Genomic DNA, 72089 nt, shown 5'->3' on the forward strand with positions numbered 1-72089 from the left:
ACTGTTTCTGGTGTGTTAGCAGGGTAGTGATGAAGGCTGTCAAATTTGATCATAAGACAAATTATGGCTAAACTGCTCACATGTGGGGCATCAGTCCCTGTTACTTAGTTTGTCATTTATTTCATTTGAGCATTAAAAAGCAGGAAAGAAATTAGGAATTTTATATAGACTCCTTGAGCAACATGGCAGCTACAAAGAGATATCTGACTTCAACTCATATCCTTTCAGAGCCTGGTTCTGCTAGAGGTTTCTTCCTGTTTAAATTGTGTTTTTCCTTCCCACTGTCACCAAGTGCTTACGCAAAATTTTTTACCTTTTATTTTTGGAGTTTTCCCTCTTTTGTTTTAGGGTTTTTGCCCTACAATATAAAGGGGCAACTGTTTTTGTGATTTAATACAATATACTCATGTTTTCCCACGGCAAAATTAACTGCCAAACCTGAATCTATACAGTAAATGACTGGATTTTTTCATTTAAGTCATTTTATTGATAAATTAACATCTAAAAACGTTAGTACATCAGTTTCAGTCTTAGAATTTTTCTGGATTATGTCGCTTTTTTGCCTTTTTTGGATATGTCTGCTTTCCTGGAGTGCGAGTTAAAGCAGGAGCACAAAGAGAAATGTGAAGTGACAGAACAGCTTTGGTTACACAGAAGAAATTAAAAAAAAAAAGTTAGGCAGCTTCACACACTTTTTCAAACCCGAGCCCAGGAGGCTTTTATTTTTTACATTTTAATCTCATCATGTAAAAAATATGACCCTGTTCTGTTTGTTCAAATCCAGCAGAGAAATTGCATTTCTTAACCAGAGCGATACACACAGCCTACAGATATCAGTGCTTCCTCAGACCAAATAGCTTTATCCTCATCTCCCCAGGAAGCTGTGAGAGCTCACCACTGGCTGAAAGCAGATATTTAATCATGGTCAGATCTGGGCCAGGTTTCTGAAGATGTTTGTTACCAAAGGGGGAACGTCTTTATCTCTGTGAGAAAGCAAAAAGCTGCAGACTCTCTTTAGGATTTAGATTTTCTCTACCAAGCCTTCCGAGAAAGAGGTAGAGAAGAGAAAGGGAGTTTGTGCTGTGATCTAATGGCACACCGTAATGACTGATCTCATCACTATAAGCTAAATATATAAACCAAAGATCTGGAAACTGAAAATCTCGACAAAGGATAGGAAATCAGAGGGGTGTGCAGGCTCAGAAAGTGAATACAAGCCTCAGATTAACACAATATAACTGGTTAATGTGTATCGTGTAACATTTGTAACTCGTGCCATATAATAAAAATATACCAAACGTATGAGCTTAACGCAAAGAAGCCAAAGGAACGCTGTGTCACTGTGTTTGGCAGTGTACACAGCGCTGCATGGAAGAATGTCAAAAGAAGATCTTCTCTACCTGGGTTGTATCCAGAAGTCATTTAAATAAAAGGAATAAACATTATCTTTCTTATCAACTCGTTTAGTGTTGATGTTTGCCTTTTGGGTTTTTTGTTGCTGTTGTTGAAAGATTACTTTTTTCATGTGCCTGAATTTGGTTTTACTTTGAGATTTTGTTTCCGTCCTCTGTGATTATCTAGCCTGCCCTCATCACCTGTGAGCTAAATTGCTCTGATTTTTCTTTAATCTTTAATGAAGTGCTCTTTTATTGTTCTGAGAATTTATGTGAATTTGTGTATTCACTTTTCTTTGCTTGTAGCATTTGCTGAATGGCTGTAAAGAAAGGCTGTCATCGTGGGTCACCTGCAGATTAATATGTCAGGGTTTTTTTTGTTGTTGCCTGTGCTAAACCCAAGGTGGAAATCTGCAAGTCATCATATAGTCACAAGCTGCACAAGGTTTTGTGGTATACGATGAAAAGTACCTCACATAAAGGGAAATGCAGCTACACTGAAGATGACAAACTTGTGATAGGTGTGTGAAGAGACAGAAGGTGATTCTCTAAGGAGAGTTTTTCCAGTGTTTTTGTCAGTTAATTGGGGATCTCACAAGAAATTTGTAATTAAAAAAGAGATGTACCAGCTGATAGATGCTTCCCCACTAAACCCAAATGATTACCACATGTAACGGAAACAGAAAAAACAGTTTGTTAACAGTTTATAAAGGTTATCGTGATTAATAAAATGAGAATATATGAGAAAAAAGAGACTGCATTCAAATAAAATCTGAATGCATATTCATATATGTATATACAGTATGTAAAGACTGATTCACATCTCAGGAAAACAAACCAAAGCACACAGCCAGGACAAGTCACTCCTTGCCCTTGAAAAATCCAGCGAAAGCCCAGCCTTACACCTCATTTTATATCTGTGGTGAGGCCTGAAGACAGCAGTTCAAAGAGGCTTCCCATTCAATCTAATAGAGCTTGAAAGGATCTGTGAAAAGGGATGAAAAAAACTGCCTGAATCCACATGTGTGAGACCTTCACGTGGTCAGGATGACCAAAAGCTATATGTGCTGCCCAAAGAATGTGCGTACTTTTGTGAATGACAGATCTAAGTTTTGGCTTTTTATTAAACTTTCAAACAGTTCTGTTTGAAAGTTTAGTATTTTTTATCTACAGTGTAGATAAGAAATACTTGTTTTATCCATGTAAGGCAGGGGTGTCAAACATAAGGCCTGGATGCAGGAACCATGGCTCAATCCACCCTGTCTGATTGCTTTGGAGAATGTAAAAACTGTCCAGAAAAACTATTTATTTATTTATTTTGGTCAATTTTACAATATTGTCAAATGTAAGCCCAAATAGCTGTGCTGGCAGGTTTCTTTAGATCCTTTCCCAAAGTCAAGAGTGCTTGAAAACTTTATTTAAAAGCCATAAAGATCACAGTTTGTTGGTTATCCAGTTGCTACCCAGTCATATGCAAAGTGTTAAGGCCAATGTGTGACCCACCTGTCACTGAGACAAAAACCTCAATACAGAGCAGTAAATTTAGGCCAGACAAATGACAAATATCAAAAACTAACCAACCCCAGTTACCATTTTAATTCACTTTTTTCTCTATATATAAATAAATGAATTGCTGTTATTATTGAGGCCCACCTGCAGTACTTTTGTAGTCCACTAGGGGCCCCCAGGCCACACTTTGGGAACCACTGCTTTAGATTAACGAAACATTTCAGTATAACATAGAGACATGAGACATATTGTCGAAACTGCACTTCACTTTCTTAAGACATCTCAGGGATTTGTATGTAGTTAAACATCTTTACAGTGAAACAAACGGGGACGATTTGGCAGTATCTTTTTAAAGGTTATTAGGCAACGGTTCATACTGACTAACAATCAAATTGGGCTGTACCTAGTGACTTTCACACCGTTGATATAAAGTCTTAACAAAGGGGTCTGAATGCTTCCTGAAGCAACTATATGATCTAAACAGATAAATTCAAGCCAATTACATGGCAACAAGCCAATGGAAGACAACCTGCTGAAGTTCACACCGAGCATCAGGATGGGGAAGAGAGGAGATTTAAGTCACTTTAAATGTGACATGGCTGAGTGGTTTGAGAAAATGAGAAACTGCTGATGTACTGGGAGTGTTCCAGTATATAAGGTTGACCTCCCCAGTCACCAGATCTCAGATCAGTAGAGCACCTTTGGCATGTGATAGAATGGGAGAATCAGACAGTTCAGTTAATAAAGCAAGTGAGTGTATTTGAGAACAGCTGGATAAACTACTAGTGATGTATTCAGGATCTAACCACTGTTGCTGTGTGTTATGAACGAGACACTCCAAGTTTTCTTTTATAATAATCTCTAATAATATATTTAAGTAAAAAAACAGAATATTTACAGTTTAGATACACTTTTTTTTTTACAAATTATAATAACATTTACATATAAATATAAAGGAACATTTTATAGTGCTGTACAAACAGAACACACAAATACACAAAAAAGTCAATTACATCAGTTTGTTTTTGTAAATAAATGAGTTTTTTTTTATCGACAGTGTCGTATGTCGTTTTTCATTTCTGAAAGAAGAAACAAGAAAACATTTCTACTTTTTCTAATGTTAATTCAGTTCTCACGGATAAGCATACATCGCAGCCACTAGTTTTGGACGTTGCACCCAGAGGAAAAAGTTTGCCTGCAAATGGCACAAAGATGAAGCTGATAGTTTGCTATGATTTTGACATTTGAGCATCAGTTAGCTGCATCTGGTTGGGACGACACATTTGGGACAAAGTGGACAGATGGGAGTCTTTTTGAAGATAAAGGACAGCAAGCCTATCCCAGTATCCACGTTTACACCTCAGTACCTCCAGGTAGTCAGAAATCTATTCAAACCAATCAAGTTATCAGCATTAAAGGAACTGAATGTTTACTTTTGGACCAACTTTAAGAACGACTGAATATCATTTAAATCTGAAGAATTGTTTCCATCATCATCGTTTTTAGTCTCACAAATTAAATTATGTTAATCCTTATGAGATCGATACTAATATGTATATCTGATGATGTGTTCTGGTTGGTATGAGGAGCACAGATGGTCACTGAGAATCATAAGAATGTATTTGTAAAATTAAACTTAATTAATTATATGTAATAATTATCTGAATTACTTTTTTAATACTATTCAACTTCTGTGCTGGCATCATTAAAGTTCTTCTTGCTCTCATCCATTTAAGCTCAATATTAAAGCTATACTTTATATCATTTTCAAAACTTGTAAACCATCCATCCATTTCCCTTTATCTATGCGCTGGAGTGCTGGAGCCTATCCCAGCTGTCACAGGGCATGAGGGAGAGGACAATCTAGGCAGTTTGTTAGACCATTGCTAGGCCAACGCAGAAACATCAATGTTTTTTAATGCTAGCATTTGGTGTCACAGCGCCCCTTTGTGGCCAAAACACATCACAACCATTGCTCACTTTACATGAAACATCAGGAATTTGCAGCAGATTTCTGATTTCCTTTTACAGATGCTTGATCCCTTAGAGAGTTTGGTAGATTTTTTTTTAGAAAGTTTTCCATGATGGAAATATCTCACTGAGTGTAGATTTGTCAAGGTGAGAGTCTAGTTTGTATAGTTTTCTCCATGTTTAAGGTGCAGTCCAGTGCACAGTCTTCTGCACTGATTTCAGCTGCTTTGGTGTCCTCTGGTTTCAGTTACAGTTCAGTAAGCCGCCTGTGAAAGTGCTCACGTCTTTGTGTAGGGCTTCTGGAGACACAGTGAGCCGTGGTGAGGAAGAGGTCGGTAGTGGTAGTGTTCGATCAGTGTAGACAGATTGGGGAAGGTCAAATCAGCTTCCAGAAATATACAGTCACCCTGCCAAAACACCCAACAGGAAGCTTTATTAGTCTGACCTGTAACTTACTTACAAAACATAATAGGCACTTATACCATACAGCTAAAATACAACAGCAGGTTTCTTACCTCTTCAAACAGTCTGTAGTTTCTGGCTTTGCCTATACTGATGTCCCACACCACCAGCACCTGGATAACACACCAAAAATGATTTTATTTAGGCCTAAATATCAGAAGCTCTTCTATTATTATTAAAATAATACTGTCTACCCACAAACTGTAAAAAATAAAAATGAAGTATTCAGAAAATGGACACATTTATTGATTAGATCATATTGACTGTTACTGTTTACAATTATTATTAAACCTTTTACAGCAGCGAGATAGATTTTTCAGCCCAGAATGACAAAAGATATTTCATATATGGCAATCATAATCATTAGCTTTCAGAGCTTCAGAGTTACTTAATGTTAAGTATCTATCAGTAACACAAATTTCCATTATGCTGTACTGGAAACTATTTTTTTAAAATTTATTTTTACCTTTGTTGTTTTGGTTCCTGATTTTCTGATGGCGTACAGTCCATCTTGTGGAGGAGTTGGACTCTCTTTGAATAACCTACAAACAGAAAAATGATCACCAGTTATGAGTTATCAGAGGAAAACATAAAGCAACTGCCCCATGTTAAAAGTCACTTTAAATTTAGCACTTAAATAAGTAGTAGTAGTTCAGTTAAAACTGAAGTGAGGCTCATAGAAAGAAAAACACACGCAGAAAGAAATGCACTGTTTTGCCACTACAGGGCAGAAAAAACAAAAAGCAGCACTGCTTAGTTTACTGAAGAACCGTTTCAGCTTCCAGCTAAATGTAAAAACTAAAGGTGAGATACGTACTTTTCTACGAAGCTGGTTTCATTCGAATCAATGAACACAGAGTCTGGCAGCTGGACCTGCAGATACAGAAACAACTGATTAAACTCAATTCATTACTGATACTAGGCTCTCACGAGGCTGAGATCTCTGCTCAGATATACAGCAGTGAAACATAAAGAACAAAATTGTGTGTTATAATAACTACACAGGTCACATAAAGATACTACAATTTAGATCATAAGCATGTCGGCCTGGCACTGCCTGTAACAAAGCATGGCTCAAATTTCAATATCTTGTTTCAGTGTTTAATAAAAATTGAATTGCTTCAACTTCATGATTTGAAAAATTGGCATAAAATAGTGTTGTTTTAGCAGAAAATGAGATTATTATGATTGGATTATGACTTCCTCCCACCTGAGCACCTCAGAATCAGCTGATGCTGTGATTTGTGTTTCTTTTTCGTTTGCTTTAGTGAATTTTGAAGGCAGTTCATAAAGACTAATATGCAGCCCAGATAAAATGACTTTTAAAACAAAAGGGATTTCCCTGGGCTCAGTCATGATGATACAAGCGGTTATCTAAAGCAGCATGTATTTCCACAGTAATTTAGCATTTTTATCAGCTGACACATCATTTCAGTCTCTCTTACATTCTCATAGTCTTCGTCAGAGTCGTACGCGGTCGAGTCTCGTTTCCTCCTGAAATCTGCAGTTTCGTCGTTGATGGAACGGAAGCTCTGGCCCTCTGGAGATGTTCTTCTGGTGAAAAAACATGCCTTAGTGATGCAGGGAAACTTTTATGTTGTCTTTACATACCTATTTTATACAGGAACCAACAAAACAGTGTCAGTAAGACAGCTTTAGAATGATTGTGGATGTTTTCCTTTCAATTAATTTTTTGATCATAAAAATCAACCTGAATTTCACTGTTTAAGTCAGACTTACTGAAACGGTGTTCCTGGCGACTTGGGCCTGGGTGGAGCCGTTGATGGCTTGACTCCTACTAAAGGTAAAGGAGGTTTGGGTATAGATGGCTTATTGAGTAGTCCAGGTTTAGGTAGCGGGGAGTGTGAAGGGTGACTGGAGGACATTAGATTGAGAGATACATTTGTGTTTGGGCATGGTGGAACCGGCATGTTCGGCTTATTACGGCGGTAGCTGTTTTCTAGTGACTGGCTCCCGCCAGAGTGAGGGGGACAGGGGCCATTTAGGATTAGCCTGTCTAGTTTTTCACAGATGGGCAAAGTAGCTGGTGACTGGACTGAAACAGACGGCGTAGGCCTCCAGTCTCTTTTGTCATTTGCTGTTACTCCCACGGAGGTTGACCTGCCTGGTTTCTTTGCATTGGGAGGAATAGGTGGAGGTGTGGAAGGAAAAGGATTCTGTAAGTGAGGGGCAAAAGGTAAAGGTGGGGGTGGGCCTTTGGTAGACTCCTTCTTTATGCACGGAGAGGGTGGACAAGGTGAAGGTTTCCTGTGGAGCGGAGAGGTAGGGGCTTTCAGTTGTAATGGGATGGGAGGGTGGAGGCTTTTTTGGCCTGGACTGGAGTCTTGATGGTGGGGGAATGTCACTGGCACAGGTGGAGGAGGGTAAGAGGGCGGTGGACCTGTGGGTCGACCTGACGAGGTAATGAATAGAGAGAGTCAGTATTGCTTCCTGTTTCAGGTAAAGATCTTTGTGTTAAGGAGCCATAAGTACAGGGAAAGAATATGAGGTGGTCACCTGAAGATGTTGGCGAACATTCACTGTCTGGCTTCAGATAGTCCTCCTCATCGTCATCATCATCGTCATCACTGTAATCTTCACATAGAAAGAAGAGGTGCAACAATTTATTAATGCACAAATGCCATATAAGCTTTTATCTTATCCATGGATATTCATTATTGCTGTCTTACTAATTTCGGTGGTATCAACAAGATGTTTCACATCCATCGGCCTCTCGATTGTGCCATAGAAACTGTCTGCATCTGAATCTGAGTCACTGTCACAAACAAAGATGGAGACATAATTAACAAATAATATGCCAAAAAATGGATTTTATTGACTGCAGGCTCACTGAGATTTCAATGAAAGTACGCGAGCAAGAAAAATCTAAATTAGGTAGAAAAGGTCCCACTGAAAAACGTAGATGACTAATGAAGCATAAATGGTATAAAATTATTTTTAGACACGTTTTTCCATTATTTTTTTTCTTTCAGCTTTTATAGAGGTGGTCACACTTGCTGATGATTGGCTAACTGTGCATTTAATTGACCACACCTGGCTGCTATTACCTCTTAATTCCTATGGAAGCAGTAAGGCTGTACTTGGGTTTTCACAGCACTAAGTACTTTATTTGTCCCATGTCTGTAGTTTTCTTACAACAATGCATGTATAATCTATATTTTTATAGAGTGGTGAAATATGACCGAGTTCGCTGAGGTTACCTTGGTAGGTGGGACTCTTTCCTGTCGTTATAGTGGTCTATTTCTTTCCGAAGGTATCGCATCCATTTCTGTAAGACATCAAGCAAAATACAACACGTGACAATGTGAAACTGCAGCATTTAAATTAAAACAAACCCCAAACAATTTTAGCATAAAGACTGAAATAATACCATAGTTGAGACAAAGGCAAAGACTAAAAATTCTTCTCAGGCTCTAAAGTTATGCTAAGTTCTCAATAAATCGCTTGGCAGGGAGGTCAAATTTTTGTACTCTTACCCTCCTCTCATCCTCACTGGCTGCTGAGAAGAACCACGTCCTGTGTTTCTTACTGAAGTGGACGATCTTGAAAGGAAAAACATTGCTCGATGTTGTCTCCTCTGCTGCTCTCATCACTCTGAAGAAGAGGACAAATGTAAGATATATTAGTGCTCCACATTATTTGATGTCATGGGAAATGTGCAATAACAGCAACAAAGAACACCTGGGTGCTGCTAATGAGCCCCCTGTAATTGATATAATACAACCTTATTTGGATGTAATATACATAAGTATGAAAGAGATCAAGGAGTTTGTTGTAAATAATTTTAGTCTGAATTATTGCTGAATCACTGGCATTGATTGAGGCTGGGATCAGACAACCTTCTTCCCTCCTTAAAGCCCCATTCACACATACTGTATAGACTAGGAAATGCAACAAGATGGCAATCACTCTCTGTGGGGAAGCCCTGAAGAAACATCCTGAGCTTCTTCACCATCCCTTCATCAATCAAATGTCACAAAGCAGCAAACATGAGGGAATCTAAATACGGCGATGTTTTGATGGGGATGTTTGCCACACTTTTTGTGAGGCAGCTGTTATCTGCTAAGTGTTGCTTCCTGGGGACTTTTTCAGGTGCCCTGACAGCTGCCTACTGTAAACACTCCCTCCCTCTCCCTCTCTCTTGATGGCAGCCTGGCCAGCTATCTACATATATTTGTTCTTTTCAGTTTTAAGAACACTCCTTTATATACCCTTGAGCTCAGGTCTAACATTCCTGGAGCTTCAGGTGTACTCGGTACTGAAGGCCCATTTTTAAAGCAAGTACTTAACCTTTTCCTGCATTAAACCTTATTATCTACAATTACCATTTACATAGATGTCATGCTGTAATAAAGCTTAAATTAAACCGGTGGGATGTGAGCGTCGCTGGAGCTGAGACCCAGAATAATAAAGCCCCGAATAAGCACACAAGTATGTTTATTTATGTAGGAAAATGTCTTCTACTGACCTGTTGTAGCCATTGAGAGAAAACGCCCCCTGTGGTGCAGCAGAGGTACTGCTCTTAAAGTAGTACACGCAGCCCTTGTGGATGATGATGTACCTCAGTGGCCCTGTAAGGCAAGCAATATGTATTAAGAATGTTTTCATGGTGGTGTAAAAGGTGCTGTATCAGTGATGAGAATGTAAGTGGATATTGCTCTTTCATGTCTGCCTTTCAACTCACATTTCATTAGGCTGAATTGGCTGCCTCCCTTCTTGTGGAGGTATCCTGCAGTGGCTACCCCTCCTGGCATGGTGAGGAGGTTCTGAGCCCCAATGGCTCGCATTGGCACCGGCCAGCACATCTCTGGAGATGACATGGTTCTACGGCAGAGCAAAGGACAGAATATTTTTCTGTCAGTCAGGTGAAACTGTAATCTCTCTAGTCGCACAAGATCGCAGAAATGAATAAGGAAATGAACGCCAGCATAAATAAGCTAACAAACAAAAACCAAGTAGCTTCAAGGAGGCAGCACAGAGGCAGGACCACATCCTCTCTGCTAGCAAACCTGCTTCCTATCCCCTTTAGCTTGAGGACGTTCTGAGCTACATCAGCTCTCACACAGAAAACTAGAAGGCACTCAGCAGTTCGTAACAAAACAAAAACATGACTTATTTGTTCTCCCATATACCCTGAAACATATTTGGAGCAGAGATGGCGATAAGACCACCTCAGACTTAAGACCGGCCACTCAAAACATCCAACGGCGAAGCCTGTTTTTGGGCTGTGAACGCTCATAGAAGTGGAATTATAAAGTGATGAACAGATTAGTACTCATAAAACACCTCTCTACTCAGCTGTGCACTCAAAGCAGCTTCTACTACAAGTCTCATTCACACAGTCACACATTCATACTGAGCTTTTATCCAAGCCTAAGTGCTTTCCAACATTTATGCAGGCAGCAGGGGAAACTCGGGGTTCAGTATCTTGCCCAAAGATTAGCCGTCCTGGAAACACCTAAACCAAATAACTAGTCCTGAGCAGAACCATTTCTCAACAGCTATTAAATATTAATTATTTCATGATTTATATCATCAATAAAAAAAACAGCATTTATTTTGTAGAATTAAAAATCGGTTAGTTAATGACTGCCCGATAAGCAGTCATGACAGGGAGTGAGTAAAACAAAATGACTATTTCACTCCATTTCTGTTAATCTAAAATAAATTACATTTATTACTCAGTCAAATTCCATAGTAACATGAGTAATGCTCGGCTACTAGTCTGGTGTGAATAGGAATCTCTAATCATTAGTTGTGAATCAAAAGTCACAAACTAAAGACAAACAAATTGTGACACTGTCAGAAATGAAGGATTAACTAAGATAACATATCATGTGCTATGAAACTCTATACTGCTAATGGGACACATGCCAGTGGACTAGCAGATGGAGAGTTATAGCCATGCTGTGTCCACTGTGCTGCTCAGGAAATGCTGCCTGGCTTGGGTAGCTCACCACAGCTGGACAAAGATCACTAAAAGAATGAAACATCTTTTCGTCAATTTCAAAAACTTTTCTTCTGCAAATTCCTGCTCTTACACCTGATGCAGGTGTTGCCTACCTCCTGTTGAGCTTCTTGGTGAAGATCTGAATGGCAGCGTTCTTCCTCAGTATGCTGACTGTGGAGGCTAACATAGTAGAAGCTAAAGCTGGCAGGATATCCATAATAGAAACAAGAAACCTTTTGTTTCTTTCCTCTGTGGCATTTACTGTCCCATCAAATCCAAACTGAGGGCGATTTAGCCATCCAATTTTTAAGTCTGTCTTATTTTCTGCTTTTTGCTGCAGCTCTCTCTGACGGCCTCTGCTGATATCTATCTGTCTCACTCATAAAGACACTCAGACTAAGGTGGTGGACCTACGTAACAGGAACCTTGAATTTTTGCATGGGCAAAGGCACATATTTAGTTCACACAGGAAATGCATAACATCCTGTGTCCTTTTTTGAGTCTTCAAGGTGTAATGTGAAAAAAAAAATAAAAATGTGGGTGTGATAGAAAGAGACAGGGGGGTGGGGGTAGTGAAAATAAACATTACTTCATGACCTAAAGTGTTTATGTATAACTTGCAGTTTATCACCAGCATCTGCTAGCCTGAGTTGGAAAGAAGTCAAGGAATGAAGTATTTAGGAGGATTTAGTTGGTGCCAAAATCCACCCCCTTTCCCTGAGATAAAAAGACCTTGAGAATTAAATGGGCATGCATTCATTTACTGATGTTGAAGCGCAGATCCTGGCAGGGCTGCTTTAAAAAAACAAGACACCTTGAAAATGACTCATGCCAAAGTCAGTTTTTGTGTTATGCTTTAGACTTCAGAGTATTTCAAATAAACTAGGTGAGGCGATGATGAATGAATGAGGATAAACACCCCACACTTTAGAGTAAAATTTAATTACATGCAGGAGATAAAAAATAAAAAAAGAGCGACTTAAAGCTCTGCTTATTTCTGAAGGTCTGTTTTTAGAAAAAAATAAACTGTTGCAGGAACGTGGGCTAACTGGGATATCTTTGAACATCAGGACTTGGAAATGTTCACAGACGGTGTCCTCTGCTATATAAAACACTGCATAGACACTGTTACAGCAGTCAAACGGATCCGGGCTTATCCCAACCAAAAGCCCTGGATGACCCGGGAGGTCAGGCAGCTGCTGAAGGAGAGGAACATTGCGTTCAGGTCTGGCAACAGGGATTACTACACCACAGCCCGATCCAACCTGAAGAGAGGCATCAGAGAGGCAAAGGGGGACTATAGGAGGAGGATCGAGGACCATTTGAAGAGTAATACCAGCCGGCAGGTGTGGCAAGGCATCCAGCACCTAACCAACTATAAGATCAATCTTGGAGCTGCGGACGGTGACCTGGAGCTGGCAGAGGAGCTGAATATCTTCTTTGCCCGCTTTGAGACCAGGGTACCGGAGGTATTGGAGCCACAGCAGCAACACGCCACCCATAGCAGCACCACCCTCACCCTGGAAGAGCACGAGGTGAGGCGCATGCTGCAGGCTGTTAACCCGAGGAAGGCGGCGGGTCCTGATGGTGTGCCAGGTCGAATATTGAGGGATTGTGCAGGACAGCTGGCTGGGATCTTCACCAGGATTTTCAACAAATCCCTCGCACAGGCGACTGTCCCACTCTGCCTGAAGTCCTCCACCATAGTCCCCTTGCCTAAGAAGCCCCACATCACCGGCCTGAATGACTACAGACCGGTGGCACTCACCCCAGTGGTAATGAAATGCTTTGAGAAGCTGGTCCGCAGACACATCACAGCAGCCCTGCCCCGCAGCCTGGATCCACACCAGTTTGCCTACAGAGCAAACCGATCCACGGAAGACGCTGTAGCCACAGCACTCCATGCTGCATTAACTCACCTGGAAGAGCATGGTAGCTATGTGCGGATGCTCTTCGTGGATTACTGCTCAGCTTTTAACACCATCCTTCCACACAAACTGGTGGCCAAGCTACAAGACCTGGGGCTTCCATACAGCACCTGCATGTGGATCAATAGCTTCCTCTCGGGCCGTAGACAGAGAGTCAGAGTTGGCCATCACACATCCTCAGCCCTGAGTCTCAGCACTGGCTCACCCCAGGGCTGTGTGCTCAGTCCACTGCTCTACTCTCTCTACACACACGACTGCACTCCTCGCCACCACAGCAACATCTTTGTGAAATTTGCAGATGACACCACAGTGGTGGGGCTCATTTCCAAGGGAGACGAGTCTACGTACAGAGACGAGGTGGAGCAGCTGACGTCATGGTGTAAGGCCAATAACCTCCTCCTCAACACTTCAAAAACCAAAGAACTCATAATAGACTTCAGAAGGAAAAAGGCAGAGATCCAACCACTATTCATAAATGGGGACTGTGTAGAAAGGGTGGCAAGCTTCCGCTTCCTGGGAGTCAATATAGAGGAGAACCTTTCCTGGAGTGTGAACACCTCCGAGCTGCTGAAAAAGGCCCAACAGAGACTGTACTTCCTGAGAATTCTCAGGAGGAATAACATCACACAGAGACTGCTGGTGTCCTTCTACAGAGCCACCATTGAGAGTGTTCTAACTTACTGCATATGCATCTGGTACACTAGCTGCACAGGGGCTCAGAGGAAAGCACTCCAAGGGATCATTAACACCGCCCAAAAGATCACTGGCTGCCCTCTCCCCACACTGGAAGTTCTACACAACGCCCACTGTTTTAAAAAGGCCCAAAACATCATAAAAGACACCTCACATCCTGGCCACTCCCTGTTCGAACTGTTGCCCTCAGGCAGACGGTACAGGGCAATCAGAGCAAGGACTAATAGACTCAAACACAGCTGTTATCCAACTGCAATAACACATCTGAATACTACAAAAAAATGTCCATCACGCCACTCTTGTGTTAATCTATGCACGGTCTGAAGCATGTGTGTGGGAATGTATGTGAATGTTTTACTGTTATATCTTATTAGTATTTTAAGTATTCTATCTATTTTATTTATTGAATTTTATTGTTTTATTTATATTTTGATATTGCTAGGGATGATGCAATGATCGGGGACCATTCTTAATTTCGTTGTTCTCATGACAATGACAATAAAGTTTCTGATTCTGATTCTGGGCCCCTTTGACTCAACCAATGACAATGTGGTTTCCAAGACATTGTTTGAAGCATACTGTTGATTCAAGCATACTGTTTGATAGTTGGCTAACCTGCTGTTAGCCAACTAGCAAGTGTTGGGTAACACTAACACAACAGCATGGTTTATCATAGGATATTGTATGCACTTACACTTGTTAGTTTGACTGCACTCAAAATAGCGAGCACAAAAACAGAAGTAGGTCGTGTCAGAATCAACTAACCACAGCTAGCATGTTTACATATGTCACACATGCTAGCGATTAGCATGCCAGCTCATGTAGTGAACTATTTGCTCTAATCTGTAGCACCATTTAGGGTGTGCATAAGAGCTCCTCCTCTGTTAGATGTTTTAGTGACCAGGTAACTGAATCATTTAAAATCAGCCTCAGTCTCTTATATACCAAAGAGATTTAGAGGAAATGTATTTATTCTGCTCTGAATATTCTGAATGGTGAGAATATGATCGAACATAATTAAACAATATTGCTTGATAATGAAGATGAGGAATAGAAATATTGCAACAGTTTAGACTGAAGAAGCTGTGGTTAGGGCAAAGTCTGCCAGGACTTGCAGCAGCTCCCCCGCTCTGGCAGATCCGCTCCACATCACCACACCCTGGTCATAATTCAACCAAAGTAGCCTACTTTGAGAACTAGAACAAAATGTATTTGCACGGACAGATGGAAGGAGTTAAACCTGTTAGCTGATAACACATGCAGGCCTCAAACACATCACAGGGTGAAACTTCAGCCTGTTTATGACCTCAGTCTGCCCTCCTTCATATCTGTGTGTGTGTGGGGGACTTCAAAAGGACATACCAAAGCTATCTCGTGGTTCGTTTTTCGCCTGGGCCCATGTCATGTTTACTGATAACTATCTGATACAGACCTCAGCACAGACACAAACGAACAGGCACGCCAGACATTCTGCACTTCATCTCATCTCAGCCCGAGTGAGGTCAGCTGCCGCTTATCATCCGATACGGATTTCATGAAGTCCTCATCTTCACGACAGAAACAGCACGATGGCAATGTGACTGCGTACTCAACACCTTTATGTTTTCTGGGAAATGTGTTAATTCTTTTTCCACTGGAGAAAGATCAGAGTCAAAAGTAGTAGTGGGAATTTGTGGGAATTAGCGAACCCTCCAAACCCCCACTGGTTTCTTCTGCAGTTCTCTCCTTGAACTCATGTTTTGTTGTGTCTTTTGTTCAACTCTCATAATCTGCATGGCCGTCAAACTGTATTTAAAAAAGAAACCAAAACATACATGCATCCAAACATCCATAAGCCTCGTATGATACCTAAACTTAAGTTACCTAAGTTACTCAATCATCACTGTAGCATAGTTTGCACACAGTTAGCCAAACAATCCCACAGGTAGCACTGAATATTTGGCCCAAATGTGGCCCACATCAGCACATCTTGACTTGGTTGCTTCAACTTAGCCTAATAATTCAACTTTGCTCTCAAAAATCATATTTAATATCATCCAAATGAAGACATTCTTTAAATATAGCAGAGCAGAGACGGCATGGAAAGGAAATCCTGTCCAAATAAATAAAAAAGAATTTCCCCTAGTAGTGTCGCATTAGATCACTTCCTAACAAGTAAAACAATGAAACACAAAGTTTCCCCATCAGCACGCTGACAGGCTTTCTGGATGCTGATATCACATTTGCTTCTCCCATCATGTGGTTCTTGCATGACTTATTTAATGACCAAAATTTGGTGACCAGAAAAAACCCCATAAAAAAAAAAAAAAACTTCTGCCAAATACAATCGGGCTTGCCGTGGGTTCATCCTGAAAGAACAAAAAAAAGGCAGTGTGATTTAGCTTCAAACCCGCTCACCTCAGCTACTGCTTTTTTAAAGTTCCTGAAGAGATGCTAATCAGAGAACTGCTGTTTCTCAGGAAGAGACTCACAGCCCACATACCAGACACATTCAAACACATTTCCTCTCTGGACACAAACACAATGTCTGCCCCGAGCGGTAGTTTAAAATTATCTTCCACATTTAAACTGTGTGCCAGTGCCTATTTGCTCTTCACCTGAGATGGAAGTTAAAGTTTAGTTCAATGCCTGCAAATTAATCAAGAGTAGAAATCAGCAGACATCGTGACAAAAGTAAATAGAATCCAGCTATCATTCACGTAGCATCTAAATTTGTCTTCCCGAGAAGATGACTGTGAAAAAACTACTGCAGGAAAAAGACAAAGACAACGAAATGCCGGGCCAACGATTCAAGTCGTACACAACGTGTCCTCATCTCAGATACGCTCTCCAGCAAGCTGAAGAAACTCAGAAGAGGGCATGAAGACACTATAGGCTGCATGGTGTAATGTGTGGACTCATGTTAGCAGGCTGACTGTTCATTTTCAAATTGAAATTGAAACTAGTTCAGTTTTCGAATGGAAATCCCCCGATGATTCAAGTCCTAGGAACTGTTTGTGTGAGCTCATAGAACAGTGCTGTTGCAAAGGAATACAAGCAAACTCTTTCTAATTAACAGAATACAGCACAGTATGTTCCACTGGATGACATTAGATTTCAAATTAAATGGGTTAAAGTTGTAACTTATAGTGATACAATATAAATTAAAACAAATGCAGAGACTTTAACATGATCTTTTTATTGAAGAAGCTTTCTGTGCTCAACCTAACTTATCCTCATATTATGGGACCTTTAAGGCACAGCTCAGGGGAAGAAAACCTTTACTGCCAAAAGTACTCCATGATTGAAAAGCCTCGTTCATCCACCAGCATGGATGTGAAAAGCCTTAAATTAAACCTGAGAAGGAATACTTCCCCTCTCTAATGTTTTCATTGGGTTTCTGTATGTTTTTGTACACCGGACCCTAGCCATTACAGAAACACCTCTAAGTTCCACGAATGTAATGCGCAATGTTAATCTTGTGGGACTTTAATCAGTAGTTTAACTTGATTGAAAATCATAATCACATTTCTGATGTGTTGCAAGGCTTGTTATATAAAGATATCGAAAAAAGCCATTCCTAGATACACTGCACATGCAGATAGTAGCAACATATCAGTATCATATGAGTAATTATATCCTGTTTATTATCTGTTTGACTGTAATGGTGACCATATTTCAAAATGCCGCATGATATAGTAATACATTAGAAATTTAATTCTCTACAGAAGCCGTAAACCTATCAGGAGTTGACAGTCATAGATCAGATGAGAAAAATTGTCGTTCTCTCATAGACTTCTATACAACCACAATTGTTTACACAACCAGAGGAGTCACCCCCTGCTGGTCTTTGGAAAGAATGCAGCTAAATCCCCCGATTTATAGCAATATAGGAGTTGGATTTGTGAGCTGCACACACAACTGCTATAAAAACCAAAAATCAACTAGAGGAGAGGCTTGTGTGGTTTTTCCTGTTGCGTTCTTTTGTTGTGAGCTATCATTTTATTCACAGACCACAGATCAAACTAAGATGTGCACAGACGCATACACAAGTCCATCACTGTCTACGTGTCACAGATCTCGGCAGCTGTCAGGTGTCTACAACAAAAAAAGCACGCCGCTAACCAATGTCCACGCAAAGTGCGTGCTTCGTGCTTAGACCAGATAACGAAGACCCTCACTGCTCACAACCTCAGGCTGACTCAAAGGTCACAGGTAACCGCTGACACAGCTGCAGCCAATGCAGATTGTCCCATCCAGGAAACGGTGTCATTGTGCTGTGTTTGATGTCTGCAGTGAACTGCACCTCCCCTATGACCGACCACAATGGTTCCTCCATTAGTTCAGCTTCACTTTTTGCAGGTGTGAACACATGAATAGAAACTTTGGGTTTACCTCAAGTCATCAGTGTTCTTTTACTCACTTCTGTGAAGCTGTCCAGGTGATAATGATTAACACAGCTAAAGTGTTAACGGCACAGATCTTATAAATTTGCTTGCTGCTTTTTCCCACGGATACCTTCTTAGAGTTGAGAATACTTTTTATAAACACCATCATGTGTTACTTCCAGGAAATAGCCCTAACCAGCCTTAATCTGGATATATCTGTAACTTCAATAAAAGATGGGTTTCTTCTTTTTGACATGTGTGATCTTTCATCAGGTTTATGGCCCAGATGCTGAGCAACCACCGATTCTAGGGGCCTTTTTCTTTTTTCTTTTTTTTTTTAAAGCTTTTATTTTAAGAAAAAACTACAATCATTAAGTTAGCCAATGTATGTACAGTTGAAAGAAGTTAAAAATGGATTAAAGAACCAGTCATTAAGATCTTTAGCTGTTCAGCTGATATGTCTACTAGTGTTAACAGGGGAAAGAGCTGCTGTAGATTGGGTACAGTCAAAATTATTGCAAAAGTGTGCAATGATATTTTGCAATGGTTGATTTAAAGAGATGGGCTGGGTCTTCAACCAGCCCCACACAAAGTGACTTTGTTGTCTCAACATGGTAATAAAATAGCAATAAGACTGAGTCAGCTATCAGTTTAGAAGTGAATGGGGTCAAGTTAGCAACTACATACAGTCTGCTTGTGACAACATAACAATTAATACTCATGAATTGGAGAAAAGCGCATATTTGTTGCATATCTCCATACACAGAAATTCAAATTAACTAACTACATTCAGAGTCCAGGATTTTAAACAGATATTCAGAAATTCCTCCAAAAATAGTGACCTTGTTGCTGCAGAATGGCAATTTAACTGCAAGACCAGAACCAGAATACAACCAGCTGGCAGCCAATAGAGTCTAGTCCTACTCTACTGCAAAGAGACGCTTGGCAGATGAGTGTTTTCAGTGCAGTCAGTGAAAAAACGATCATTTGGAGACAGGTTGCCGGTTGATGATCTGTGCAATCACCTTGTGATCAAAAGTGGTTGGCACAACTGCTTTCAATCGGACACCAACAGCAAGAGCATTCGATGGAGTTGCTGCACAACCACTGTCAAGAAGTTGCTAAAAAAAAACTCTACAGTGCTCTATAGTGTGAGACCTGTACCTGCAGGTTAAACATTAAAACTAGTTGGATTTATATGTTTGAGAATTAGAACAGCTTTAGCTTTCAAAAAGCAATACTTTGTGTATAATTTTGGCACTGTAGCTTGTGGAAATGTCTGGCCTTTCCAGTATCATCTCCTCGGTTTTTAATGTAAAATGAATTCAGAGAACAAGTGACCACCGGTGTGTAGGACTGTTTGGTTTTTTATTAACACGGAAAATTGGAAAAGCAGAAGAGAAACAGAAACAAGTCTTTTGCTCTCCACACACACACCTGCAGCGATGGGCTCATAGAAAGCTGAAATAGTAAAAAGCAGGTCCTCTTTCTCTACCTGCATCACTCCTTCCTGTGTCCAAATATGGCAGTGCCACTCAACAGGAACTACACCATCGTCACACTTCTGTAACGGCTGCAGGAAGGATTCCTCTCTGACTGATGCACACAAACACACAGTCTAAGTCTTCAGTTGGAAAGATTCAAAGTGTAAAAATCCTACAGTAGCCGTTTGTAACAAATTACAAACTGTAATTTAGCAAGAAAGAGAAAAAGCGGTGAAGAGAAAGGTACACCGGATGAAAGGAAGGAAGAGAGATAGGATTGAGATTCTGCCGTCTGACTGCATGCCCACCCTCCCCCCACAACGCAGGGGTCGAAAAATGAGAACTCATTTCCCGTAAATGTCTCCTCGTTCTCTCTCTTTCTAACGCAAACCTTGCTGAGGAAATACCGAGGTCCCAGCTGATGACCGTCATGGAAGCTTATCTCCACTGACAAATAAAGTGGATTTTTCTCTGAGGAATCAAATCACCAAAGCTAACAGACTTGGTTTAATTTACCGTATAAAATTCTTTTTTAAAAGCAAACATGGGCCATTGGCAAAGTATCGATCGCCTGTTTTTAGAGGTGAAAGCAATAGATTACAGCTAGCCCAGTTTTTGTAACGAATTCAGGCTATTTTTTGGATGCAAATACTCAGGAAATACAAGTACTTACATTACACTTTGCATGCTTCGTTCTTCCTCTGTCCCCTCAGTGTGCAACAACAACATTCCTGCTTTGACTTTGGTTTTTGAAGAAAGTTGGCATGAAAGTTTCATTTTAAAGCCTCACACCTACGTGCTTTCAGCCTCACCTCTGTGTGTCTGCACCCTCCTGTTTCTCTTCATCTCTTATGCATTCTCTTACAGTTTACAGTCTCACAAACACACTAGGTGTGATTTATAACTGATGACTTGTGTTTGTTATGACTGAGAACTTTTACAGTAGCTCAGCCCTGTTACTGGTTGCTCCTGCATAATGTTATGTAAATCAGTCCTCTCTCGACAAAGTATTCCCAACTGTCTATGTTGTATTTTTGTTATATACTAAATTTTATGATAACGATACCACCATTTCTAGCTCTGTTTTCATACTCTTGGACTCTATTAAAGTAGCTTTGCATCCCATATGGAAAAGATATATATAAATCTTATAAAGTTTGTATCTGTCTTGTATGAAACTTGTATGAAAAGCATACAAGAGTGAAAACAGATATAAGATCCCTTGAAAAATTATATAATGAAACTTGTATGTTTTGTATACTTACTAAAAAAATATATGAAAGTAATGAGAAAGTGGCCACTTTCATGAGTAAATCATGTAAGCCTTATATGATTTATATATGATTTACTCATGAAAGTGGCCACTTTCATGAGTAAATCATATATGTTTTTACTATTTCTTTTCCATATGGGATAATTCACAGTTCATAATAATTCTTAATCATCTTATACTGGAATTTTGGTGAAGTTTTAACCTTTGCGAACAAAAGGTTTAATATCGATCTCTCCTTTTGAATGAGTGCCTCTCATACATGCAATAATCCTTTCTGTCATCGTTGTATTTTTACTCAGTTGTGTATAGTATTTGTATTTGTATTCTATTTTTATCTTATTGTATATTTATTTTATTTTATTCTACTGTATATAGTATTTTATTTTATTCTATTCTGTACAGTTGTGTACTGTATTTATTCTTATTGTATTCTAATTTTTGCCTCATAACTTTTGCACTGTCCACTTCCTGCTGTGACAAAACAAATTTCCCACGTGTGGGACTAATAAAGGTTATCTTATCTTATCTTATCTTATCTTATCTTAATACATTAATAATATATATTGCATCTTGGATTTCTAATTATGTTAGGATATTTATTGGTTATTTAAGTTAAGTTATTTAAGAGGAAGTTTTGTCTTAATGTCATTATGCTTGCATAATGTCGACAAAGAGTCGCAAATCTTGAATTCCTAATCCCGATAGAGCACTGAAGCAAGTTATACTTATTATAGCACAGATTATTTTTTTGTTTTTTTGCACCACCACCTGTGTTTGGAAACCAAATCAAGCTCTGCTGGTAACCTTAAATTAAAACACGTTCCCTTCAAAATCATTTCTGTTGGTCTCACAGATGCTTTCTGTCTGTCCTGAATGAGAACATGTGTTTTGGAAACGTTGTGTACTTGTGTACATTGTAGTTAACTTCAGCTGTGGGGTACTGAACTGCTTTTTGTTTCTTATAGTTTTACGATAATGTTGGTTTGTCAAATGTTCCTATGTCCCCCCTGTTACGAATAAAGTTTCCTTTGGCGTTGGAGCCACAGCTATGGCGGCCGCAGAGCGAGAACAGTTTCATTTCCTGCGAAGCTCGTGTTAGAAGGCTGGAGATATGGTGGGCGCAGATGTCCGTGTCCTGAGGTTGTAGTTTTAGTCAGGATGGTTACTTTCACAAAAAAAACTACTCAGCTAGCCTCAGGAGAAACCTCCCTTTTGAGAAAAATGCACCCAGGTTGCATGTTAAAAATGCTAAGTTGAGAGTGACACACCTGTCTCACTATTGCCATAACCAGGTGCATCAAAAAACATGTGTTTTTGAGGTTTTGTGAATTTTAAAACACCAAAAACAGATGACTGCATTTTTTGCTTGTTTTGCAATGTTCAACCTCTAGACATCTCAGATGCAAAAATAACTGCTCAGGTCTCCAAGAAGTGAAATTATGAAAATGAAGAACTTGCTCTCCCCAATCTCCTTACAAAACTTACTAACAGAGAAGCAGGTAAAATGCTTTCATACATTAATATATCACTCTTCAAATAATGCCACTCACTGTGGACCTTTCATCTTGAATTAGCATCTATCTGTCAAAAATGTGACTCAGTTTTTTGGAACTTGGAAGTGTTTTTTTTTTCTTGCTGTTTACATCCTGGACACGTATCCACAGCTTCAGTGGGTAAAGTCTGTCATTCACCTTGTGAAATATACCTACTAAAGCTCAGCGCGTTCTAAAATAAGACATGACCTAATGTGCCGTGTACTGTCATGGTATTTTGTAACTTGGTTACATCATATCTAGTCTCACTGCTCCTGAGTGCAAACATACGCTCTCTCACATCTTTTCTTTTTGCTTTACTGGAAAAAATATTACATCAGTGCTAATTTTTTTATTCCTGATTGTTTTATTTATTAATTAAAACATCTTGTTTGTCCAGTATTTACTTGATACTCTTGCCATGCTGGTTTTTTTTTTGACTGCACGGGGACAAGGAGTGCTAAAAGTGCAATATGTACTACTTTCACTCCCTCATAAATATCGCTCGAAATAAGCCAAGTTAATGTCCGTTTTATTGAAAAGTTGTAAAATTCATCTGTTTCAAATGCAGTGTGAAAAATGTAGATGTTCGCTTTTGACTTTCCGACTTCTAAACAAGATTTTAACTTTTCTCAGTACTTTAGTCTGAAATGTTGCACTTCACTTAGGAAATCTTAAATTTGCTGTTTACACATTTCAGACAGCAGAGAACGCAAGTTCAAATTCCATTAGTTAGATTATTGTGACAACCAGATCAAACAGCAGCCAGTAAAGATGGTACAAACCTCACTCTTACTTGCGTGGTTTTGCACACCTGAGACCACCGATGATACTCAAGATCATTCAAAAGAACCACTAAATACCAGATATCTGCCACTTGATAAACACAAAAACCAACTAATGAGATAGTCACTACCTCAAACGAGTCTCAGAGCTGATCACCAAACTCAGGCTGGTGAGGACGTGTTCAGTGAAAAAATAAAGATACCAGAAAAGCTGTGTCAGACCCAGCAGTGAGGATAATGTCTGAACTTACATGATGTCCCTTTGTTCCCGAATACACATCCTGGTGCTTGGTTTGGAGCTCCGTGCAAACGACTTCTTCTTCTTTACCGAAGGAGCAGACATGTCGGCGGACATGACAGCGGCAGTACAGGATAATATACCACCATAATTTTCAACCCACGTGGAGAGACGGATATACGGTTGAATGGACTCAAAGTAGAAAGAATCGAGTCAGATTCAAAATCATAAGAGTTGTTATGGGTGGAAGCATGAAAACAGAATGCAGATGAATGGAACTGGAGAAAGGTGTTAACGAAGAAAGAAAAAACAAAAAATAATGAAAGAAATGGATAGATGAGCAGAGAGAACAATCAGCTGTGTCGATTAGGAAGTCTGTTGATGATCTGAACCCCTGATACTCCACCAAGCGTTTCCTGAGGGGGGCTCCTCCTTTAGCTCTGGCACTTCATTGGCTGACTGCTTTCAGCATGTTCCTTCCTGCTTCCTCAAAGACAGCATGCGATAGGCTGCCGCTTGTAGCCCACACTTCTGCAAACACATAGCTCACACACTTGGACACCCAGCTCCTGTGAAAGAAGCCTGGGGACTTTCCGTCGCACAGGACTGGAACAATTCAGAGGTCAAGCACATGGACGCAGACACACAAATGCATCTGAAAACACACACTGAAACAGAGCCGTTCCTCTGTGAGGTTACAGGTGATACTTTCTAGTGTGTAGTAATTCTAAGAGACCCTAACTTCCTTTTGACTCTTAAAACCGACCTGTGGGCACTTTATAAAAGACTAAGAAGGCCTAAATAAAACAGATAAGCTTAGGCAGAAAGCTTGAAGAACGAGTGTTCTATGAGTGTTGCAGTGCATAAATTTGTCACTGATAATGTCTTTCAACTCAGTTTTAATGATGTAGAATAGCTGTGGCAAACACAAGGCCCAGGGGACTAATATTGGGCCGACAGAGACTGGAATCCAGTCTAATAGACGTTTTTTTAAAAAGTGAAGGAGGGCATAAATTTTGATCTTTAAAAATACGGGTCAACAACAACAAAAAGGTTATTCTCTGTGAATTGACTGTGTGCACGTTAGCATATGCTACTTCCAATGCGGAAACTCCTGTGGGGAGCTTTGTTTCCGGTGTCCTATTCGCGCCCTGTTTACGCTCCAAAACAAGTTAAGCAAATGAATGAATCAAGCGGCGATTTGCATTTCTATAGATGTCTTGGGCATTTACCCAATATGTCTGTAAATGATGTTCATCGACTTGTCGATATTTTTCCCCCGCGCCTCAGAGCAAAAGAGAAAAGAGATTCAAATGTTATATTTCTCAGCTGTCCCTCGTTTATCGCAGGTGTTATGTTCTAGAAATAACCAGCGATAGGTGAAATCAAGTAGCCAATTTTATTTTTTGACGAAGCAAAACATTTCGTGGACATACAGTACTGCACTTCAGAGTCACACTGCTAGCGATCGATGCAGCGATTCTGTACAGTACAGGAGAGACGTCACGGAGGAGATCGTCTGCAGCGATCAGGATGCAGGACACAATGTGACGTAAAAAAAAAATAAGCATGCAAACTTGCACTAAAAAATCCGTGAAACAGCGAGGTGAAAGGTGAACCGCGTTATAGCGAAGGACCGCTGTAATTTTTAAGGTAAGTCACAACATACCCTTCGTAAATACTAATGTATAGAAACCCTTACCAGCAATCATTCATTTTTTGTGTGGCTTTTTTCACGGTTTGTTAACATGCTGTGTAGGTGTGTACTTGACTAGCTGATCTCGACATAATGGGGGAAACATCTGGTTTGACTATTCTTCACCTGTAGTTTGAATGCTGAACATTTGCCTGTTTAAATCATAAGACCAGTCACTATACAGAGATGTGCTTCTGAATGTGGACGATGTGTCTTCTGCTGCAGTGATGCAGTTCTGCTTGTGTTGAGTGATGTAAACAACTGATCGATCTAAACTCTTTAGACGTCAAAATTGATCATTAGATTTTTTATGACACAACAGTGGCGAGTGTTCCCACTTTCTGCTCTTTGTAACTTAACGCGATCTTTCCGTTTTCGAGTTTTGGACATGATTTTGGAGTATATGTTCGCAGTAGCGATTGACCGCAAAGTAAAGCTACCGGAAATGTACAACCCCACATCCGGTCTCAAACCAGGAAGTTAGCATTTTCTCGTGCACAGGGTCTCTTAGACTGGGCAACAAGCTACCAGAACTATTTCTTTATTTTACACAGGTATTTCTCCAAGAGTCGTGCTGACAGATCGTTTTTTCTATTTACTGTTGAGTATATATCCATAGTGTTGCAATTGCACTGCAAAATGAGTCTGACATCCCTGATCTAGACCCCAAAATATTATACAGAGACAATAAACCAGTCAATCAGACATGGCTTAGAGTACATCAGCAAAAACTTGGTGATGGTGGGGACGAGATTGCCACTAGAAGCCAATGCGCTACAACCGACTGGGAAGTGAGGGAAAAGATGAGCGGAAAGAGAAGCACAGAGAAACTGACAGTGAAACACAAAATACTGGTGAGAGTGAGAAAAGATATCTTTGGAGGAAAAAGGCTCAGTGCATCATGGGAAGTCCCCCGAGCAGCCGGAGCTTGTAGCACTGAAGCTACAGGGTGGTTCAGGGTCAGTTGATCCAGCCCTAACTTTTAGTTTGAAGCTTAAAACTAGAGCAGGCATCTCTATCCTAAACCCAGACTTTCTCAGTCTCACTTTGCTTCCTCAATACGTTCTCGTGCTTATTGTGTTCACAAATTTTAAAGACTAACATAAAAACAATAGTCTATATTTTAGTTTAGTTTGAATTTTCTTTATTTTTTTACAAGGCTGGGTTGAGCCTTGTATTTTAGTTCACTAAAATAACTTTTATATCGTAGGCTACAGAAGTCTGGAAAGTTCACCTCTTTTTAAATCCACAAACCTCACCAGACGACAGCTCTCTGACTTCTTTTTCCCCCCCAACATACTACCGTGAACACACAGGAAGCACCATGATGTCTAAAACCACCATACTCCTCCTGTACACTACTTGGAAGTGAGTTCATATTGCAAAAAGAACTGAACTATTTAAGTCATTCCTCTAAAAAATGACTAGCCCTGTATCAGTTTCTCTTTAAACATTTTTCCTTTACGTCTCGTATCAGTTGTACATTTCCTAGTTTTGTATTAGCATTTGTGTTTCCACTATCAGCTTTCCCTCCTCTTCTGTCCCCTTTTCTGTCATTACTTCAAGCTGCCACAAGTCACTTACAAGTATATTAGGCTGGGCTCAATCAAGGGTTCAGTGAGTTGTTCTGTAATATATCTGAATACAAAAATGTGAGAAAATAAAAACCCACTAGAGTGTGTCATATCACTTGGGTGAGGTTTGTTGGGTGTTGATTCAGGACCAAACATGAGCCTGTGTACTCTGAAGCATGTTAGTGTATTTGTTACCCACTGCAATTCACACTGGCACAGGAGATTTGCATTATTGATGTGCAGCCGACAAATCTGCAGTAACTGTGTCTGACGCTATCATGTCAGTATGGATCAAACTTTCTGAGGAACGCTTCCAGCAAAGGGAACTCCAACCCTGTACTACTTTGGTATACCTAATAAAGTGTCCTGCAAGTGAATGTATCAGGTTGCACTTTGTGATTAGGTTAGGATGCTCCTTACATGTATCATGGCCATATCTGCCCATCATAGCAGCTGCATCAGTTGCAAATCGAACACGTAGCAAGCAGCTTGTTAGCACGATGTCAAAGTGAGAAGCCCCAGAGCAAGACTGTAAATCAACGAGTTAAAGAAGAGGTCACACTATGTTGGGGAATTTTTGTCTTTTTTTATGAGGATGCTATAAAATATGATCTTAATCTATTCCTCTACCAGACACTGAAATAGGTTTGCTATCAAAGCTGTCATACACCCTAAAAAGAGGAAGCTAAAAATAATGCCACTCCTTGTGTAATGTCTGTACTATTGTCAAGTTCCCACCCCAAAAAGGGGCGGCTAAGGTTATGCGGTCATCATATCAGTTAGTCTGAAGTCTCAGATGATCAACTGTTTATGCACACAGATGATGAGGCCATCTGCTGACAGAAAAAAAACAAAAAAAACCACTCCTTTTCACACAAGTTGGATCACAGCTAGTAAAACAATTTGCATGTTTTTATATTTTATATATATATATATATGCTTCAGAACTTCCTTTTTCACTGTAAGTCTAATCCAGAGACAGTTGTTAGTACATGCGGGGGTATAAATGAGCAAGAAATTGTTTATGTATACCCAGATCATCTAAAGTGTGAACATATTTGGTACAAAACAGCTTTCATGTTGCTGCTGAAGTTTAACCAAGGGGACTGTACTGTACAGTCGTGTGCTGGTTGGCAGCTTTGAGGTGTGATGTCTGCACCACTTCTTTGAACGTAACGTTAGAAAAGGCCTTCTGTGAAATGGACACTTAAGGTGCTACTTAATGCTGAAAGTGCCATTTCAGGTGTAAAAACATGTATTTCCTTGTATTTGTGTAATCTGCATAGCTCTCCTCCTCAATGAACAGAGTGGACAAATTGCAGTGACAGTGCTGTTGCTTTATAGTGAAAAACAAAATATTAAACTTGAAACAAAAGGACGAATTACACTGAATATGAAAGTATGTACACCAAACCTCTTAATCTTTGAATTCAGGTGTTTTCAGTCTCATTGCCACAGCAATCCAGCATCTAGCCATTCAGTCGGCCTATACAAACATTAGTGACAGGCCATGTAAAATTACAGAGCAGGGCCTCTTAAATGTGTAAATGTCACCAACGCTCTGCTGACCCAGTAACTGCTTTGAGCTTTAAGCCTCCCTGAGATTAAAATCAGCACAAAAACTGTGCACTGGGACCTTTATGGTCTGGGTTTCAATGGCTGAGCACTCTTGTATCACGTGATATTAACATTTCCATGTCAATATCACAAATAACATCTGAAATTTTTTGTTATTGTTCCTTTTTTTTTCTTCTGGCAATGTATCTCAAGCAGTGAAAATCGAATATCTGCTGATGTTGGTTTCCAACCTTGTTACCATGTTTGTCTAGAAAAAAAATACACAGTGTATATCAATAAAGATTTTCAACTCAAAGAGGATCAGCAAGATCTGATGTATGATGTAAGTGTTCCTTATTCTGTTCCTTCCTCATATGTCAATAAAGCCTCAGCTAATTTAGTTTGTACCTCTGGTTAAGTGCAGCTGCTATTTTCAGATCTCTTCCTAAAAGTTCTTTTCATACCACTTATGCTGACCGTGCTGTGATTTTGCCACAGACCACAATTCATGTTTTATACTGACACCAACGTTTTATACATTAAGGGTGCAGATTTCAGGAGTTTTCAGTTAAAGAGGCCACAGTTAGAAGGCTGCATGCCAGGGGATTTGTTTTTTACCCTAAAAGGGGGAACACTGTGAAACACGGACTACTGATGTAGTGCCCCAAAGCATCTGAGGAAGAACATTCAGAAGAAATACTCTGATGTGGTGCATACCAGCATGCTCAAAATGCCTCATCACCAGTTCTTCCACTTTATTTAAATAAAAGTCAAGTCAAAATATCGAGCGCTGACCTGCCAGTTGTTTCCCTTTTCCAGGAAGTTAGCTAAGCATTAAATTTAGGCATTAAATTTGCTATAAGCAATTTATGACCAGTGCCTTTAAAAGCCCTATGCACACCTTTATAGGAAGATACTGGTTTAACTAGAATACGAGCAATAAATAAAAATGAAGATTGAAAAAGTGACAGGATTTTTTTGCTGCATTAGTTTCAGACCTTCACTGATGTACCAAGCATGCAGGTTAACCACACAACCTGCAGCAGCATGTAACAGCTGACCAAACTCACTGTACGGTATGAGCCAAACAGAATGACTTGCAAGGCTGTAGCAGTACTGTTGCTCACTGTGAAAGGCATGTGGTGACATTTTATATTCGTGCAAGTGGGGACTGCTGGTCCCTGTTGCACTGAGTCTGAAACCACGAGGGCTTTGCTTGACAGCAAAAAACACAACTGAAATGGGTCAAAGCAAAACTCACAAAGGAAAACAACCAATGAAACTTGAGGATGGCTGCTGCTTTTACTGTATCTGAGTCAGACAATGACTAGTGACCTATACTTGATACCAGTGTAAAGTACTGATGATGTCACCAGTGGTTCAGAAAGGTGATTAGAACCAGTTCTTGTCATGCTGGCGCTGCACGACACTTCTCAGCCAAAACTACAAAAAAGGAATCCTCTGCTAACCTGGTTAGCCAGTTACCTATTCCTAACCTTATTCTGCCTTATCTAGTATATATGGAAAGGATATGTAAGCCCATTTACTGTGCTGTGTAAATTTAACTGTAAAGGGAAAGCTAAAAGAAAATATATCTGTTATATTCTTAAATAATATGTTAACTGTCAAGCGACCAAGTGGTTTCGCAACTGGACAAGTGTGGCCACGCTATCATTTTTTTTCAATGTCTCTATTGGTGTTTACCATACATATACAGTGGGGCAAAAAAGTATTTAGTCAGCCACCGATTGTGCAAGTTCCCCCACTTAAAATGATGACAGAGGTCAGTAATTTGCACCAGAGGTACACTTCAACTGTGAGAGACAGAATGTGAAAAAAAAATCCATGAATTCACATGGTAGGATTTGTAAAGAATTTATTCGTAAATCAGGGTGGAAAATAAGTATTTGGTCACCTCAAACAAGGAAAATCTCTGGCTCTCACAGACCTGTAACGTCTTCTGTAAGAAGCTTTTCTGTCCCCCACTCGTTACCTGTATGAATGGCACCTGTTTGAACTCATCATCTGTATAAAAGACACCTGTCCACAGCCTCAAACAGTCAGACTCCAAACTCCGTCATGGCCAAGACCAAAGAGCTTTCGAAGGACACCAGGAAAAGTATTGTAGACCTGCACCAGACTGGGAAGAGTGAATCTACAATAGGCAAGCAGCTTGGTGTGAAAAAATCAACTGTGGGAGCAATCATCAGAAAATGGAAGACATACAAGACCACTGATAATCTCCCTCGATCTGGGGCTCCACGCAAGATCTCATCCCGTGGGGTCAAAATGATCATGAGAACGGTGAGCAAAGATCCCAGAACCACACGGGGGGACCTGGTGAATGACCTGCAGAGAGCTGGGACCAAAGTAACAAAGGTCACCATCAGTAACACACTACAACGGCAGGGAATCAAATCCCGCAGTGCCAGACGTGTTCCGCTGCTGAAGCCAGTGCATGTCCAGGCCCGTCTGAAGTTTGCCAGAGAGCACATGGATGATACAGCAGAGGATTGGGAGAATGTCATGTGGTCAGATGAAACCAAAGTAGAACTTTTTGGTATAAACTCAACTCGTCGTGTTTGGAGGAAGAAGAATACTGAGTTGCATCCCAAGAACACCATACCTACTGTGAAGCATGGGGGTGGAAACATCATGCTATGGGGCTGTTTTTCTGCCAAGGGGACAGGACGACTGATCCGTGTTAAGGACAGAATGAATGGGGCCATGTATCGTGAGATTTTGAGCCAAAACCTCCTTCCATCAGTGAGAACTTTGAAGATGAAATGAGGCTGGGTCTTCCAACATGACAATGATCCAAAACACACCGCCCGGGCAACAAAGGAGTGGCTCCGTAAGAAGCATTTGAAAGTCCTGGAGTGGCCTAGCCAGTCTCCAGACCTCAACCCCATAGAAAATCTGTGGCGGGAGTTGAAAGTCCGTGTTGCTCGGCGACAGCCCCAAAACATCACTGCTCTCGAGAAGATCTGCATGGAGGAATGGGCCAAAATACCAGCTACTGTGTGTGCAAACCTGGTAAAGACCTATAGTAAACGTTTGACCTCTGTTATTGCCAACAAAGGTTATGTTACAAAGTATTGAGTTGTATTTTTGTTATTGACCAAATACTTATTTTCCACCCTGATTTACCAATAAATTCTTTACAAATCCTACCATGTGGATTCATGGATTTTTTTTTCACATTCTGTCTCTCACAGTTGAAGTGTACCTCTGGTGCAAATTACTGACCTCTGTCATCATTTTAGGTGGGGGAACTTGCACAATCGGTGGCTGACTAAATACTTTTTTGCCCCACTGTATGTTTCCTCATCTATGACAGATATTCCAACATGATCTATGGTTTACAAATATGGTTTTCAAGATTTCTGGAACTTGAGCTATTTCCATCATCACTTTGGGGCCTTAAGTGTGACTCAGGGATCCTAGAGCTGTAAGTCATGGGTCACTGTGCTAAATTCCAATACACCGAATAATAATTGGAAAATTACAATAAAATCAAAGTCTATAATGTTTAAAATATACATATATTTACATTCAACAATTATATTAGCCACGCTAATGCGCCAACCCCTGTGAAAAAAAGAATAAATACATTTTTTTTAAGAGAAATAGACTGAACTATGTCATGTTAAAAAACTCAGTGGAAAATGGATGTAGTGTTGCATTGTAGATAATGATGGACATATAATGAAAAACATCTTCTGACTGTAAACGTACTGCACTGTCGCTTGAGTTTGACTATAGAGACAACAGCGGTGGTTAAACTACGTGTACCATAGTGCATTACCCTTTATCACAGATATCACACATTTACAAAGCTCTGCTGCTAAAGCTCAAACTCCCTCTCATTCATATCTTGTAACTACAGTTTATGACCCAGTAGATCCAGTTAAACACAGAAGGAGGAGCTAAAGGTGACAGACTGACTGACTTGGTCTGCAAAACCTATGATGAAATATGTATGTTCAGTGCCAGAATACCACTGCTGCAGAAACAGCCCTGAAGAGCAAAAAAGATGGACAAAAATCTGATCCTTTTTGAAGGTTATGCAGCAGATTAACTGTAGCAATAAACAAATTAATCGATAGAAACATTCTTGTTAGAAAGAATCTTAAGAAAATATTCTATTATTTTAAGTCACATATGGCTAGACTGTGGTTTTACATGACTCCACATAAAGCAGCACTTTAAACACTGTCATTCAAAGCGTAAAGACATTTTATAACATTTTCTAACCCAGACTATTCTATAAAAACTCAGAAAAGACTTAAAAACTGAACCACGCTTTGCTTTAACCCCACTGTGGCACTACCACCCGCACAGTTAGCATGGCTTCAAACAGACATGGGAGTAAACAGTAAACTGACTTAATATTAACAGGAGAGTAAATGATGGATCAAACATGCAGCTTTAGTTACATCTCAGTAGGACTGGGAAATATGAGTCATTGCAGAAACGCTTATGAGGATGTTTTCTGTTCTGTAAGGGAAATGGCTACAGAATATTAATAATATGATTCTGGGCTAAAGCACTTCTGTCTTACTGTAATTTGTGTAAGCAGATGCTACACATTAGCACGTAGTGTTTTTATTTTTGGTACAGGCTGCATAAAGGCTGCACAAAGTTAAATCAAGAGTCTGTGTCAAATTACTTCACACGGCTACGTGCATGTTCCTGTATTTTAAGTTAGAACAAGTAAAACTTCACCAACATTTGTATTTATTATCAGTTTGAACAGGTTTTGGTGGAAAGCACGGAAACAGTCTGTTCGGACCGAAGAAGATGGATTGCTTTTACATGCAGTGCATGCATGTAATAAGAATATTTTCTTCTTCCTGCTCCTTTTCACATATGGTTGTAGTGCTTTATTGATAGAAAGTGTAGTTGGTTTGTTTGATCTGTTGTACCAAGTGTGAAATAAATAAATAAATGAAATGAAATGCATGGCAGCATGTTAAAATACTCTACTGGAGGCTAAAGTTAGCTGCTAGGTTAGTGATTTTTGAGGCTAAATGCCGAGACGTAATCATGAGCAATATGACAATACAATATAGTATGTTAGCACCAAAAAAGGAAGTGTTTCAGGGCTGTTATTGAACTGTATGTCATTCAAGATTTAGCACTGTTCAGAGCCACACGAGTTCAATTATTACAGAAAGTGTATCAATGTGCCTCTGTGGAACTATGGAACTAATCGAGCCTCTATGTTGCTTGTGTTAATAAGAAATTATGTCTTTGGCAAGGCTACAGAAAGGAATGTCTTTATCATAGCACCTATAAATGAAAAATATAAAGCAGTTGTTGAGCTAACTAGCTATCTTTCATACAGTTGGTATGAATACATTAAAAAGTCTTTATACTACAAGTATTTCTGGACTTTTGATCTCTAAATACTATAAGAATCATGGCTCTTGGGGGCTATTAGAACAGCGTAGTCAACAGTCTGAGGCACAAATCTTAAAATATCTTGTTCCTCTATTTGTTAACTATGACTGCTCCAAGTTAAACAACACAATACACAAAATATAATTCATAATTATTTTTTTTAATGTAACTTCTGCCTTGAAAATTTCAGATCTTCAACTGTTGTCAAAGAACCAGATACTTTGTAACTGATCTAAGCTCCAAAAGTGGCCTTGTTTATGGGATAAATAGAGACATCCCACCTTCACAATTATGACCTACAGACATATGAAACCAACCTTGAAACAAAAACTTCAGTCATTAGTCAGTGAATTGTTAATTTGGGCAACAGAAAATTGTACAATTTAAAAGACATACCACGGTAGAAATTCTCTGCAAGATGTGAAGCCTCACACTTTGCTGCATGCTTGTATGTGTATAGAAACTCACCACCTTCACAATTTTGACCTATAGACTAAATTTAAGTATAGTGAGAATACATGCATGCATTTACCTTGAATTTCTGGTGTTGCGTTGATGTTTATTTATGTAGCTCTATTCAGAGATACATAGAGCCAAAAAGACCAAGCAGCAGTTAGGGTTAGGGTTAAAACACTGACTCATTGAAAAGTTATCTTGAAGAGGAAAGGGAACAACAGTAGAGTTTGACATTTAGAGGAAGAAATACAAAACAAAAAACAAAAAAACTCCCCCATCAAAGATAGGCTAAGCAACAAACGTGATCTTGACCTTGAATGGAAGTTGGGTGAAGCTTTATTAGGTTATCACCGAGTGTAAATCCCATTTTCCATTAGTACCTATTCGGATCGGCTCATCATCTCTGTGGTTTTCTGTTAGGTCATAGTATCTGGTACCAAGTACTTTTTTAGTGCCTACTCTGCCAGGGATCCAAGCGATCCAAGGCATCAACAGACTGCATGCCATGATTGGCTGGTCAGTGGCATCACTTGATGAGTCATCAGTGCATCTCCTTCCCGAAAATCAAAATCACCATTTTTGAAACGCAGCAATGAGGGAAATGGCAACAAAAAACAAGTCAGTGATCCCTGAGTCTGGCAATAAGCCACAGACCAAGAAGAAGGTATAATCGTTACCTCGCCGTCCACCTTTGTTGTGCCATTCATGCTGCATACTAATTACGTCATGAGACGCTAGGCCGCATTGCTGTAACGACCTCATGCGCATTAGGTGGCCCTCAACTGTAACAGAAAACAAGTCGAGGGGAGTTGTACCGCCTCCTGTCGCGTTGAACAAAGCTGAGTAGGTACCAATGGAAAAGGACTTAAGTTTAATTAATTTCTGACCAATGTTTTAGGAGGAAACACTGGTTACATTTTGCAACCTTGTGGATGGACAGACAACAGACGCATTGCCAGGGACTGAGCTCATAATGTCTATGGCTGGATGAGCTAAAAATGAATCACAAACAGTAGATACAGTGGAATTTCGGCTTTTTTGAACACTCAGTTTCACTTCACTATAAGAATTTCTTTGAATATTTTAACTTCTTTGTGTCAGAGGCTTTGCTAAAAGACAAACCTTAGCCCAAATATGAACATGTGTAGCCCATAAAAAACAGCTGTTCCATATATTTTTGATACTGGCACCTAGTGACAGCAGACAACAACAAAGCTCTTAACAGCATCGACAGACAGTATAAAAGATTAATGTAGCTTTGAAATGAAGCCATTGTGGAAGTGCCATTCTTTTTAATCACCAGCTTTTGCAGCCACACGCGTGGTTGCAAAAAGACTTTGTCCCTATAGAAGTCAATGCAAATCGACCCTTAGGTTTGACCTCTGGAAGCACTTTCCGTTTTTAGCCTCAGTTGTAGTAGTTAACACATTTGCCTAACACACCAAAGATCCACAGTTTAAGGCACAAGAAGTGCCACACAAGAGGCAAACACAGTTTCAAGGGGTCAAAAGGCAGTGTACTCCTAGCGCTACTTCCAAGGCTGGATAAAAAGGAGGGTTGCACCAAAGAAAATACAGTGAGCCCTTAGAAAATACAGGAGGGGAGATGAAAGTATCTACCTACATAACAAGTAAAATATACTGTTTATTTTATAAATGATAACTTTTACAAAAGAAGGAATATTCAGAGTATGCTGTCTAATGACTAATGATTGACAAGCTGTTAGCCAATGAGCATGCAATTTCAACTTCTGATCCGCCCCTCACTGGTCATATCACCGGCAAAACACCAAGATAGCCACAATGGAAGCTGTCAAAAACTGGACCTCAGACCTCAATGGGTCATGTCACAGTAGCTACGTCCATCTTTTATCCTGTCTGTGGTACTTCCTTTGGACTACCAACACACTATGACATCAGGACCTTAACGTGGGGTGGGACTTTGGTGCCTAGCCCTAACCAAAGCACAGGTGAAACAGAAAGGAAACAGCGGCTGAATACAAACCTAAAAATAGTACCTAGTAAGGCCTAAATTCCTGTGACCTTGTCAAAGTCAGACTTAGTTATTCCACTGCTATAGGTTATCAGTGATGAATTCCTGCTTATGAAGTGGTGTCAGGTGTTTGGAAGGATTGACTAATATGATTTTTTCTGCCGCTGGTCAAATATGGTGGTCAAAAATATCTCCTCTCTCTGTGTAAGTGTATAGTACCAGGATTGTCTGGGTTATATGGAGGCTATCGGCACTGAGACCAACCTTGAAACAAAAATTTCAGTCATTAGTCATTAAATTGTTAATCTGAGCAACAGAAAATTGTCCAACAATTTAAAAGACATGCCAAGGTAGAAATTCTCTGTAAGCCTCATGTGAAGCCTCACAGTTCACTGCATGCTTTATGTGTATAGATCTTTTCTCTCTGGTTCGGTGATTGAATCCTTCAAAACCAAATTACAAACACATATAAGAACTCACAAACTAGTGAAAGCTATCTGAGCACTTGCATGTGGGATGCTATCTCATTCTGATTCAAGAGATCTGATAGCCTCGCAGCCTTCCCTTAGCATATACCTTGAATAGCCAAAACATCCCATACTGCACACATTTTGGATAAACTGTTGAAATATTTCATGAAACTTACCCATGGATTGCCGCGTCAGCTGTGTAGCTCCTTCGTCTGTCTCTGTGTCATCAGTGTGGTTTGAGCCTTGCAGAGCTCCACTTCAGCCCAGTTCACTTCCTGGCCTGCCTTTTTTAAAGCTGCTGTACAAAGTGTCATAACACCCTCCCTTAAACCACAAGATGCAGCACTCATTCAACACAGACAAGCAGACATACAAGGCCAGCATTAAAAAAACAACCAGAGCGGGTATACTTACCAGCAGAAACTACTGAACCCTGCTCCTTTCCACGATTATGGTGTGACCATGATTAACTCTTCTTTGGACTTAAAGGTTTGAGTTGTTTGAATCTTTACAAACAGCTAACTACGTCCTTACACTAGTGTAGACATACTCGTGTATCAACTTTCATTGGTTGTATGACTGCTGCATGAACTACACAACTAACTTCCCCTTTACAGCGCAGATGGACCACTCCTTCCTCTGGTCACTAATTATGTCACAAACAAACACCAACCTGCAGCCTGCTGCTGTGCATATAGCTTTCAGTGTGCTAACTAAAAAATTCCATTTGGAGTTTTCAGGAGCCTAAAATCCACAGAGTGTTTATCATATATCATATCTTAGGATCATGTTAGGATCATGTTGAAGCTGTGTAATTATTCTTACCCTGCTATTATAAATCTGCTACACAGCCTCTGGACAACATGTAAAATAGATGATTCATAGGCCAATGTGACATCATTCAGTAGTGTGTGGCCTTTTGAAGTCAATTGATCATTACGCCGTGCTATTTTGTTTTTTTTTTAGCAGCAAAGGTGACTATATTTGGACAACAGATTGGAGAGGAAACTCTAGCTAGCTTAGTTAGCACTTAGCATGTATAGGATCTATAGACTGTATATGTCCAGCACACTAATAAAGAAAACTACTAATCAGTGCTAAGCAACATCTATCCATCCATCCATCCATTCACTTCAGCTTATGCTTTTCAGGGTCGTGGGGGCTAAGCAACATATAAACAAATAAAAATATCCCACTTTCGGTCACCACACATGAATCACAGACCTTTTGGACAGGTTGTTAGTATAAGATATCATGACCAGCTAAAGGGGCACTGACGAGAAAGAAGACATATTTTCCTTCTGACGTACACCTGCTACTTTCGTCCACTGCTGTCCTTACTCTGCTCTGAACAGCCGATTTCGAGAAGAGGTCACAGACACACTGCAGGAGGACACTCCCATTATTTTGTAAGCCTTTTCAGTCTTTAGATTCATTTGCTCAAACTGCTAAATGAGAACAACTATGACCAGCTGTGCTACTGATGTTCTCTGCAAACATGACTCTCACTACAGTATTATTATAGGCAAAGCAAGGCAGGCTTATTCATATAGCACATTACAAGTAAAATCTAAAATCAAAAAGATAAGAGTAAAAGAAGAAAACCTGCTAGAAATAATACCAGAAACAACAACAATAAACCAGTGCTTAAATACAATCATGAAAAAAGCTGTTTTGGCTTCTTTTATAAATAGGTAGTGTTGGAGATGATCTGGCCTCAGTGGGTTGTTGGTTCCATCTATGGGTAGCACAGCGGCTAAATGCCTTTTCACCCTGTTTAGTTTCAGGTCTGTGCACTGCTACAGTGGATGACCAGATCTTGCAGACTTTAGAGACATACTGGGCTTGTATCTACTCAACATCACAGATATTTCACCATTTCATACAAATAATTTATAGTCAGACGTTTATTGATTAATAAACAATCAAAAATACTTTAAATCCAATCTATATTTCACTATATTTATATTTCAATCGTATGCAGGGAGCTGAGAATTGGAGTGATTTGCTCTCTCTTCCTGGTTCCTGTTAAAATTCTAATCACTGTAGACTGCACCACTATTTCCTCCTCTGGCACACAAACTGAAATCAGCTGGTTGTAGCACAAGTATAAATATAAAAGACAAGCAGAATATTAATTCCAAGGAATTCAATTACTGGGATTAGGTTCTTGTAGAGATTCAAATCCCTGAACCAAAGTCTTCGTATAGAACATATTATCCTTATGAAGTGAAACTTGAAAATTGAAAATTGAAGTTTGTGTGTGTGTTTTTTAAAGGATTGATTTTGTTCAGCTATATGTGAAACTATGCACTCATAAAGTAATACGTGTGTGCGATATATCTAAGCTGGAACACTGGAAACAATTATTGAATGAGCAGTTCTATATATGAGTGTGCTTGTTTGGTACTGTGACGCATTGATTTTGTCAACAGTGATTAATGGGCCTGTCATTTGTTCCGTGTTTAGAGACATTAAAGTTGTCTTTATGTCACTTTACTAACGCTAAGCCTGTTTGAAGCAGATGGTGTGACTTTATCACTTACAGCACAGTGACAAAGTAATTCATTTTAAAGCTTTCCTTTTTGATAAAGCATATTAAGCCTGAGTCAGCTACCCTTAGTTATGATGCACTGAGTGTCCACTCCCTCTGCTTGCAAACCACCGTGCCTTTAGTTATTAGTTATTAGTAAATCTTCTGCAGCCCAGCCAAACCTTTAATCAGCTGTAATCATCACATGAGCCTAAAATGAAATATTTCTGTTTTTGTGTTTTCATAGATTCATTTTGATCTTGTTCAGGTCGGTTCTCGTTAACAGCTTTATGTCTGTCTGCTGAGAGCCACAGTTTCATGCAAGTTACTTCCTTGGAAATTATGATGAAGGACAGGTTCAGGATTAAAAAGGGTGAGAAAATAACATCATCTTAAAACTTCAAATTAAATTGCATTATTTTATTTTATTTTTTACATTTTTCCTTATATATGATTACATGGCCCAACCCTGAGCCTAAACCCACACTTCTGAAATACCCAGAATCCCCTGCCCACACACTCTTTCTAGTTCTGTGGCTGGTGGTGACCTCCAGTCATGGGTGTGGTTGTTGTGTTGGGAGTTCAGGCACCTTTGATGGTGATATGATCTGTGTGGTAATGTTTTATCAGTGTAATGCTTTACTCTGTTCATAAATATTACACGAACCAGCAACAGCTGGCTGACCCCGTGCAGCTGTGCTATGACTCTTCTCTTTCCTTCCTCTCTGTGACACAGTTTTGGTGAATGTTTAAATGTTAGAGCTCCATGGCAACCAGCGGTGTATTTTAATGTAACTAAAACTTTGATCTGCTTACTCCAGGCAAACATATTTTTCATACATAAGTTTATTATTTTATTCTATTTATTTGTTTAAATTCAAACTGCAGTAACAATGATTGTATCATAAGTGTTGGCATGGACATTTCCCATTTATCCTGTGATCTCTTTAACTATCTGTATAAAATGTAACTTAATATAAAGACAGGTAGCCTAGTTAATGTACCAGAAATTTCTATAATTACATAAACTGCCCTTACACATCGAAAGACCTGTCAGTGAGTCAAATCATTGCTTTGTGGGGCTTCAGAGCTCACAATGGAAAATTTTAAATGTAGCTTTGTTTCATAGCAATTTAACAGCCCAGTCTATTCAGATTATTAAAAATGAATACTCTCTAACCATGTTTCCCAAAAGTCCCCACAAACAATTTTAAAATAATATGATGATTCTGCTGGACTTCTGGATATGATGACTGTTGCTTTAAATGTGCATTTGACAGGAAGGGCATATTTGGCTCGTCTTCTTTAGTGCACAGGGGGTAATCAGACTGAAAACAGAACAAGAGCTCCACCGCAGTTCATCTTCCTGTAGCATTTGCAGAGCCTGGTGCTGATTTGAAAATAATGGGGGGTGTTTTGGCAAAAGAAAATGAATATCTGCTCTAATACCAAGCTGAAGAAACCAAGCACACAACATGTACTATTTAAATAAACAGGTTGAAACTAAATATGTCCTTTTTTAAAGGTGACCCGAGGAAAAACTATTTAGGCTAATCCCCTTCTGGCATTTTGCACATGGTTGTGCACACAAATGAAACGACAGTGAAGCTAAAAGGGAGATTTATGTTTGGATCTGTAAATCAGACAAGTGATCTGGTGGGTTAAAAACTTTCTCTTGCTGCATGGTTTAACAGAAAAGTATCCACGCCCATACAGTAGTGCAACCGCAGGTGCAGTTTCAAAAATGTTTGAGCAATTAAAAGATCCCAAACTAAGGGCATAGTGTATCCCAAATATCTATTCTTAAACATCTCAAAATCTCAGTAGTTTGACGACGTTTGTTCTTATGCCGATAACAGATTGGTTTCTGTTTTTTGCCTTTGTGGGACAATATCAAGCCTTGACTCTTTAGCTCCTCTACTTCAAAAACAGGGTCTCAGAGCAGATGCACTGCATGAATTTGCAACCACTTGAATGATCCTACCACTCTGCAATGATATCTGCCAGTATGAACCTTACAGGGTGAGTACCCACAAAACTCTCACTTTTATTTTGTTTCCCCTGTCACTGGGGGAAAGCTCAGACTGATGTGGTGGTGCCTTGATGGGAAAGTCAGATAGCGTGCCTACTTTTGCCTCTCTGGGAAATTCCAAATATGCAGACGTTATCTATTGTGGTGCTATGTTGTTAGTTAGAGTCCCCCGTGTTAAACACAAAGGTAACTGTTAAACAACTGTGAAAACATCTGTTCTTTGATATGAATTAATCGAACTGAATCAAAATTACTAACAGATAACACTTTTTATATTATGGTTGTTAGAATGAGAACAACAGAGCCAATTACACATTAGTCTTGAAGTTCAACAGTTTATTAAATCGTTAAAAGACTTTTATTCAAATTAAAACAACAATTGTGCGTTCTAAATAATAATCAATTTTTTTATTACTTTCAGCATCTATTGGGTTTCATTGGTGGCCGTTGAACCTTGTCCAGCCTCCTTTCCACGATCTGCAAGTGGTGGGAAAAATGTTTTGGGGATTTTGACTTATAACATTCAAGTGTAATATTGTTAAGTGCTTGTGTAGTAAACTAGCACATACAATTTTTTTACCCTGCCAAGTTGATACTTAATTGAACTGAAAAAGCAGTAAAAAATGGTGATGGGGGATTGGTGGTGGTAGATGTTTAAATGTTAAAAGTGAGCCATTGTAGTCCGTCGGTAGGTGGTTGCTAGGCATGTATAATTCCAGTTTTGCAAATATAAAGGTGAGGTGTTATGAGATGTAACTGTCATGAAATTGAAATGATACAGTGCTTTTAAAGGGTGTTTGTTTAGATTCAAAACACTAAAAATGTGTCACACCAATAAGCTGAACTCAGATCTGCTCAATATTAAAATAATTAGCATTTATAAGCTAATTACCTTTCACAGCAGTCCCAATTTTTTTAATGTGGCCGCTTGGTTAAATGCTTAACGCTTTCTACACTATCGGGGCTACCTGAGTGTCAAGTTTGGTCGCTTAGTTTTTGATGATGTAGAAGTCACAGATCATCCAAAGGTGTAACCTTTGGCAGCCAAAGAAAGAAATAAAGAAAAAACAAAACACACAGGTTTTGTATATTATACTAAATAAACTGAAATTGCGGGCAATCATCAGTGATGTGCGTGATGTCCAAAGCCCTGAAGTATCACTTCAAAAAACTTTAAGTCTAAACTTATCAGTGACTTCAAGGCATTCTTTATGCGAGCAGCAAAGAGGAAGGGGCTCAAATGTTGCATTCGAGTTTCAAAGTTGGAGAATCAGAATCAGAAGAGAGACTGTAGAGCATAGGTGCCCAACCGATGGGCAGAGGACTGGACTTCCTTAATTCCGTACTGAGCTGCATACGAAGAATACATGTCGTTGAAAAAGTATTTTATTTTTCAAAAAATGCCACTTCTGCCCACACCTCACTTCTGCAGTTTTTCCCCATGCATCAGTAAGTCTGTAAGTGAACCCATGCAAAAATGACCCCAAAACAAATGTCACCGGAGAACTCCTTTAAAAAGAGAGAAAAAGCCAAAGATGAGACACCAGAAGGGTCTCAAAGAGCCAACAAAAAGAAAATTGCATTTAAAAGAACCAAACTTCAGTCAGGGGAACAACTGAGATAATCCATCCACAATACGAGGTTAGTCATTAATATACTGCAACTACACGGGAATGGAACAGCTGCGAGAGAATTCAACATTAATGAATCAATGTTACGGAAGTGGAGGAAGCAAGAAGAATGAGTTGAGTAAAGTTTGATCTGATTTTGTTTCGCTTAATGCGCCTTATAATCCGGTGTGCCTTATGTTGCGAAAAATATGGTAACAGTCTCCATTGATCTGAACTGAAAATCAAAATGGAAATGTGACAGAAGTTGCTTAATTCTGAATCTGCAGTTTTGGGACAGTTCCCTCTGGAGCTTTCCCCCCACACATGAATCTGAAGCCTGATCTGAAACAAGTGAGTCAAGTGACAATAACGTACAGTCCAATTTGAAATACAGCCCACTCTGTACAATACAAAAATATGTTGGAAAGTCAGTGTGAGCAGAGCTTTAATCCATGAGTTTTTTCATTCCTCACATTATCTCTTGGTATACAGTAGATGTGTAGTTTCCTTCATTTTGCATTACGTAATAGAATAATAGTTTTTACAGAAGACCGGAAAATGAATGATGATAAAGCCCTATTGAACTGCTTCAGCTGCAGGGTCCTGGTATTGCCAAGGCTTACACAATGAACACTTGTGAGAACTCTTGAGCCATGTCTAAACTCACAGTTCCTTCAATTGTTCGACCATGTGTTTAATGGCTGCTCATAAAATTTTCAATCAGTCGACCACCATTGTAAATAAGGGCAGTTTGCACCACCACTTCCTGTTGGGGGAGTTGTGGAGGCACTGCAGCTAGCATGGTGATGAAAAACAAAATGCAAATATATTGACACTTGTAAATACTCCTTAAAAACTCTGTGTGGGAGTTACCATGCAATGAGTGATTTGCATGTTGCAGTTTTTTTTCTGAAGAAAGGACCAGAAGGGGAGACAGATTTAAGACAAACGTAGGTGTATGTGCAAACATGTGGCAGGTATGCAGAGAGGTGGGCGGTGTGTGGAGACAGTGCAGGTGGGAGGAAGGATGTGTACAGAAACTGTTTCTCATTGTTTAACAAATGATGGGAACACAGCTATTCTACAGACCGTCTTCTTTTGTTTTGTCTGCAGAAGGATGTGAAACATTTATTTTTATTGCTTTGTACGAAGTTTCATTCATGTTTGGAGGTTCTCAACCTCAAAATTCAGTAAATAACCATTCAAAATGTCAACAGTGTACAGTAGTACAGTAGTACAGTAGTGAAGAAGCACACTCTTTACAGCAAAGAATGTGCTCACATCTTAGAATCTAGAACATTAGCATCTACATAGAGGGCATAGAAGTTAGTCACAGCATGGCCGATTATTATTTGTTAACCTAAATTCACTTTTCCCTGTCATCCAAAGTTACAGTATACAGGGTGTGTACAGTACAGGGTGTTTTTGTTTTGTCTTTCAATCATTTAGCCAGCTCATCTTTATATTTAACTGATCTAGTTAGCTCACTGCTACTATGGCTCAGCCTCATAACCTCTTTTTTTCATGAAATCCCATTAAAGTATGTTCCTTGTACAAGTGTATACAAGTTTGACGTTAACGTGGTTATGGCGTTAATGTCATTTAATGAGATGATATATATATATAGGGTGGCCCCCAAGGGTGGTGGAGAATGACCGAGCTAAGATCCTGTGGGACTTCCAGATACAGACGGACAAAATGGTGGTGGCTAACCAACCGGACATAGTGGTGGTAGACAAACAGAAGAAGACGGCCGTAGTGATCGATGTAGCGGTTCCGAATGACAGCAATATCAGGAAGAAGAAACACGAGAAGCTGGAGAAATACCAAGGGCTCAGAGAAGAGCTCGAGAGGATGTGGAGGGTGAAGGTAACGGTGGTCCCCGTGGTAATCGGAGCACTAGGTGTGGTGACTCCCAAGCTAGGCGAGTGGCTCCAGCAGATCCCGGGAATAACATCGGAGATCTCTGTCCAGAAGAGCGCAGTCCTGGGAACAGCTAAGATACTGCGCAGGACCCTCAAGCTCCCAGGCCTCTGGTAGAGGACCCGAGCTTGAAGGATAAACCGCCCGCAGGGGCGTGCTGGGTGTTTTTTCTTTTATATATACATATACATACATAATTTAATCTTTTAGTAAGTGATGCTGAATTTTCTACTATGTCTTTAAACTTGATAAGGCCAAGGCTTATTTTCTTCTTTCTCATCAGCAACCATGGTGGACTACAACAGGTAGTTTCCCTTTGCCAGTATAAAAGAGATTTGTTTGACAGCATTCACTGGAATGACCAGTATTTCCACCAGGGGTGTCAAACTCAATTGCACAGGGGGCCAAAACTCAAGGCACACTTTAGGCCGTGGGCCAAACAAGATAAAGATTTATTGAACACACTAAAACAATGTTTTTTAAACATACATATGAATGAAAACAGACAGGAATATTATTCCAGATTAAATAAAGTTAAAAAAATAAACTTTAACTTTAAATATTTTGCTCTTCATAAAAATATATCCTGTCAAAATTATGCAAGTTAGAAATATGAACATGCTGCCAAACCCCCCAGAAAAAATAAATGAAAGCAAACACAAGGTTGGAGCCGCATGTAGACGGAGCTGAGCATTGTTTCAGGAGTGGAACTAATAAACTCTTCGGGCCATTCAGTGTCGTACTTTCCTTTGAGTGTATCATTACACTGCAGCTCCATCTGAATCTGCACAGGTGCAGTTCAGCAAAGTACGCTGATTTGGTTCAACATTACTTGGCAACAGGGAAAGTGAGGCAGGTTGCACTGGTGCATTTGTGACAGCTTCACTTGAAATGCCTTCACCGCATCATACATGTCATGTCCATGAACTGACAGATTTCCTTGCTGAGCTCAAAAACTCTATTGAGAACTTTTCCCCAACTCAGCCAACGGATCTCTGTATGATGAGGACTGTCGGCAAATTCTGAATCTATTTCCCACATAAAAGACTGAAATTGACGGTGATTTAAACTTATAGCTCAGATTAAATTTACGGTTTGCGTTACGGTGATTATTACATGCTCCATTTTTAGGACTTTACCACACAGCCTTTCCTGGTGTATGATGCAGTGATATGCTATTAACTCACAGGTACAGTTCTTCTCCCGCATCTTTACTCGCATCCTGCTGACTAGTCCGCTTTTTTCACCGCACAACACCGGCGCTCCATCTGTTGTCAGTCCAACAAGTTTGTCCCAGGGCAGTTTCATGTCGGTTACACTTTGACATACGTTTTAAAAAATGTCTTTTCCTGTCGTTGTCCTGTGCATCGATTTAATGTTCAGTATTTCCACTTCATGGATGAAGATGGCCAGCTGTGCAATGTCCATCATGTCTATACGTTCATCCGCAGCAAGAGCGTATGCAATAAAGTGTTTGCTTCTTTCACACAACTGTGTTCTTAAATCAGTGGCCATCTCACAAATCCAATCAGCAATCGCATTTCTGCTCAGGCTCACATTTTCCAAAATCTGCGTTTTGTCTAGACACAAGACGTCACACAGCTTCATCATGCAGCTCTTCAGAGTGGTACCGGGCTGATTTGGCTCCTCTGCTACAATAAAACTTTCACAACAGCTTCACTTTGTGATTTTGCTCTGGTGAAAAACATCTGCTGAAATGTCACATTCTTCTTTAGCTCTTCTACTTTCTGTAGTTTCTGCTCTGCATTTAGTTTTTTCAGCTTATCCTGATGTTTTGTCTCGTAGTGTCGTCTTAAATTAAATTCCTTAATTACAGCCACATACACTCCACTAATAAGACACACGGGTTTACCAGCATTGTCTGTAAACATATATTCAGTCACCCATTGGCGCTGAAAGGCTCTGCTTTCAGAATCAACTTTTCTCTCCACCATTGTGAGCAGCTAGCTTAACAGAAGTTTGACTTGATTGACGCGGGAATGTTCCCAGTTAGCCCAGCGTTCAGCAAGGAGGCTGCAGCGCCTCATTATGGGATCTGTAGTTTGTATATTATTAGCGCCTCATATCGCTGGGCCATGCATAACAATAATAATAGATCTATATAAACTGATCTCGGGGCCGGATATAAATGTACGCCCGGGGGCCTTGACTTTACACCAATGGTCTAAGGAAATCAGTGAAGATCTAAGAATACGAATTTTAAGCTCAAGCCTGAATTAAACTAGAAACTGCTGGAACACTAGAGTCACTGTCCACAGTGAAGTGACTTTTAAATCTCCATGGGCTGAGAGATAGAAGAAAGAAAGAAGACCCTTCTCCAAAAATCAACCCCTTCAAGCTCGACTGAAATTTGCTGCTGCCCACATGGGTAAGCCAAATACTTTCTGTAGAACTTTTATGGTCAGAGGAGACCGAAGAACATTGTAGCAACTGCCAAGCATGGTGAAGGAGGAGGACTGTCTCAAAGTCCTTCAACTTTGCCTCACATCAGCAGCTAGATGGTTGAAACTTGGACACAGTTGGGTGTTCCAACAGGATAATGATCCCAAACACACATCAAAACTGGTTTTGGGTAAAACAGGCTAACATTAAGCTTCTGGGTAGGCTTTTCCAATCCCCCCACCTGAATCCTATTAAACATTTTTGGACTATGCTTAAAAACAATGCCCATGGCAGGAAACTATTTACGAACTTCACCAATTCTGCCCAGAGGAACGGTCAAATATCCTCCCAGAATTATTCATAGAAGCATGTTGATGACTACCAAAAAAATACAACTTGTATGTACATTTAACCAAATATTAGTGGCGATGTATCCATCTATTTAAAAGTGTTGGTATACCTTTTTACCGTGCATGTTTTAAAGAAAATCCGAAATAAATACAAACTAGAAAAATAACAATTCAAAGAAATGATTGAAACCCCCAATTTCATGCCATTATTGAAGTGTGCACATTTGTTGTTGCACTAAAAGTGAAAATTAGTGAAAATTAACTAAAATTAACTAATCACATGCAACAGTTGCAACTTAGAGAATTTGACATTAACAATGGAAAAAATAACACCATCAATTTTCAAACAGCTTTAAGTAATGACGTATATTTTAGTTTCATATTTGGTTTTCAAATATTTGAAGTTATATTTAGTGCTGACTTGGATGTCTTAAGGTTGTTTTAGTGGGTGGGGGGAGACTGGTTCACATATATACGTATTTGTGGTTGTATATCTCTTTCCATATTTACAAAAGGTTGTATGACACCCAAAATAGCCACAGACTGAAAGCTTCCTGTGTTTGCAGAACTTATGCAAAAGTGAGTGCTGTCGCACTTTATGACCACCGAGATCTTTATCTTTCTGTGCATCTGTCCTCTGTTTTTAGAAAATGTGCAGTGCATTCAAATGCATCTCGCAGAAATATTTAACATTAGATATAAAACAATACTACAGTTAGGTATAAAATGTTTACAGTGATCCTAAATTTGAGGGTAAGGATCTTTTTAACATTTGGTAATTCAGAGCCTGAAACTAGTTCAGATAGGATCAGCAGCCACAGCTGGTAACAGCAGGTGGTTTTTATTTCACTCCGTCTTTCTAAATATTCTTAAATTGCTGCATCACAGTGCAATGCTAACTTCTGGATTTGCCTAATAAAAACATGCTGTCTAGATGTGTGACTAGACAATTAAACATTACTTCTCTTGTGGCAACACTCGGTTACATTATTTGTATTTTATTAATGTAAAACACAGGTGAATTGTTCTTTCTGAGATGTTATGATGCCACCCACCACTCACCTCTCCCTCTGGAACCGGAAGGTGTTTAAAATCAGACAGATGTGGTTCTGCAGCACTTTGATATAGAAAATGACGGGTTGCATGTAGGCTGTATCAAAGTATACTGACATTTAATCACTTAACCAGAGCGATGTTTACCCCACGCTCGGCACAAGTATGTAGCCTTAAGCAAAGAGTAAAGAGCGACACATTTCAGCAACACTGTAAATATGTGGGGATCGTTGAAGAATGACATTAAGAGTTTCAAATAACACGCGTACATGCGGTATTTGTACAGACAACATTTAACGTTGGCTGTCACACTGGGCTGAATCCTGACCCTTTTCCCCCTGAGTGTTTTTTTAATTTGAGAGTAGCCAATTTGCCTTTTTTTCTCCTATTTAACTGATTAGTGTATTAGTTATCAAGGGCATCCTTAATTAAGATCACATGAAGCATGTCATGGATAATGATGTACCTGGGGCATATAGAAGTGTAATATTGCACTAAAATCATCAAAGAACTCCAAAGCACTATTTTAAAATACAATTTATAATGCCTTTATTCTCACGGCACAGTTGTGTTTAACCTAGAAAGTTCTAATCAGGGAGTTAAGAGGTTACATGAACACTGGATCTCTTCATGGTGAAGTTAACACCATTGCTGCTTACATAGGAATTAAGAAGGCAATAATCAGCAAGTCTGATCACGTCTATAAAAAATAGAAGTTTTGGTCATTCATAGGTCTGGAGCATTAATTAATGTGTGTTAACACAATGCCAGAATCTACACAGGAGTGGAAATTCCAGCAAATTCACCCCAAGGTTCGACCATGCAATCCTCAGTGAAACTAAAAAAAAACAATCAAAGGGTACATGTCTGATTCTACAGAACTCATTTAGCATGTAAAATGTTAAAGTTCATGACAGTACAGTTTGAAAAAGCCTGAACTAAGCATGTCTTGATTGAAAGGGGTGGCAGGAAAAGGCCTCTCTCTAAAAAGAACATTGCAGCACAATATAAGTTTTCAAAGTTGCATCTGAACAAACTTCAAAGACCTGTAGAAATGTGTTCTTTGGAAAGACAACGTGGAGATGTTTGTGTCATAACCAGTGCAGGGGCTAATTTGCTTAGAACACTAAAACAAGACTTTGACACATGCACAGTGCTCAGTTTAACAAGGTTTACTGTTGCACAGACTAGAATGTACAAAAATAATATCACAGTGCAAAGGTTAACAGGTGGAAATGGGTCAACGGTCAGTGTAAGGATTTGGCAGTCTTTTCCCATCCAAGGTGGCTGAGAGCGTTAGACAGCTAAGCACTGCAGATCTCCTCAGGAAAGCTGCTCGTTTTAGTATTGCCCTTTAGAGAGTGGTAAGTGGGACTCTTGCGTTTGTCATAATGTGGCATAGTAGGGTGGACCTTGACGACTGTTCCCCTCTTTATTTACAGGATAGTGCCATACTGCTGCTGTCTTGTGCTGTTTTGTTGTGTCTTATTGTGGCCTGTTGTCATCTTTCAAACGTTTATGGACTGGCCTTTACTGACTCCTGGTTTTATGGTCTTTTACTCGGAATTGTTTTATATATTTTAATCTTGCTTTTATAAAGAACTGTAACTTACGGTGTATTTGTTTTATGTATATCTCTTTTACTAATTTGTTTAACATTTTATGCTTTGTTGTTTTGTTGCTTTAGTGGAGGTGCGGCCGCTTGTTGTGGGGCTAGGCACGTGAGGTGGAATCCCCTCCCCGATGCATGAGAGTGTACACGCCGGGCATAGGAAGATTGCACCCTTGGGCTCTCCTCTCTGTAGGTTGCCTCCTCAAGTGGCCGGTCTCCACCGTTTTGTTTAGTTATTTTAGCGAGCTGTTATTGTTCTAGTGTAGCACCATGGCAGCGAGACTTTGCCTCCTCCTGTGTGTTATGTTTTACGGAGACGTGGCTCTGTGAGGACATCCCGGACAGCGCGCTCAAGCTGGAGGGCTTTCATCTGCTGCGCGCTGACCGGCAGGCCTCTCTCTCTGGTAAGACCAAAGGTGGAGGTGTCTGCTTCTACATTAATAGTGGCTGGTGCACAGATGTAACAGTGATTGCTCAGCACTGCTCTTCCTCTCTGGAATACCTTTTCATTCACTGCAAACCGTTTTATTCTCCGCGGGAGTTTGCTTCATTCATCCTGGCCGCTGTTTACATCCCGCCAGATGCGGATGCGCAGGCAGCTCAGTGCGCACTCGCGGAGCAGATACTGCACATGGAGCGGACATTCCCGGACTCTCTCATCATTGCTCTTGGGGACTTTAACAAAGCCAATCTGAGCCATGAGCTTCCCAAATACAAGCAGTATATTAAATGCCCGACCAGAGAGGAGAGGACATTAGACCACTGTTACAGCACGATCAGCGGGGCCTATCGTGCGGTGCCCCGCGCTTCACTCGGACTTTCTGACCACGTCATGATCCACCTAATCCCCGCGTACAGACAGAGGCTGAAGCTCTCCAAACCTGTCGTGAGGACCAAAAAACTGTGGAGCAACGAGGCTGTGGAGGAGCTTCGCACGTGTTTGGAGTCTACAGACTGGGACACAATGAAGGCTGCTTCTAACAGCTTGGACGAGTTTACAGACACTGTCACCTCCTATATCCACTTCTGTGAGGACAGCATTGTGCCATCACGCACCAGGGTGAGTTATAACAATGACAAACCCTGGTTTACTCCTAAACTCAAAAAGCTGTGGCTGGAAAAGAGAAAGGCGTTCAGAAGCGGAGACAGGGACTGCTACAGAGAGGCCAAGTACAGGTTCACTAAAGAAGTGGACATTGCTAAACATCAGCACTCTGAGAAGATGCAGCAGCAGATCTCAGAGAATGACTCGGCCTCTGTGTGGAAAGGTTTTAGGAATATCACCAACTACAAGCCTAAAACCCCCCACTCCACTGACGACTTGCTCTTGGCCAACACCCTCAACGACTTTTACTGCCGTTTTGACGAGCCATCAGGCAGCCTTCACACCTCCAACGGCCCCAACAATAGAGACACTTTGGACACTCATTCCCCCACCTCTCCCCCCTCCATAGAGCCATCACCACCTTCAAACTGTTCACCTACAACACCCCCCTCCTCACCCCACACAAAAGAGGATTTCACACCACCTCCTCCCACCACAACTCTTCATATTCATGAAGCAGATGTGAGGAAGCAGTTTAAGAGTCTGAATGCTCGAAAAGCTCCCGGCCCAGACGGTGTGTCTCCTGCCACCCTCAGACACTGTGCAAACGAGCTGGCCCCAGTGTTTTCTGGCATTTTCAACTCCTCACTGCAGGCATGTCATGTGCCTGCCTGCTTCAAGTCCTCCACCATAATCCCTGTCCCCAAGAAACCTAGGATCACTGGACTAAATGACTACAGACCTGTGGCTCTGACATCTGTGGTCATGAAGTCATTTGAGCGCCTAGTTCTCTCCCATCTCAAGACCCTCACGGCCCCCCTCCTGGACCCCCTGCAGTTTGCATACAGAGCCAACAGGTCTGTAGATGACGCCATCAACACGGCCCTACACTTCATCCTGCAGCATCTGGACTCCCCAGGAACCTACGCCAGGATCCTGTTTGTGGACTTCAGCTCTGCCTTCAACACCATCCTTCCAGACCATCTCCGAGACAAGCTTTCCCAGATGAATGTGCCTGATCCCATCTGCCGGTGGATCACTGACTTCCTGACGGACAGGAAGCAGCATGTGAGGCTGGGAAAGAATGTCTCGGACTCCCGGACCATCAGCACCGGCTCCCCTCAGGGCTGTGTTCTTTCTCCTCTGCTCTTCTCCCTGTACACCAACTGCTGCACCTCCACCCACCAGTCTGTCAAGCTAATCAAGTTTGCAGATGACACCACCGTCATTGGGCTCATCTCTGACGGGGATGAGTCTGCCTACAGGAGGGAGGTTGAACGTCTGGTGTCCTGGTGCAGCCACAACAACCTGGTGCTGAATGCCCAGAAGACAGTGGAGATTATTGTGGACTTCAGGAAGCACACAGCTCCACTCCCCCCCATCATCCTGACTGACACCCCCATCACCTCTGTGGACTCGTTCCGCTTCCTGGGTACCACCATCACCCAGGACCTGAAGTGGGAGCCCACCATCACCTCCGTCATTAAGAAAGCCCAGCAGAGGATGTACTTCCTGAGGCAGCTGAAGAAATTCAACCTGCCAACACGGACGATGATGCAATTCTACACTGCAATCATCGAGTCCATCCTCACCTCCTCCATCACCGTGTGGTACGCTGGAGCCACTATCAGGGACAAACAGAGACTGCAGCGTGTTGTGCGCTCTGCTGAGAAGGTGATTGGCTGCAGACTCCCATCTCTGCAGGACCTGTACACCTCCAGGACATTGCGGCGTGCAGCTCGGATCTCAGCTGACCCTTCTCACCCTGGACACAGTCTGTTTGACCTGCTCCCCTCAGGCAGGAGGCTCCGGTCCATTCGCACCAGAACCTCTCGCCATAAGAACAGTTTCTTCCCCTCTGCTGTTGGACACATGAACAATAACCGTATGACTGTTCCCACCACTAACACATGACCCTACGCTGTGTTCACTGCATCATTCCATGTTTGGCACTGATCACCACCTGCACTCATGTATATATCATGTATATATCTATCCACTTAGCACTTTTAATTCTTATTCTTATTTTTATATTTTTATGACAGTATGTTTGCACTGAAGCACCGCAGCAATTTCCTAATGTTGTAAACCTGCTCAACATTTGGCAATAAAACCCTTTCTGATTCTGATTCTGATTCTGATTTAATCATTGCTTGTTAATAAAGTGTTTTAATTAACTGTCTTGCAGTCTCAGCCCTGCTACCTTAAGAACTTTTCTGATTTTACAGTTCTATGCTTTCAGTAGTAGTTCTTAATAAATTTTGATTTGTAAAACGGATCTTCCTCACCTCTGCTGTTAATAACGAGCTTGTGGGCTTTGGTAGCTAGTGTAACATCTACATTGGCTATAAAAATCTCTCCTGGGGTGTACCTCTCCCCCAGGTGGCGTTGTCAACATCCCTTAGTCACCGTCCCTGGTTATCCCTCATTCACGCCACCACACTAACTACATTCATACTCTTGAGATGCAGTCTGGAGGAACCAGGGATCGAACCACTAACCTTCCGATCAGTAGGTGACCTGCTCTACCTCCTGAGCTACAGCCACTCACTGGCAAAAATGAGTAAACCATCGCTAGGTTTTAGATAAAGTGTACACTCACAAACCTGTCAAACCTGCATTTGAAACGTTGGCTACCATAGCAGTATAGTATTGCAACACGGCATTTGGGTCTTCTAACTAAAATAGGAACATAAATAGTGCCATTATTGCCAGACCTGGCCCACATCTGGTTGACATACACTCTGCCATGACACCAGTCAGTCAGAAGTGCCAGCTTGATGCGGGATCCAGGGAAGACCTGTTTTCTATGAGCCTGGGCCGCATACACCAGCCAGCAGTCTAACTGCCAAATACCACAAATTCTGTACATCAATAAATCATGTTCAATTCCTTCTAATGATCTCTCCTTATTGAAGTGCACAGTGCCACATTTGGAGAAAACTAAACACATTAGCTGTCAGCACGGTGGTGGATGAATGATAATTCAGGCTTGTTTCAGAACCATAGGATGTGGAGACCTTACAGTCATTGAGTCAACCATGATCTCTGTATGCCAACGTATTCTAGAGTCAAATGTGAGGATGCCTGTCTGTCTGTCACGCAACAGCCATCCTGCTGCATAACTGAAACTGGGTCATAGAACAGGGCAATGATCACAAGCTTATTTAATATTACCTGTGTCTACAGGTACAGGTGTTTGCTGTTGAGTTTGTTCCTGTCTTAGATATTGTCATTTGAAAGGCATGTGAGTCAAAAACATTTCCCAACTTTGACCAACTGTTCAATTTGGTTAATAGGCTTTCTGTGTCCTTGAAATGGTTGAAATTGAAACAGACATTTTAGTAGGCAGAGGCACAGGACATGTAAAGTATTTGGTCAAATGTGAAAGAAATCTTTTGAGTCATTCCTGCCAATAATAATTTCAATAATTTGTTGTTTTAAAGGAACATTAGGCTCACATGAGTCACTCACCCTGTTTCTGTTGGTGTTTTGCGTGAGTCCCTTTTCCCCAGCCCAGGTCTGCCACAATGAGGGCGATGGCCAAGAAACCAAGAAAGCCACAATGGCCACTTTGATGGAAAATATGCTAAGCTGGAAAGCCTGCAATTATTTTTAATATGCTTTCTGTGGTGCATATGTGTTACCATAATTTCCTTCTTACCAATATTATCTGAGTTCATGCAGAAGTCACAGTATATCAGAACTAAGTCAGACAAAGACCCATAAGGGGCTTTCAGTTATACTGTATATGAACATAACTTGTATTTGTCTTGTGGTAACTGATAAGCGGCTCTGTGGTTTTATGGTTATCTGCAGATTTCTGTGAAGTATCGGCACACCCCCTTTTTTTAAACCCCCCCCCCCCACCCAGTCCATTTAGCTTCTCTTGTTACTTTTTTCACTTGTGATGTGATGGTAGTCACCCATCACTGTCAAACACGTTGCAGCATAACAATAGTGACCCAGTAACTGCAAAGCTCCTCATCTTCTGGCTGCATTTTCATATTTCACCAGTGTGCTGTAAAACCGGAATCCTTCCACGTGTGGCTCTAAACTATATGAAATATGTAATGAAAATGTCAGATTGGTTCTTTATTTTTACACTTTTTCAGCTCATGTTCCAAAGTGCCTCACAGGTGAAATGAGATAAGAAGCAAAAGTCAAGCACAGCGTCTAATAATAACAAACATGCCGATGTAGTAAAGATGTAGTAACCCACATATAAAGATATCAGTGAGTCAGAGCAGTGGTAGGATGTTTGTGTGTATGTTTTTAATGTGTGAGAGTGTTAAGGGGATGTTTCCCCTGTAGTGACAGTAACATGCATCCTTCCCACGTGTCACATCACTGCTCCTCCTCCTCCCACGCTTCTCGCAGAGAGGAACACACAGCTCTATTATTATCCCTGACAGGAAGCATGCTGAACCACACCAGCGAACTGAGCCGACTCTCACTCAGTCTTTTAGTCTCTCTGTCTGTGACTCATCGCTTCCTTTCTGTTGTTTGGCTGATACTTTCTTCTTTCAGCTCAGCTCTCTCTCTGCGTCTTTCTGCTGCTTTCGGCCTCAGTAACTTTCAGTTGTCTTGAATGATTCTGCCCCCCGCTATGTCACGGTATCGTGCATCCTGTCTTTTGCTTGCTTTGCAGCTTTTCGGGCTATGGTACCTGACATTAAAAAAACATTTCTCCTGAATTCCTCCTACATCTTGTGGCCATGCAGATAATTATGGTTTCTGTTTGTTAAGCACTAAACATAGCTGTGTCTGATTCTGCATTCATGCGGTGTCACAAAAATCCAAATGCCATCTCAATTTGAAAAAAACTAGAAAAGTTGAAGAATACAGTGAACAAATACAATAATTATTTCAGGTTATTTAGGTTTGTTTACATATTAATACATTTACAGTCTATTTGATCTCCAGCAAACCAGACGTGCTCACGTGAAACACAGATTACAATCAGCCCATCAATCAATTATAGACAATCCTGATCTCAACTTGTTGTTTGTACAAACCATATCTGTCCACAAAATCTATTTCTTCTAATCCAACCTCTCCACTACCAAAAAAAAGTAAAGTGTGTAAAGTGTGCGTGTTAGTCCCCATAGGGAAATAGTTCCTCTGCATTTAACCCATTCACCCAGTGAAGCAGTCAGGGACAAGATCGTAGACCTACACAAGGGTGGAATGGACTACAAGACCATCAGCAAAGGTTTGGTGAAAAGGTGACAACTGTTGGCGAGACCACTTGGAAATGGAAGAAATAGGAAATGACCATCGGGTTGGAGTTCAATGAAAAAGTTTGCCTCATTAGGTGAGGATGACAACGAGAAAGGTGATGGATCATCCCAACACAACAAGCAAGGAGCGTCTTAATGATCTGAAGGCAGGAAGAATGATCCACAGTCACCAATGACTCCCTAAGGTCCCTCTCCTGAAGGAGGCACATGTACAGGCCCGTCTTAAGTTTGCCAGTGAACATCTAAATCAGCGGTCCCCAACCCCCGGGCCTCGGACTGGTACCGGTCCGTGAGTCGTTTGGTGCCGGGCCGCGAGAGTTGAGGCTCAGGTGTGAAATGTATAGTTTTCAGGGTTTTTATCGGTTTTCAGCGTTATTTTGTTATCGTTTTTATCGTTTACTCGGTTTTCCTTGGTCTTTTCACTTGTGTTATGAATAAATTTTCTTTTTTTCGGTACCGGTACTAGTTTTATTTTGTTGTATTTATCCGCGACACCTTAAAGGCCGGTCCATGAAAATATTGTCGGGCATAAACTGGTCCGTGGCGCAAAAAAGATTGGGGACCGCTGTTCTAAATGATTCAGAGAAGGCTTGGGAGAAAGTACTGAGGTCAGATGAAGCCATAATCCAGCTCTTATCAACTGCCGTGTTTGAAGGAAGAGAAATGCTGAGTTGAGTCAAAGAACACTATAATCCTAGTCAAGCACAAAGGTGGAAAAATTATGTTTTGGGCTATTTTTCTGCTAACATGCCATGTTGATGAGAACCTCCTTTTCTCAGCCAAAACACTGAAGATGGGTTGCGCATGGGGTATCAAGCGTGGCAGTGACCCAAAACAGACCATTAAAGCAACAAAGGAGGGACTAAAGAAGAAGTACATTATGGTCATGGAGTCGCCTCGCCAGTCTCCAGACATCAGTCCATCAGAAAATTTGTGCTGAAACTTTGAATTCCTAAGCAGCAGCCAAGAAACCTAAAGGATTTAGAGTGTTTCTTTAAAAAGGAGCAGGCTAAAATCACTCCTGAGGCATAAGGAACAAACCCAGTGACCAACTACAACAAACATCATACTGCTGTGCTTGCTAGCAAGTGTTTCTCTACCAAGTATTAAGTCATGTTTTACTTGGGGATCAAATACTTACTCAATACTTACTTGAAAATAACTTTAAATCAATGACATGAAAATTAATTTATAACTTTTTATAATTTGATTTTTCTTTTTCTGGATCTTTGGTTGATATTTTGTCTCTCCCAATTAAAATGAAACTGCCATAAAGCTAGAGACTGTTTATTTCTTTTTAAGTGAGCAAACTTACAGATTCAACAGGGGATCAGATAATTATTTCTCACACTTTACATACACTGTAGGGCTAAGCTGGGAAATTTGCACCACAAATGCAAGAACAACAACAGTCTGTGTTTCGGTATCCCCACCTCTGCACTTGTGGGTTTTCTCTTACTATAGATGTACATTTTGGGTGTGTGCAGGTGATATGTTCCACAGTAGACACATGCATTTGCCCCTCCCTAACCCCCCTAAATACACAAATTCACACTTGTAACCACACTTACAACCAAATTAGATGTTTTTGCTACTTTGATGTAACACCTTACCGAAATGTTGACTTCCATTCATGTATTTAGGCCAGCTCAGAAACATATTTGAGAAGCATTTTACTCTTAAGAGTCATTTGAACATTTAATACATGTATTTGTGAGGAACGAGCCATATTTCTCTTTGTTTATGAATGAAAACAAACTGACGTGAGGAGGTGACACATGCACAGTTAAGCCGAATACTACGACGCAGAGTACTCAGTGACTGGTGAAACTGCAATAAGACAAACACAGTTATTAAAAAAGACAATAGCTGAGAGGCTCACTGAATTATATTCTAGTACATGTTTAACTGCTACCTGGTGTCTAATTTCCCTGCCACTCCAGGAAGTTACTAAGATGATGGTGGTCAGGATGTCTGCGCACTACTTTGTCTTCACACTCTTTTCATTGTGCACATTTTTGTTTAGTCTTTGCAGTTTTTTGTCGTCTCTGCATTGTTGTTTTTCAAAGTTTTTGCCTTGTCTTTTTGGGGTCTTTCTTCCCCTTTCGCACTTGATTGCACTTCTTCTGTTTGTATTCTGAATGTCAGTAGTCACTCAACCCACCTATTACATGTTTGAACAACTTACTGACTGCAAGTAGGAGATGCTGCCCTCTAGAGGTTAATGGACGACTAGACTGAAAGAATACAAATGTACAGTACATTTCCTGGGCATTTTTTCCAGGATACAGCAGCATCATCTAGTGGATTAATTTAGTCACTGCAACAAGGTGTTCACAACTTGAACTTTGAGAATCCTTTTCTGGTGCCCTTTTCAAGATAAGAGTCTTATATACTCTTACCTTGGATTAGCAAAATAAAAACAAACCACTCAAATAATTTAGAAAAACTGATGACACATTCACTACATCTATGAACCTCTTCTCATAGTAAAAATAAAATGTGCATGAATTTTTTTTTCATGCAAACAAACACTGCAGCTAAATGCTCCACGTTTCTGTTCTTTTTGAGTCTCTGTTCCTGCTTTTGTCACCCACATTTATTTTTTCCTTTCTGATTTTTTTTTACCAGCTTTTCTAAAACTTTCAGGAAATGGAACAAAGGCCAACAAGAAAGCCATCCGTGATTAAAATAGTAGCTTTGTGGAGGCAGTATAAGATCGAATAAAATGGGTAAACCTAATAAAACCCCCTAAGAAAAGACACTGTTTCCTCTAATAAAACTTTTACACACTGAGTTATTCTGTAAACACCATCAGAGCAAGACCAAATGAAAAGTCTCTGTCTGGTCTTCTGGGGGGCTAATCCCTGGAAAGCTTGCACTCAGCATTGTGTAAAGCACTGAATCATGTAAATGTCACGTGTAAAGTGAGGGAAACAACAGATTAATGAACTAATGCTGATCTCAAACAGGAGAACATATAATTTGCTTTAATCTCTATAAAATGTGAGATCTAATCTGAATCCTAAAACCAGGATACCACACACAGGCTACTTGTAACTTTATCTATGTTGCATCCACCCAAACCCTCCTTCTCACAAGCCCACAACCAACCTGATATTAAAGGGCATATATTTAGCTCTCTCTCTCTCTATGTAATACCCTCATGTCAACACATACAAGCAGTACTGCAGGACCTTTGCTTCCTCAACAGGACTAAATGAGTTATCAGTAACCTAAAAAATATCATGTGCAATGGCAATTATAAATGTTCGCAATTACATTCATGACGGTGATTACGACCAGACACAATCATACAGACGTTTGTCTGGTTAGCTTCCTGAGTCAGATCAATAGAGAGGTACACTACCAGTCTACTGCAGGACAGTGACTGTGCACCCATGCAGATGCAGAGAGCACATGCGAGCTCCACACAGAAACAAGCTTGCTGATTGGTGTATTTGAATTCAGGCAGTGTTGCTAACCACTACAACTATGGACAACTCAGCCCAAAAATATAATCAGAAGACGCGATGTTATGTGCACCCTCACCCTGCTGTTGTCTCGGATTTTATCCCCACTGCTAATTGGCTGGTGTTATCCATCTGTTGTTTTTGCAGTTTTTCTTATTATTATAAGTTGGATTGGGAATAACGGTTCTGTTCCTGGTTTTGTTTCTAATAGTTCAGATTTCTGGTATTAGTTTAGGGAACACCCAAATTATGAGAGGCACTTGCAGAGGTTAGCTTCACCTGTAAACCCCTGCCTTTTCCCCTTACATCTGTGGCACGAAAACAAGTGATTTACTGGAAAACTAGTATAATTACTGTGCAGGCTAATTTTAAATTGGTGGATGCCACTTTAGCTCTTTTAATATGCAACCTCTGGAAAATGTTAAGCGAATAAAGGTGAAGTTATTTTCCAAAGTTTTCCTTTCTCACACATACACACACTTTCAGACACACACACACACACACACACACACACACACACACACACACACACACACACACACACACACACACACACCAGGAGACTATACGAACCTCCTGGAAATATTCTAGTTTAGGCAAGCATGCAGGAGGCAGTTACAGCGGCGGGTTGGCTTGCGACCATTTTTCCTATGGTTTCCACTGTTTTGTATAATCTTCCACTTGCACTCCATATGTAGGACATATAGAATCTTTTTACCCTCTCACGAGGGTAGAATTGACTTCCCTGACATTCATAATCATGTAATTACTTGTGATTTCATAAAAACAGCAAAGCTGTAACATTAAGTGACATTTTTAAACATATGTTTATATAGTGGAGTATTTTTGGGAGCCACCCACTCACTACAGAGGTGAGGATTTCAAACATGGAGGTCATTCCAGTAAGTAGAAGACAAGACATCATCTGTGCAGCAAGAGTACAACTCATGGAAAACAAGGTGAAAATAGACAGACTATGGCTGATTCTTAATGACAAACACATTCTCCATTACTCCAAAGTTATTATTATTATTTTGGCGGAAAGAAACACTGACCTGACTGTGACACATCAGTGAGTCAGGAAATCACACACTTGTGAGGCTGCTGTGAGGCTTATTACTCTGGTAGTTAGCAGATTGCATGGAGAAATAAATGGCACCAAACAGTGAAAAACTGTTATTATGAAGGGAGAAATTTTCTCTTCTGTGGGGATTTTGTAGAACCAACATGTTTGAGAAAAAACTGAAATAAAATGTTTAAAAATATGTGTGGGGTTTTTTTTGTTTGTTTTTTACTAAGGTGATATGACACAGAAAAGTCCTTTCAACCAGTTTCTGAACCGTTTATCCACTTAGGGTCACTGGGGTTTGAATCCCAGGCCATCATAGGGTGAGAGGTGGGGCGCACTAGGACCAGCCCACAGAGGTAGCAGAAGGAGACAGGTGACCATTTTAGAATCAAGTTAACCTAACATGCATGTGTTCAGATTGGAGAACATGCAACTCCACTAAGATGGAACAAATTGCTTTCTGAATTAGGAAAAGTCATTAGGATTCTTATCTTTGGGGACTATAGCTATGGTAATTTTCATGGGTATCAATGCAGAGTGTCAGTGTAACAGTGCCACATGACTTGGGAGCACCACTCCTATCCTCCTACCACAGTTTTCTGCTGTCCCTTCTCTCTCTGCTTTCCAAATAACACATTTCAAAACCATAAATCCATACAATCACCCTCAACCTGTGAGTTTAACGTGAGGTTATTGTAGGTCAGTACGTCTAGAGGGTAGCTTCGGACTACAGATGGGTGCCCATGTAAGGCTACTTCCTCCCCCAGAAAAGGGCCTCTTGGCTCAGGTTTGCTGGCTGGGAGTGCCAGGCTCCTCTTCCTGGTAGTCTGTAATTACTGTAGGTTGATCCAATAAGGGCTAGAGTTTCAAGAAGGAACTTCCTTCGAGCATGTTTTAATTTAGAGCTAAAACACATATGTCTAAACGTGTAATCACATGTTCACACATGTAGCAGAAGACCACGTTTAAACAGAATGTGTGCTTACATTTGCCTGTGCACAGGCTCCATGCAGGTCAGGCAAAGAACTTTGTAGGATGTTTCTTTTTCGAGCCCTGCAGACCTTTTTCTCAGCAGAATTTTAAAAAATAATAGCTCTTTTCCACTATTTTGTAAAGGACCAATGAAATGATCACTTTCCAGTGGTGAAATTCTACTTCAGGTGCAGTAGAGGTTTGGATAAATATCAAACTAAACATCCACATATGATGAAAATAGATTACAAAAAATATCACATCATCACTCTGTCACATATAGGTGGAAATGTGCTGACTGGCCATCAGAGAAAAAGGTTCAGCATTGTGTGAAAGGTCTGTGGTCAATGACAAAGCATGCAAGTCTACTTCTCAAGCTGTTCTGCATCTCACCGATCCATTTACAGCAGCTCTGAAAACGCATAAACCAAACCATGGGACAGTACAGAGACCAGCGGGGTTATAGCTGAGTCACTGGCCAACTGTATCGGTGGTTTTACTGTAATTTCCCAGAACATACAAAGTTTCATTTAGCTTGAAATCGACAGGAAATGTGACAAATAAGAGAAGAGCCGAGGATATGGCAACAGTTATGATAGCTGAAATTGTTGGATTTTATTTTTGAAAACTGGGCACACAATAATCATTTCATCTTTTTAAACTCTGGCATTATTATCTTGCACTTGCAGGTGTGCTTTTTAAGAACCATCCCAGATTTCCACAGGTTGGAAAAATGAGAAAAGTTTATGCATTGGTTTCAAGTCTATATCCAGTAATTGACAGCTTTTTGGCCTTGGGACCAGCCTTTTTTGGGTGTAGGTGTGAAGAATGGGTTCTAGATTGGGCATGGGCACTAAGAAGTGGAAGGTTGGGTAAAAGCTATAGAAAAGAGACAGTGGTTCCAAAACTGTGCCAAAATCAGTAAGAAAGAGTCATTATAAAAGTATTTCAGACAGAACCTAGAGATAAATGTAATATATTTACATTCCAACATTTCTACCATTTTTTTCTTGATCTGCGCCAAACATATCTATAATTATTTTTTGATTTATGTCCCGTACACCCTGTCTACAGAGACCTGGTCTTTGCCTGTGCGTTCACTGGAAAATTGTAAAGTTACTCTGTTTTTGAACAAGAAAGGTTGTTTTATAAGGACCATCAGTGGCAAGGGTTACCTGCAAATCCTTCGGCTAATTTCTGGTGTCTGTGCATCCAGACCAAATGATCAAGTTGTGATATTTAGCCCACCAAACAGCTTTGTCAGAGTAGTCACCAGCAAGTCCTATGAGTCAGTTTTGGGGTTGTTGGAGAGTAGATGAATTACTTTGCCACCAATACCATTGCATGTCTTCTTAGAAGTTACTGAATGATTTCCTGTGTTCGCACTGGTTTGCGTCCTGGTGAGCCATGCATACTTTCACAAACCTAAAAGCTGTTTGGAAGAACAGGATGTTCGCTGGACCAGCCTCAGGAGTGAAACAGGACTGAAAACATGAGGTTTATGTGAGGTCACCTTCAGGTCCTACGGCTCCCTCACTTCCTGCATTATTTAAAAAAATGATGCAGATGCATACAAGTGTACGGCGGCCCCTATGTGGTCACAGCACAAATTCTTGAGGGCACGCTGAGTAGGATGCACTATAGGCTTTTTGTGTGTGGATGATTATGGCCGCTGTATTTCCTCTGAAAAATGGTTTTACAGCACAAAAAGGACAAACCTCAATCTAACCATACTATGATATAGACTCCTGCTGTGACCATAAAACATATTTTTATACAGATGTAATTTATGATTGTGATTAAATATAGCTCTACTATGCTTGTCAAGCAGCTGTGGGAGGGGTCAGGACACAAAGATGACTATGTTATATAATGTCATGTAATGTGACAAGACTCTAGAAAAAATACATTTCCCTGAACATTTAATAAATCATTTCTGTGAAATCTGGTTAGTAGCTCATGTGTTTAAAGAAGTGAGCCAAAAGCTCAGGCACAGGGACTACCTGTGCATACTATGGAGTGTATACAGTTTATTAAAGGTAATTACCTTAATCTGGAAGGGAACATGTTTAGATAACATTCTGAAATCCATCAAGCTGCATCTACAGAGTGTATGGGTGCATCGCTCAGACACACCACAACCATGTTGAGCAATTCAGTTCAGTGACTCATGTAAGCAAGATGAGAGGTGGAAGACATGGTTATGAAGAAAGAAACTGTAGTATTATTTTTTGCTCTTAGTTGGCCATTTAATATGGAAATCTTTAACAACTGAGTTCGTTAAATAAAAGAAGCTGCTGTTTTTGGCATATTTTTAATAAGGATGAAGCTCCAGGGCTGAAAAGGGAAGCATAGTATTAGAAAAGTTGTTTAGATATCTATATCCATATGCATCCATCTATGAATGGATCTCCTATTGAATCTCCTGTTCCACCACATCCCACATGTGTTCTTTGCATTGACATGGCAGGTGAGTTTGAAGTCGTATGCAGACAGAATTAATAACAGACAAGCAGACAAATTATGATGTTTTCAGGCTAAGAAATCATGCATTTCCCCCACAACTCTCACAGCCGCAGGTGCCCAGGGACCCAGCAATCACAAAAAATGTTTGACTGGCTGATTTTGGTGTGACATGGTCTTCCTCTCGTCTAAAAACAGTTGCTGGAAGGTTTATTGTTTAGTCTGCCTGTTTTGGTTCAAACTTTGAAGATTGATGTTACCTCAAAACACAAGAATTCCCTTAAACCTCAAGCTTATTTAGGAAATTTAAAAAAAGAAAATGACTGTTGTGTATTTTGGGTTATAACAGGATCCGTAGTGGGCTTGCCCCGATGCATTAGGGGAAATGATGCTTTTCGGCTGTTGCTCGGGCTAGCTCCATGTTAAGTTGCTCCGTTATAATAAATACCGCAAGTTACGTCGTGGTCCGAGTATCATTGTTATACTAGTAACCCGGAGTGAAGATATAACAAAAGTGGCGACGAGGACGTCTGGACCGACGCTGCAGTCCGCTTTGGAGTTTTACATTTTTGTCCCATTATAGCAGGGCAGTTCTTCTGCGTAACATACACAGGCAGCTTAGCAGTTTGGCCATTGTATTGAACAGTCACCTCTGCCATTCCTTTCATAGGCACTCGATGTCCAGTATATCCTTTAAATACTGTGTCGGAGGGTTTGAGTGGAAGGTGCTTCAGACATGTCCTATAGACATTATATGACACTAATGATGCTTTTGACCCAGTGTCAATCTGCATTTTTACAACATGTCCCTCCAGTTTGGGCGTGACCCAAAAGCCGTCTGAGGTTTCGTCCACCTTCAGTATTCGCACAGTATTTATTGCAGACAACACTTCTTCATCTGAGGAGTCATTTGCTCTATCCTCATGAAGCTTAACTGTGTGAACATGTCTTTCTTTTTTGAATCTTGCAGTGCCTCTTTTATTCCCAGGCTTTGAGCCCTTATCCTTGCACCTTTTGTTCCTGCATGCCCGTGCTACATGACCTTTTTTTCCACAGTTGTTGCAATCCATTTCTTTGCACCAGCAATCACTAGCAAGGTGTCCTAACTTGCCACAGCGGAAGCATGGTCCCTGTGCATTTGCTTTACCATTGTCTAGTTTGTGTACTCTGTCTGTAGCATGTAGCGCATGGGCTTCTTTTGATGCCATTTCCATGGTCACACTGATATTAATTGCCTTCTCAAGAGTCAAATCACTTTCCGTGAGCAATTTCTTCTGTGCAGCTTCATTTCTTAAACCACACACGAGTCTGTCTCTTAATGTGTCATTTAAAACATCTTTAAACTCACAGTGTTCAGCTAATTTGCGTAACGATGCAACGAACATTGTGACAGACTCACCCTCTTCTTGGTTTCGCTTGTGAAACTTGAACCGTTCAGCGATCACGAGGGGCTTGGGCGAGAAGTGTTTGGTCAGTGTGTCCACGATCTCTGTGAAACTTTTACTGCCTGGCTTTGCTGGCTGTAGCAGGCTCCTTAGCAGGGTAAAAGTCTTTGGGCCTATCACACTCAAAAAAAATGGGCACCAGTTTAGCATCCTGTATGTCGTTAGCCGCAACGAAATATCCAAAACGCTCCGTATATGAGCTCCATTGCTCCGTGCTTTCGTCGAAGGGACCGATAGGGCCAGTAACTCCAGCCATTACTCGGCTCCTGGTTGAATGGCACTCTTCCCCTCACAACTGTTCCTTTTCGTAACGTCTCTTTTATCCGTTTATGTTTTGGTTAACGTCACTTACGGAGTCTGCCCTCGTCGTCCTGTCCGCTGTACATTCCTCCCCGTTTCGCTGAGGAGAAAAAAAAAACGGCATCCACCTTCGCACACCGGTAGCGTCGTCCTACCTCCGGCGCCGTCTAACACCAGGTTAGCGCGAGGCATCAGCAGGAAAAAAATTACAGTGAAGCTGCATCTCAAGCCTGACTCCAAGCCAGTCTTTATGAAGGCTAGACCTGTGCCGTACGCCATTCGGCCCAAGGTGGAGTCTAATTTAGACGCATTGGTCAAGAATGGTGTTCTGGAGCCGGTTACGACCAGCGAGTGGGCCACGCCCATCGTTCCAGTTCCCAAAAAGGACGGCGGAATCCGGATCTGCGGAGACTTCAAGGTATCCGTGAATCCTGTATTAACAGCAGAGCAGTATCCCCTTCCACTGATTGATGACTTATTTGCTGGTCTGAGTGGAGGACAAAAGTTCAGCAAAATAGATCTCAACCAAGCTTACCTGCAAATGCACGTTGAAGAGCAGTCACGTGACATGTTGACTATTAACACACATAAGGGACTTTTCAGATTTTGCAGGTTGCCTTTTGGCATCACATCAGCTCCAGCATTGTTTCAACGAGCGATTGATCAAATCCTGAGCGGATTACCTGGTGTGCAATGCTATCTGGATGATATCCTGTGTACAGGAGCAGATGATGAAGAGCATCTGCGCAACTTGGATGCGACCCTTCAGAGGCTGAAGGAATACGGATTGAGAGTCCGTAAGGAGAAATGTGACTTTTTCCAGTCATCTGTGGAATATCTAGGGCACGTGATTGATGCAAATGGACTTCACACTGCACCTTCGAAGATCACAGCAATCGTGGATGCACCCCCACCACGAAATGTCAGTCAGTTAAAGTCTTTCTTAGGGCTGTTGAACTACTACGGACGGTTCATACCCAACTTGGCATCACTCCTGAAACCACTGCACAACCTGCTACGCAAGGAAGAAGCATGGGAGTGGACAGCAAGCGGCCAAGACGCCTTTCAAAAGGCAAAGGATTCACTGACTGCATCTGAGGTGCTAACCCACTTCAATCCCAAGTTCCCAATTCAGCTTGCTTGTGATGCTTCTCCCTATGGGGTGGGGGCAGTGATTTCCCACATTCTCCCAAATGGCGAAGAAAGGCCAATTGCATTTGCATCAAGGACATTAAACACAGCAGAGTCCAACTATGCTCAGCTGGAACGAGAGGCGCTGAGCATTGTATTCGGTGTTCGGAAATTCCACCAGTACCTGTACGGTAGGAAGTTTACACTGTTTACTGACCATAGGCCTCTCACAACCATCCTGGGACCCTATACAGGGATTCCATCTCTTGCTGCTTCACGTCTCCAGAGGTGGGCGTTGATATTGTCAGGACATTCTTATGACATCAAGTATCGCAAATCGGAGTCTCATTGCAATGCAGATGGGTTGTCCAGGTTACCCCTTCCTGTTAAAAAACCCGTCTCTGACACAGTTGAGATCCTCTACTTCAGGGAGGTAGAGACAGCACCTGTTTCGGCTGTGCAGGTGAAAAAGGCGTCCAGAAATGACCCTGTGTTGGCAGCAGTGCTGGACTGGATCATTAAGGGTCTGCCTGCAAGTAAGGGTGTAGACCTGAAGGCTTTCCTGGGAAAGCAGGCGGAGCTTTCTGTTCAGGCGGGATGTTTGCTGTGGGGGAGGAGAGTCATCATTCCCATGTCACTGCGACCAAAACTGTTGAAGCAACTGCATGCAGGACATAGTGGAATAGTGAGAATGAAGGAAATAGCGAGAAGCTATTTTTGGTGGCCAAATATGGACAAACAGATCGAGGAGATTGCTAAGAACTGCTCTTCGTGTCAGATGGTCCGGAACAACCCACCACTTGCTCCTCTTCATCCCTGGGAGTTCCCACAGGAGCCATGGCATCGGGTACACATTGACTTTGCAGGTCCATACGAGGACAAAATGTTTCTTGTAGCTGTTGATGCACACAGTAAATGGCCTGAAGTGACCATCATGAAATCAGCCACCACTGAAAAGACCATAGAAGCTCTAGGAGAAATGTGCAGTAGGTTTGGATCTCCTACTCAGATAGTCTCTGACAATGGACCTCAACTGGTTTCACAGGAAATGGAGGCTTTCCTACAGGCTAATGGAGTGCAGCACATTACGTCAGCTCCATACCATCCTGCAACGAATGGTCTTGCAGAAAGGTTTGTTCAGACAATGAAACATGCACTGAAAACATCACAAGGCCAAGGAACACTGCATCAGAGACTGCACAAGTTTCTGCTTAACTACCGGAATAGTCCACATGCGACCACAAGGACATCTCCTGCCAACGCAATGTTCAAAAGAGATCTGCGCACTACCTTTGATCTTTTGAAACCCTCAACTGTGAAGGACACTGTACAAAAACAACAAGAGAAACAAATCATGTACAGGGGTCAAAAGGTCAAGGGCAGAGTCTTCAGCACCGGCGAGTCAGTGCAGGCCAGGAACTACCGAGGAGTACACAAGTGGGTTCCTGCAACTGTCATTGCTCAAACTGGTCCAGTTTCATATACAGTTCAGGTGGCCGATGGAGTCTGGAGAAGACACGTGGATCAGCTACTCCGGTCCGCACCAGTGTCTGCAGAAGGGTCTTGCGGAGATCTTGAAAATGCACTCATCGACTCGTCAGCCCCTTCACACACACAAGTAGAGAACTCCACCACATCAGGAACAGTGGTTCCACCTGTAAAGGAGACTGTAAGAGAGACTGAGACATCTTCGGTGTCAGGAACAAAGGCTCCACAAGAGAGCACACAGACTGACGTTACCACAGACCGCCGATACCCCAATAGAGAGCGGCGGCCTCCTGTTCGTCTGAGTTATTAGATGGCACCTGACCCAAATGAACGGGGCAGAATAATCCCCATGGGTCATGGGGGAGGTTGAGGTAGTCCACCCTCACTCCCCAAGATAGCAATTAAAAGAGTTGGTGTTGTAACCTTACAGTTAATAAGAGGTGAAATGTTTGTGAGGCTATTACTGTCATGTGCCAGTGAAGACTGAAGTTTGTGAGTAGATCACCTGTTTATTTCATAGTACATCCTTTGTAAGAGGGGAGGAGATGTTGTGTATTTTGGGTTATAACAGGATCCGTAGTGGGCTTGCCCCGATGCATTAGGGGAAATGATGCTTTTCGGCTGTTGCTCGGGCTAGCTCCATGTTAAGTTGCTCCGTTATAATAAATACCGCAAGTTACGTCGTGGTCCGAGTATCATTGTTATACTAGTAACCCGGAGTGAAGATATAACAATGACAATATTTCACTTTGCATTATATGTTTTACAAATTCATAAGTGTCAAACCGGCGTCCATTATTGCAGTTTAAATAGATTCATAGCACAGTCAACAGAGACTTCAGTGTGAGCTTTTATAATAATTCCAGGAACAAAAGATGACACAAAACCTCAGAAAATGACAGTCATGCTGGCTGGCTCCTGCTTTGTGACAAATACGTGAGATATAAAGAACGCACACACACACACACACACACACACACACACACACACACACACACACATCAGGATCACACAAATACATTAACTGTTTGCTTTTTTTAGTGCAGACACATTAAAGAGGATGAGTCTCTCGTCATGTGTCACTGACCGCACAGCTGCCCCCCCCCCCCCCCACACACACACACACAAATACACACCACTCAGAATCTTTTTTGTGTTGCTGCCATAACTTGCAACAGCTGGGACAGTGATGCTGGTTAAAATATCTCCACAGACTCACGCACAGCATGTATGATGAGACTCAGAGAGTCAAGAGCTTTATATTAAACTCTTAAATGTAAAATATTTACACGCAATTTCACTTTAAATGCAGCAGCAATCCAACTGTGACCGTCTGTTTAACGTTAGGAAGAGCATCACGAACCTTGTGAACTGTTCCCACTAAAAAACACCCACACACATACAAAAAAGCCCCAAAAACAACGGAGTCACAACAAGGGCAGTAACTTTAGTTCCATGTGACTTTCCGTCACACAAGGTATGACTTGCACAAGCATCACTAAACTTCCCAGGCCTGCTTTTTTTCTGGATCTGTGGTGATGAGAATGTGACCAGTATGACACAGTTAGGTAAGATTACAGTCAGTGAACTGTGGCAGATAGTTTGGGAGTGAAGGTGCTCAAGCACAAAAAGAAAAAAACTGTCTTCTGTGTTACTGTCTATTCAGCAACACCAGTAACTGTGTTGGACTTGATTTTCTCAGTTGATGTTGGATAAAAACCTGTTTCCAGTTAGTAAGTAAGTAAGTACATTGCTGGATAACATTCATTTAACAGTAAGGAAGCTAAATTTGAACTTTTTGGGGGTCTCTTAAGGCAAACTGAGCGATGTTCACCTGCGTCTGTGTATTTGAAACGAGAAAAACTTGATTTATGGCCTCAAAGTGAATTCAACATCAACATCATTCTGCTTTTAAGGGTGTTATCCTCTTAAGCACCAACTCCCCCCAGATACAGGGCCAAAAGGGAGGTTGGTGCTTAAGAGGTTAAGTTATCTTTCTATGGTGGCATGGTGGTTAGCACTGATGCCTCAACGGTTTGGAGTTCGATTTGACCATCTGGCCATGGACATTCTGTGTCTGCATGGGTTCTCTTTGGGTACTTCCTCCCACTGTCCAAACACATGCAATTAGTGGGGTTAGGTTAAGTGGTGATTTTAAATTGACCATAGGTGTGAATGTCTGTGGACTGGTTGTCTGTTTCTCTGTGTCAGTTCTGCGTCAGATTGGCAACCTGTCCAGTGTATACCTCGCTTCTTGCCCACTGGTAGCTGGGATAGGCTCGAAAAAACACTGTGATGAGGACATGTGGAAGAGGATGAATGAATGTATCTACTACTACTGATCACAGTTTGTGTTCATATATAAATTTAATTTAATGACAAAGACACAAGAAAGACTGTTCCTTTTAGTGTGTTTAACCCCTAAATCACAGTTCAGGTGTGACAGTGAGACTAGGAGACTAATGCTAAATGTAGTTCAGCTTTACCAGCTCCATGACTATTGCGGCTTACATGCTGGCGTACTGTCATTGCTTACAGAGACATAAGCTAAAATAGTGATTTTCCAGAAGAACCAATTCAGCCACATCTGCACTGAAGTCAGCACGGTCAGAGAGGGCGATTACTCAGCTGGTTTTGGTTTGTACATTACACACTAGCAAAAACCTACACCAGTTCTAATGCAAAGGGCACTTCTGTAGAACGTCTTGTTGCTATCAGTTATATGAAGCGCTAATGTAAGCTCTTATAGCTGTTAGGGATATTTAATCAGGTGTCAAAACAGTTAGTTGTTTGCAATTAAGTGAAAATCTTTATTTCAGGCCATGTTTATATAACATTAAATGACGTTGAATTGTAGGAACACTACTAATTAAAACATGTATATATTTATAAGTGCACAACTGTGTGGGTTTAACAGCAAATGCTGTAAATGAAGATGACAGCAATAAGGTCATGCGCAGTTTGGGAGCCTGTAAAAACACAAATAGAGTGACTGGCACAGCCTGGAGTTCCACTCTCAGTGCTGTGCAGCAAATGTGTTGCATTTTGTGTTATTAGAGACACAGGTAGATGTGCTATCATCAGCTAGGGCTGTCATAGGTTCAAACGTCCACTGCATGATTAGCACAGCCAAAAGAATACACAGCAATATTGCCAAACTGATCTTTCATTTAATATGCTTGTTTC

The 72089-nt window shown here is 40.9% G+C and overlaps 1 protein-coding gene across 1 annotated transcript; it reads right to left on the reverse strand.

Moving 5' to 3' along the window:
- Window positions 1-4917: 4917 nt before the first annotated feature.
- sh3bp2 (SH3-domain binding protein 2) lies at window positions 4918-23869 on the reverse strand. The gene is made up of 13 exons (XM_085357967.1): window positions 23621-23869; window positions 10042-10181; window positions 9826-9928; window positions 8834-8951; window positions 8558-8625; window positions 8027-8112; window positions 7854-7931; window positions 7077-7749; window positions 6782-6890; window positions 6154-6209; window positions 5803-5878; window positions 5390-5449; window positions 4918-5281 (listed from the first exon to the last, which is right to left on the reverse strand). Exons 1-13 carry the CDS (start codon window positions 23722-23724, stop codon window positions 5153-5155), a joined length of 1800 nt encoding a protein of 599 aa, XP_085214093.1. The 5' UTR covers window positions 23725-23869; the 3' UTR covers window positions 4918-5152.
- Window positions 23870-72089: the final 48220 nt, after the last annotated feature.

This window comes from Diplotaxodon limnothrissa, linkage group LG7 (assembly GCF_057381915.1).
Source record: "Diplotaxodon limnothrissa isolate DT_005_m linkage group LG7, D_limnothrissa_male_GT1.1, whole genome shotgun sequence".
NCBI lineage: Eukaryota > Metazoa > Chordata > Actinopteri > Cichliformes > Cichlidae > Diplotaxodon > Diplotaxodon limnothrissa.

What these genes read in the sequence shown, in the direction of transcription:
- sh3bp2 (XM_085357967.1), bottom strand. Translation starts at nt 23,724, where the DNA reads ATGTCCGCCGACATGTCTGCTCCTTCGGTAAAGAAGAAGAAGTCGTTT. An exon ending in AAAGAGTCCCACCTACCAAG is followed by an intron (nt 8,113 to 8,557) that starts GTAACCTCAGCG and finishes TGTTTGTGACAG; the next exon opens with TGACTCAGATTCAGATGCAG. An exon ending in CTGACGAAGACTATGAGAAT is followed by an intron (nt 6,210 to 6,781) that starts GTAAGAGAGACT and finishes CTGTATCTGCAG; the next exon opens with GTCCAGCTGCCAGACTCTGT.